The following is a 60,948-nucleotide window of genomic DNA, read 5'->3' on the forward strand; positions in this document are numbered from 1 at the left end:
AATCATTTAGCTGCCCAAAATAATGCATTTACAAACAGGTTAATTGACGACAGTCAAAGGCATTTATTACACTTAAAACTTGGCAAATAGTCTGTCAGTTAATAAAAAAAAGGATATTAGATATATAATTATTTTGTAAACTCCGTCAGATCTGAAAAAAAAAAAAAAAAGATGACGTTCCCGTGGTGAGCAGGAATCGAACCCCGCACCGCCGATTTAGAGAGCGCAAACGCTACCAATGTATTACACGGGCTAACAAACTTAACAATATAGATTTAATAATGCCACGGAGACTAGCATAACAGACAAACACGGCGAGAACACACTTAACCCTCAACGAAGTAGTAATTTGCTATGCATCATACAGGTTCGCTCTTATTATTTTTAAAAGGTTTCGCTTGCTACCTTCAAAAGTTCATGCACGATTTCATATGCAGAGGGCTTTGCTCGTTTGGCCCGTGTTTTGGAAGCTGTTATAAGAAAATGCGAAATTCGAAAATGAAGAAAAAAACTCAAACATAGTTTTAAATGATGGACAACAAGTCGAGATATTCCTTTATTTTTAGCGATTTAGCCACCGAAGTTGGCTCGTTGGCTCGGTAAGTTGCACCGGATATTGAGTATCGTATCGGCTGGGCGTATCGGTGAGCTAAAAAGTCTTTCAGAGTAGGACGTACTTCAATGTACAAATCGAAAGCAACTTTAACTTTAAGAGACGTGTCATAAAATTGGCAAGGTCACCGTATGATATCGTGCAAAGTTGCTAGCAAGATCTTAACACGTTCCTTTGTTTCTACCGAGCGAAGCAAGACAATGGCTGCGAAGTAAATAAGGGAAATAACTAACACGCAGCTAGCGTGTTAAAAGCTGGTAGTTCTTTTGTTTTAGCCTGCAGCGTGCCGTGTGCGCGCGTTCACCTTATTCCCTGAAATCCCTTGGAGGGTCACGTATGATAAATTGAAGCATGCCATGTTTCTTTCAATGAAAATCTAATCTAACAAACGAAAACTTATCAGCTTTAAAAACACGGATTTTTTATCAAGCGATGGATGGCGAAAACTGAGATTCCTGAATCAGGTGATCGCACCAACTTTACGATCTTAAGCTAAAACATTTAGTAATCGTTCTCGCTGGTTGGTAAAATTGCCAATAACTAGACTCTGAATCTAGCTTTATTCTTGACGTGGCCGAAAATCTAATTTAATTTAACTAATTTACTCTTCTTTACGTTACCGAACTTTCAAGAATAGTCCTTATTACAACTGAGACAGTTGATATGTACACCCAATGTCAAACTAAATAGCTGAGCGTATGACACAATGAACTTGCATTGTGTTGTACTGTATTTTTCGTGTTGCTTTCATTTTAACCTGAGTAAGCTGACCTACATTTGAGAGAATTGTGAAATATTTAAGACGAGTGAAGGCAAGTCAAATTTAGTTTCCCTTGGTTTGTTAGAAGTTCAGTTGCCGCAGATTTATACTATCCGGAAATTATTGACGGACTTCTGCGCTCCTGTGGCCAATTGAGTATTTTAGCTTCCCCCAGATGATTATTCGGTCAATCACAATTGTTGCCAAAGCAAAGTGAAACATTACACCATAAACCATGAAGCAATGGTAACAATTGCATTGGGTGAATATCGACTGCGAACGGCCATCTCCAATATTTAGGAAAGTGAGCATTATCAGCATAGTGAGCAAAGTACCAACCGACATCAATGACAAACATCCCTGGGATAACTTATTCGATTTTTTCTCTTGCTATTGTACCTTGAATATACCGCGAAGGTCATCGCTTTTAACAGGTGAAGGCCAAATTAACTTACGGGAATCTACCTCCAGTTTTACTTAACACGTTTCCTTTGCAAGTGTTTTCCGCTTTAGCTTCAGCATGTAGGTATTGAACCCAAGCGATGTGTTCAGGATACGACTGTTGGACCTTAGCGGGTTTTCTTTGAATCTGAAAAAATATCTTAATACGCTGTTTGAAGCATAACCACGATAAACTATAATATATGAAGTGTGCTATTCGAAAAGAAATTATTTCGTTTTCGCTTGATCTAATCGTAAACCGAATGGGGCGCGCGACAATTTGAAATGGACGATGTTTGTTTGAGTGAATTAATCGCACATCAAATCTAACCGCACAAATAAAACTTCTGAACGATCTCAATCCGAAGGGGTTGGTCTTCAAAGCCGTGTGGGGATTTTTCGATATTCGCATTGGTTACTTTGCAGTTCGACCGCCAGTAGCCTACAGAGGCGTCCTGCAGAGTCTCGGAAGACTCAGAAAAAACACTTTACGGGTAGCTTTGAAACAGTTACCAGTGACAGGCCTTTAGTCCTGCTAAACGGTAATTTTGATTTCAACTCTTTTCATTTTTAACTGAAAGCGGCTTAGGCACGCCGCTGCAAAACTTAATAGTTGCTGATCGAGTGCGAGGAGCGAAGATTGCCCAAACCACGAGCCTGTATCCGTTTCGGTGAGATTCTTACGCCTTTCTGCGTCGAATATCTTTAGATCTTGTGTTGACAGCCAGACTTCTTGTTTAGTTTCACCTATGAACTCTTCTCCTTTTTATGTTTCTCTATTCAAATTCTAGTTTTAAACGCAGATAGCAAAGATCTTCACTTGCAGCCGAAATAAGGAGACGTTAAGACGATTGGAATTTATGGATCAGGATGTTTTGCCGCAAAAGGAAACCCATCGGTAGTCATAAATATTGACATGTTATAAATGGCTATTCACACTTTGCCGGGTAAAGAATTCTCTTCCAAAATACGTTTTTGTAAATAACTCGTGCGCGTTTTAATATTTTACCAAAAGTTTTCTTGGAAATTATAGTTAAAATGATAATGTTTAGTCCGACATGGAAAAAAAATTTTAAAAAAACTGGCCCTCGAAAGTCTACCGTATCCTTCAGTGCTATGATCGATCCGCCCCATGTGTGCAAACTTGACTTTTTCTCGCGCATGAATAACAATAGTTTATATTTACATAATCAATAATATTGTTTATGTTATTGAGTGATACAGAATTTTTGCTTGGTGCAACTAGAGAAAATGTTAAATGGGACGAATAAACGAGAATGGTCTAAGAATAGGAAAAGATTCAGAAGGTCGCACGAATACTGGCAATTTTTTTTTCAGGTTTTGGGTTAATTTAGGCTGGTATATTGAACTGAGAGTTTACCTATGTGTAATGCATTAATCATATGGATAACAATCGATCTTTATATCGCTACTTTGGCTTTTATCGTCCGCTGTGGTCACCGGCGAAAGCAAAATCTGATGAGAGAAAGCCTCTCCGATAAACTTAAGTGTTTGTATTCTTTCTTTAATCAAAGGGATTGTAAAAATGACTATCTTCATAGTATCCCTTTATTTAACAAGCCTTATCACTATTTCAAATATTCTTTTTCTCTTTTTCACTTACTTCACCATCTATAGAGAGACACGTCGGCACCAACAAAGGATGAAAACTCAACAACTTCCCCAAGATGTAGCAGAAAGGTTTGTCAAAGAGAACAAGGCGCTTAAGACAACTGTGTTTATAGTTGGTGCTGCTATTGTTTGCCTTCTGCCAATTTGTTTTTGTTTTATCGTAACAGTTACAGGCGTCTATGGGATTTGCCCCATCAAAGTACGATGGATATTAACATGTACCTTGTTAAACTCGCTTGTTAATCCTCTAATTTACTGCTGGAGACAAAAAGAAATGAGAAAAGTCATTTTTGGACTAAGAAACCAGATCGTGAATGTAGATATCCAGTAAAGGATGGGAATGTAAAGAAAGGATTACAACTTCATAACTACGCGTGTAAAAATTTTTCTTACGTCTTTTCCAGCAACTCCATAATAATAAATGCCAATTAAGCTTTTGATCACGATAGATGATTGTCAGCCGCATGGAAAATTAAAACGTTATTTGAAATAATTATTTTTGATGCTATATTTGTTTGTCAAATTAAAGGAAACGCTTTCTTTCTGTTCAATGTTTCTAAATATTAACTAGGGGTTATTTTCTAACTTTTTTGTTTGTGTTTCGCTAAAGGTAAGCGTAAGCCTAGTATTGAAAAATAAACCTTGGGTCTCACATTTTTCCAGTGGTTGTTTTAGAAAAACTTCACTTTAGCGTTTGTGTGTTTCCACTTACCTTTTTCGTGCACATGAATTACGGTAATTCTTAATTCATGAGGTTATTGATTTTGTTGGAAATAAATTTTGTTGGACTTGAGAAAGCTAAAATATGGAGAAAAACTCAAAAGAGTCGTTTGAAGGAATATCACCTTTTCACCGCACTCAAATTACTATAAATCGTTATATCGCCATGATTAATGAGAAAATAGATAAAATAAGTGATTTTAGTCTAATTGATGTATAGTTCCGTTAACTTAGCATGAGTTAACGAGTTATTGTTAATTTGCGAGCTTCAATGAAAGTACTCTCAAACAAAAATTGTCCTCATCATATAGTAAAACAAACACCAAATTTCCACCATGAAAAATGAAGATACCCCTTAACTAGATATTCCAAAGTGTTATCAATCGTAAAAAAATTCCAACAAACTTCTTAAAACGGGAAAACAAAGTTTTCTTAATGTAAATTTTGCTTGCATCACAAGCATCAATTTTCAAAAAATAACAATGCATTGATTTTCTGTGCTTTCGCTTTCAACAAAACACTGAAACTGAGACCGATATCAAATTAATTGATATTTCTAATGGTAGTCCTAAAACGAACCGAAAACGGTGAGCTTTAAACTCACAGTGATTTATCTATAGATGGTAATAGAAAATTTGCGATGCACATATTTGTCTGTAAACCCTAGGACTATTGTTAATAATATCAAAAAAAAATTGATATGAAATAATATGTAATCATTAACTGAGTGGGAGGGCTGGACGGGATAATATTTGGCTCGAGGTTATGACCTGCGGACCGAGCGCAGCGAGATCCTTGCTTCGTGACTGACAGCCAAGTACTTTCCCATCCGGCCTGACGAAACTCAGTTAATAAGAATTTTGTCAAATGACCACCCCCAAGACAGGAAGAAATAGACGGGCGCATGCACGACAACCAATGAAAAGATTCAACAGTAAAAACGTTTCCTTGGTTTTTTTGAGTCCGGACAAGAAACTCACAATTCAGCGAAAAAACGCGAATTTTTTACTCTTTTAGTTTTTCTTTAAGTTTATGAAACAAAGCCGTATGAGTGCAGGGCTGAACGGCTTTCATGTCCGGCCCTAAACACGTCAGTTTTCACATTGCCTTTCCATGGAATTGCACACCGGAGCCGTAAGGATCATATGTCATGTTGCTTCCAATGCAAATCTAATATATGCTGTACCACTCACTTGCTCGTTAAATCAAAAATCATGTGCAATATGGTTTTCGTAGATAATCACTGATTGGCAAAGCCTACATTTGCGGTATTGTTTCAACGCATTGTTGTTAGTGGGGTGGCCTTCCCATAAGGGGCGGTTTCTTGAGGTCTCTTCGCCTTATAACTGATCTAAATCCATTGAACATAATTCTTTAAAAAGGCAAATAAAAATGATGATAATGATGTTGACTGTTTTCAACACAGTGAATGCAACTTTATGTTTGAATCGCATGAAAGGAAATGTTTAGTTGCTGTTAATTTTTTTCAAGACAATAACTACCTCCTTTTGTCTTCTCAAAGTTATTTCTTGTTGTTTAATTTTTTCCTGAAGCTTTGAGGCCAAGTAATGCGAATAAATGTCTAGGAATTGCATCTTTTCTTTAGCTCGAAAGTCAAGAAGCACAAATAATGCCATACAATGTTTGAGCCTATTGGACAGCTACTACAGCATTAGCTTGGAACCTTTCTAATCGAAAGGCAGTATATAATATTATTATTATTATTATTATTATTATTATTATAGTAAATATATGAATATGAAAGCGAGCTTGTTAGCTCAGTTGGCAGAGCGCTGCACTGGCATCACAGAGGTCATGGGTTCAAATCCAGTTCAGGCCTGATTTTTTTCCAGACACCTAAATTTTCACTACTGCTCAAGTAGTGTTCTTACTACGAAGATCGCTTTCATGATCGTTTCTTAATGCGCAGTTCGTATGAATGATTTTCATATATTTACAGTCATTTATTCATCGTTTCAGAGGTTTATTTGAAACCAGCATAATGACCAGCTCCCAGTTGGCCTATTAGCTCAGTTGTAGAGCGCTGTATCGGTATCATTGAAGTCATTGCGTACAGGCCTGAGTTTATTTCAGGCCCTATTTTCATTGCTGTTCAAGTAATGTACTTACTGCCAAGATCACCTTCATATTAATTTCATAACCCGCAGTTCATATGTATGATTTTCAAATATTAAATCGCATGAAAGAAAGCAACGAAAACGATACATGAATACGACAAGGCCCGTTATCTAACGTATATCGGAAAGCTGAGTAAATTTTCATCATTCTAAAAATCCAAACAATGAAAGATAAGACTTAACTACTAACGTTGCTCTCTTCATGAGGCTAAAAGTTACAATTTTTGAGTATTGAATAGTAAATGTAATCACTGCGCACGGGTCTCTTGAAAGTAACCAGCATCAGATGAACACATGACGCCAATACCATCAGTGCCGTAAGATACGGGAAATGGAAATTTTCAACTTTTTCACTGTTACTGAGACCGAATAGTGGGGAAATCCTCCACAGAATCGAAGATGGCTGGCCAAAGAGACCAGTTAATGTGTCAGACACCGTTAGACAGAACAGTGAGATGTTGCTGTTGGATTTGGAGTCGTGATCTTGTTTTCAAAGCTATATCACCAGTACTTTAAGGAGAACTATTAAGGGACAAGTGGTGGTGTTGATGACGATGGTCATAAAATAACTGACCACCAATAGGACATCTGCTGTGCCACCTTCTTCACTGGTTAAATTTGTAGCCTTTGAAAAACTATCGAGGGAAAAATTTGCCATGTATCATTGGAAACTTAATGCAACTAAACAACCGTTTCTACCAGACGTTTACCATTACATAATACGGAGAAAGTCAGGTTTAATTTTTCATCTCCTGGGAATGACTACAGAGTCCACATATGCACGACAACAATACACTACAAAACTGAATCGGAAACGCTTAAGTTCGCCTAATCAGATAAATTTCTGTCAGTCTCTGCCTATAAATAAATCTTAATCCAAAAGTGACTGAAACCCATTTTTAATCCCATCTTACTTATACTGTGAAATTAATTTTTAAAAGTCCAGAATCGTTTCAGCCCAAGAGAGTCCATTCAATTGAAGTTGTGGCAACAACAAGTAATGTCTTGATTGCCTTTTCACATAACATGCTTTAACTTCAGGAAATTATTTCGCTTTCCATGGCTAGATAAATGTTTCGTGCACGTTTAACTCATTAGTTTTCGTCCGTCAAATAAAATTTTGTATTAAAAAGAGAAAATATCAACTCATGATCCTTTGACATCTATTGTGCTTTGGCGCCATGGGCTCAAAGAAAGTATTTGCATTACTTCTTTTTCATGGTCCGTTAAATCATTCGAAAGTTTGAATTTTACTTCTACAGCACAACGCCTCGCAATTTGACTCATTACACTAAGCCAGGATGCAGGAATTAGAAAGTAAACTGATTAGAATACATGTTGAGCGCAACCGCTCAGAAAATTATGAAAATTATGAAAGTTTTTACTTTTAGGAATAAGGTTGAATTAAATGAATAGCAATAAGATTAAGCAAAAGGATTTCTTCAATACCGTTTTAAAACGAGGAAATAACTTTTACATGCCGCATGGATTTATTGAGTTTGCAAGTGATGTGAGCCAATCACTCGTGTAATTTCATAGGTTCACGATGCATTTTGCGGCAGCTGGAAGCACGGGTTTTTTACAGAAACACCAGAAAAATTTTGATGGGTAAAAAGTCTCGAACGTACGGAACAATTCGATATGTTTTGTGCAAACCACACTTTTACTGAACATCGACTTAAAACGTTCCTTAGGTCGTTGCTTTCACGGTCCTAATTTTCATGCTTACGTAACGGGCCACGTGCACGCTTTTAGCTCTATCTTTTTCCCCTTCGATGATCCGTTTTAATTTCTCCAATTTACAGGCGATAATTTGTACACCAAATTTATGTAATAAAAAAATATAGGTCACCGTGCTCGTTCAAGAGCTGAAGACCATCGTACCTCTTCACCCGGTCCATTGATTGAAAAACAATAATGTTCGCGCGCTTACTCGCCTGATTACTTTTTAGTTTTTATTTCCAGTCCATGATGTGCAGTGAAATATTAAAGAATCACCTTCAAAGTTATTTCCTCGTTTTCGGTCCTCGCGGGAAGCTAGACTGTTTATTGCAATTACTACCCATTATCTTCAACCTGTTTCCTTACAGCGAAGCATCACTCTATCAAAGGAAAAGAGAAATGTAAAATAGATTTCAGAGGTATGTTTCCCATAGGTAACCGATTTAATTTCCATACTTAAGATTAAGGCATTCTCTTTCCTGGATAATACGATGTGTTATCAATTAATCGCAAACCATAACTAAAGAAACTCTTACAGCCTTCGTAAACGGGTGAAACAACATTTTCTTCATGCGTATTTCGTTTGCATCATTTGCCTCATTAGCAATCGTTCAAAAACTATTCATAATTTTCTGAGCGGCTGCGCTAAACATGTGTTTATTTTTTTTTTACCTTATTGCTCTCCTATCTTTGTTTCATTGATTTGAATTACGGAATACTGCGAGGAAAAGTGGGAGGTTTACGCCCAAGGCAAATTGTAAAACCACGGCACGGAAGATCATGGGACCGGTGTCAAATCATTTGATATTTTTAAAGAATCTTTCTTGAGGAACGGTGAGCTTTAAACTCAAATTGATTTACATATCAATGGCCATGAAAAAGCCGCGAAATTGATGTCAAACTAAAGAATTGGTATATGTTTTTCTTTCAATGCAAATCTAATCTAACGAACGAAGACTAATCAGTTCATGAAACACGAACCACTTATCAATCGATCGATAGCGAAAAATAATCCTCAGAAATTAAGTGATTTTTTTTTTCTTCACGTACTTGTCATCACGTTCGGTCGAGCTCTCAAGCGCTGAAACTATTTTTGGCAATACGTGGAAAATCTAATTAAAAAATGACATCAATCACTTTAGGAATAGGGTTTATTAATGGCAGAGCTACAGGAAAATCCTTTTGATTAGGCGGCGTTTAGCGATTCTGATTCAGCTTTTTCCTATATTGTTGCTGGACACATGTCGAATGAAAAGTTATTCCCAGGAGATGCTTAAACCATTCTCTATTAAAGGCGTAAGATTTTCTCTGTCTTTACCTGCCTCCGATTTCATGTCAGAGACAGAACGCCTGCCTAAAAAAGTTGTTCTGAGACACATACTTGTCTCGCATATAGCCTCCAAATCGACATGGTAGACGTTTCCTTGACTAGTTTTACAAACTTTACAAACAAAACTAGCAGAGAAGACGACACAGCAGATGTACCTCCAGTGGCTGGTGCCATAATCATAATCATCATTAACACTATCACTTGTCCCTGCACAGTTCTGCTTAACGTACTTGTGATAAAGGCTGTGAAAACGACGCCTCGACTCCGTACCAACAGCAACATCTTGCTGGCCTGTTTAGCGGTAACTGATGCCTTAACTGGTATCCTTGGCCAGCCATTCTTTGTCCTTTGGAAGATATTCCTATTATTCGGTCTCAGTAACAGTAAAACGTTTGAAAACTGCTACTATGGAACTGTAATCATGTTGCTTATAGCTTCATACCTTCATCTGATGTTGGTTACTTTTGAGAGACTCGTAGCCATTAGATTTACGATGCAATACCCAAACATTATAACTGAGAATAACATGAAGATAGCTGTGTTAGTAGTTTGGATCATTTCTTCTATTTGGGGGATTTTTGAGGCGATGGAATTGGATCTAGCGCTACGTTTTATGTCTGGCTCTGTTACTTCTTCATGTATTATTTTCCTTTGTGTCGCTTATTTCATCATGTATCGTGAAACACGTCGTCACCAAGAGAAGATAAAAACTCAACAACTGCCCCAGGAAGAAGTGGAAAAATTCACCAAAGAAAACAAAGCGCTTAAGACAACTTTATATGTAATTTGTGCTGTTCTTTTTTGCCTCCTTCCACTTTGTTTCTGTCTTATAGTTACAGCTACAGGCCTTTATGCGTCTTGCCCCATCGATCTGTCATTGATGCAAACTTTTACCATGTTTAACTCGCTTGTTAATCCACTGATTTACTGCTGGAGACAAAAAGAAATGAGAAATGTCATTTTTGGAATACGAACCCAGGTCGCGCATATAAACAACCAGTGAAGGAAGGCAATTTAGAAGAGAGTGTCAAAACCTTTAATACTACACATCTAAACTTTGCCAACGATTCATTTGATGTTCGTGTGGTATTAAACTATACTCCATGCTAAAGCCAGACACCTCGGTATAACCTCGGTAGTGGTTATCAAATAAGCTAAAGATCAACTAACTATTTTGCAACAATACATTGCTATTTTTAAGAGGCCTTGTACAGAAACCCTCTACTATAGCGTGCATGTGTTTCCACTTATCCTTTTCTTGTGCATGAATTAAAGTCATGATTCTTATTAATTGTGGGTAAAATCAATGCGTTTGTTAATTTTTATTTGAAAATAATGAAAGGTAACAGGTAAAATAAGGTAAAGAAAACCCAAAAGAGTTGTGCGAAGGTAAATCGCCTTTTTTACCGCATTAAAGTGCTCGTGACACGATATATTTTTTGCGTAAACATTTAGCTTATAATTCCAAACCAATTCCGATGGAAGAAAAATTTCCAAAAACTTAAAAAAATCGGTATTTTCAGGTCCTAAAATGCTCTTATTTTGTCTTAAAAGAGTCCCGTGGACTGGTAACGAATTAGCGGGTGATGTTACGCAACAGGATATCAGTCAGCTCAGGAAAGGGCGCGAACTTTGATACAAATGATGTATTTCTGTTATTAAAATATATAAGAAAAGTACAAATGTAGTCATGTGGAAAAACAAGGAATGTGATTACGTCTCAAGCGCGTGAAATAAACAACAGTAAGGAACTCACCATTCTTCGCTTGCGAAATGTCAACCAAAAGGAATACTGAACAATCGTGTTCGGTGTGAGAACAGGCCCCTTTGATCAGCATTATTTTTAGCTGAATTCATTGGTTATCTTCCCCTGATTTGAATGGTGGTATATGTTCGTAACAGCCCTCTTGGAAGCCGGTACGCAGCATAAGGCCGACGACATTGAAGAGTAAAATCTTCTCGATGTTGACGATCGAAACGCATCCATTTTGGCCATACAGCTACATCCTTTGGAAAGGAGTATATAGAAATCCCCGGTATACCGGTATACGTGTAGTATCTTTGAAGCTGACATCATTTGGCGCCCCGGACATGCAATACGATCGTTCTTTCTTCTAGATTTCTTCTTTCTACACCGTAGTTGCCGACATGTGACTCGATCGTTTTGGCCGCGCGTTTAATGGGGGCGCTTTTTGACCGCCAAATCGTACTTTCAATGCACCAAAAAAATGGTCAAGGAGAACTCGCTAGGTCGGTTATTACTAATCCAAAATACAGCTATCATCTAGAAATGACAAAATTTCGTGCCATAGGCACTTTAAATTTACTGTGAATCGTGCGGAAATGAATGATTCTACTGTTATTGCGGATGTAAAACTCATCAAAACTAGGGCGAATAACCAATTTTATTGTAAATGATGTCAGCTTTAGTAAAAGAACTGACAGACCGTTATTTTTCTCGGTTTATCTTACGATCTTAAGCTAAAACATTGGGTAATCGTTCTCGCTTTTTAGTAAAATTGCTGACAACCAGATTCTGAGTGTATTTTTATTGTTGACGTTGCCGAAATTTAATTTTATTGATTTTGCATTTCTTTACCGAACTTTCAAGAACTGTCCATAACACCGCTGAGACCTCTGATATGTAAACCGACTGTCACACCGACGCAATAAACTTGCATTATGCTGTATTGGATTTTTCATGTTGCTTGTTATTTGATCTAAGTAAGCTGACCTACGTTTAAGAGTATTTTGAAACATTACCTACGAGTGAAGGCAAGTCAAATGTCACGTAGTTTCTCTTGGTTTGTTAGAAGTCCAGTAACCGCAGATTAATGCTGTCCAGAAATTATTGACGGACTTCTGCGCTTTCGTAGCCAAGCGAGTGTTCTAGTTTCCCCTGGATGATCATTCGGTTAATCACTTTACAATCGTTGCCTCAGCAAAGTGGAATATTACTCTCTTAACCATGAAGCTATGGTAACAATTGGATGGAGTGAATATGGAGATGGTTGACATCGACTGCGAACGGTCATCTTCAATATTTAGACAGATAAGATTAGCATAGTGAGCTAAGTACCAACCGACATCAATGAAAAACATCTCAGGGATAACTTATTCAATTTTTGCTCTTGCTATTGTACATTACATATACCGCGAAGGTCGTCGGTTTTAACAGACGATGGCCAAATTAACTAACGTTCCTCCTTTACTAAACACATGTTTCCTTTGCAAGTGTTTTCCGCTTTAGTTTCAGCAAGTAAGTATTGAACCTAAATCAAGTGCTTAGCTCATTTTAAAATTGCATTCAGAGAAGCATCAAGTGATCATTTTTTTTTTAATGACCTTATCCTTTTAAGCTCCTTGTCTCGCTTTTCTTTGTTAACGGTTATTTTGATTTTGTTTGTTAAAAAATTGAAATACACTTCAGTTCAATACACCTAGTTCAACATTTTTTTACTGGGATACCTGTGGTAGCCCAGTCATAAAATGCCTTTGTTTTTTTGTCTTTTTTTTTTTTTTTTTTTTCCTCCGCCACAAAATGGAAAAATTGCGCAATAGTACCCAGTGGTCATTGGGCCCTCAACACCATGACAACTAACTGTGATCCAATGAGGGTGAAGGTGTTCACATGCTGATCACGTCTTATCTTGATGATGATTGACGTTGTCATGCACGGACAGGTCCGGGTCACATGACGAGCACGAGATTTTTGCTTAGAAAACTCTTTTGTCGGTCGTTTTATATTTCAACGTGTTTGGATTATGATCACCTAAAGCATTATAGCGCAAACGCACGAAATACTTACGGACGCATACACAAGTCGTATTGTTCGCGGCCAATCCACGCTAAAAGATGTTATTGAGCGGTAATTTTGGACCGGATTGAGTCGCGAACTGTGTATCCGTTGTAGTTTCTGGTGATTTCTGCCGTTTTAAGCTTGCTTTACCATCACTGTTATTCACATCATCTACTTTTATTACATTGGTAAAATCTGTACAGACATCGCACCAACCAACTCGCGCGCAAAGTAAGAAGACTATGTTGAAGGCTTGAAATTATATTACCATCGATTTTCATCAAGAAATGGGCCAGGAATTTTCCACAATAGTGCAAATAATCGTGAAGGCTGATCGAGGAAAAGCGATTGCGTGACGCTCGGTAAGCTGTAAGATGACATGTTATTATATACCAGACGTAAAAACTCTTCAGATTCTCAGTCTGCATTTTGTACCCACTCTGCAGTCTATATTTTGTATCCGGCCTGCAGTCTGCTGTCTACATTTTGTACTAACAGGTATCCGTGGCACAAATACAGTTTATTTTTGGTTACATTTATTCGCACAACACACATAATCTACCACAAAATACCTGTGTGTGAGGTAATTCGACATTTTCATTCTTTCCCGCGTTAATAATCTTTCCTTTTGTAAAAATGTAGACCACTTACAATGTTTCAAGTAATCCACTCACCCTAGAAAAAATAACTTTTACATGCATAGCATGCCTATGTTTTGAGACAGGTATATGCCCTTGGCCAGACTTGAGCTCACTATTTCAGTATACTAGTCCGACACGCGTAGTATCACTACACTTGATTCCACGGATCCAGTACCATCCAGGTATCCCAGTTACCCTGCTCACAGGGTCTAGTCTTTTCATATCTTAACAGCATGCCTCCTACAACGTTATAAGGTGCTACGCAACGGTCCCTACATTTCATCAGTTGCCTGCAGCCTCAATTTTGGAATTTCTTTTCTTTGTGATGATGTTATTGTTGTTGTTTTTTTCCTATAGGAGTCTTTTTTTTTCAAGGTCCCTCATTCAAGAATATTTCACCACAATTTATGTAAGATAATAACGCATGTTATATAATAAATCTACCATTATGATAGCTGATATACTGTCTGTCGGTCAGAAATGTTACAAGCTGTCCAATAGGCTCTAATTGCAGAACATTCAAAAAGAAAATCTTCCCTAACATTGCATGGCATTATATGTGCTCCCTGACCTTAGCCTTTGGGAAACGATGCAATTCCTATATACTTGTTAGCATTACTTGGCCTCAAAGATTCAGGAAAAATTCAACAACAAAAAATAACTTTGAGAAGAAAACGCGTAGTTATTATCTAGAAGAAATAAACAAGAATTAGGCGTTTCCTTTAAAGCAATACGAACATAATCGTTGAATTGTGAGTTTCTTGTTCTGACTCGAAAAAACAAAGGAAATGTTTTTACTGTAGAATCTTTTTAGTGATTGTCCTGCGTGCGCCCGTTTTTTTCTTTCTATTTAGCTTGACACAAAATTTTCGAGGTGGTCATTTGGTAAAACTCTTATCACCTGAGTTTGGTCGGGTCGGATGAGAAAATAGCTCTCGGTAACGAAGCAAGGATCATAAGGATCACTCTGCTCTCGCTCCGCCTCTTTCTATTTAGCTTGACACAAAATTTTCGAGGTGGTCATTTGGTAAAATTCTTATCACCTGAGTTGGTCGGGTCGGATGGAAAAATGGCTCTTGGTAACTAAGCAAGGATCTCTCTGCTCTCGCTTCGCGGGACATAACCTCGACCCAAATATTTTCCCGTCCAGCCATCCCACTCAGTCAATAAATACATAATATTTCACATCTGTTTTTGTTTGACACCTGAGGCTTAAAGACATGAGGGGACGCAAGCGGCCTCAACTGTAAGTACTTTTTAGAAATGTTAGGATATTATCCTAGCATTCCTAACATTCCGAGCTGCGCGAGAGTGTCAAAATCCGTGCGTATGTCACAGAAATGTCACTAGACCTAAACTACGCCAGATGAGGGCGAATAAATATGAGAAGATAAATGAATTAATGCCTGATATCAAAATGTCATCAGTTAATGCTTTTGTTTCACACGTAATCAATAGTACCTTTATTCCTCGGCCGGTTCCTTTGCGTTACATTGTAGATTATAAAAAGAAAAAAATCCACACGATTTATTTGTTGGAGTTTTGTTTTACGATTGATAGCACTTTGGAATATCTTGATGAGAGGTGGCTTCATTTGTCAATGAAAACAGGAACTGTCTGAGAGTACTTTCAATGAAGCTCACAAAATTTATTATAAAATGGTTAACTCACGCTAAGTTAACGGAATTATACATCAATTAGACTAAAATCACTTATTTTACCTATTTTAGTGAGTCTTCTCATCTATTCATGGTGAATTCACGGTCGATACCAATTCTACCCTGACTGCGGTGAAAAGAAGGTGATATTCCCTCAAACAACTCTTTAGGATTTTTGCCATATTTTAGCGTTTTCAGGTCCAACCACATTTATTTTGAATTATATAATTGAGAATTACTATAATTAATGCACAAGAAAAAGGCAATTGGAATCATTTATCGTGATCAAAAACATAATAGATAGGAAAACTATGACTAAGGAGTCTTGTTTATCCAGTGTATGGAAAAGACGTTAGGAAAATTTTACATGTATAGTTATCAAGTTGTTACCCTTTCTTTTACATTGCCCTCCTTCACTGGATATTTACAGACACGATCCGGGTTCTTAGTCCAAAAATGACCTTTCTCATTTCTTTTTGTCTCCAGCAGTAAATCAGTGGATTAACAAGCGAGTTTAACATGAGACATGTCAACCTCCATCGTCCGTTGATTGGGCAAATCTCATAGAAGCCTGTAGTTTTTACGATAAAACAGAAACAAATTGGCAGAAGGCAAACAGTAGCAGCACCAACTATAAACACAGTTGTCTTAAGCGCCTTGTTCTCTTTGACAAACCTTTTTACTTCATCTTGGGGAAGCTGCTGAGTTTTTATCATTTTTTGGTGCCGACGTGTCTCTCGGTAGATGGTGAAGTAAGTGAAAGCAAGAAAAAGAATGTTTGAAGTAGTGATAAGGCCTGTTAAATAACGGGATACTATGTAGACAGTCATTCTTAAAATACCATTGATGAAAACAAAGATCCAAACTGATAGCACTGCTATCTTCATGCTATTGTAAGTAACAATTTTTGAGTATCGCATCGTAAATTTGATAGCCATGAGTCTCTCGAATGTAACCAACATCACATGAAAGAATGAAGCTGTTAGCATTACAGTAATAAATGTGGAACAGAAATGTTCAACTGTTGCATTAATACTGAGATCGAATAATAGTATTATTATCCACAGGATAATCAAAGGCTGACAAAGGAGACCAGTTAATGCGTCAGTTACTGCTAAACAGGCCAGCAAGATGTTGCTGTTAGTAAGGAGTCGAGGCGTTGTTTTCACAGCCTTTATCACAAGTACGTTGAGAATGACTGTGCAGGGAAAAGTGATGGTGTTGATGATGATTATGATGATAGAACCAGCGACCAATAGGACATCTGCTTCTCTACCGGTGATGTTCGAGGCGTTCATGAATTTAGCCAAGGAGAAATTTGTCATGTCGAAATGGGAGCTCAGTCCAAATGAACAAGGTCTTCAGGAAGAACTGTTTCTTCTAGATGTTTAACCGCGAAATCGGAGGAAGATAAATACAGGGGGCAATGTGACCCTTTATTTAGCTAGTGATTTATAAGCATCTCATGGGAATGACTTCCCAGTCCACATCTGCATAACAATAAAACAGAACAAAGCGGAAAATGAAACACTGAACATGAATACAAGCACTCAAGTTGATCGGAGAGGCTTTATCACTTGACCCAAAGCTTTCGCCAGTGACCGCAACGGACGATAAAGGCCAAAGTAGCGACAAAAAGATCCATTGTTATCCATGTTATTTATGCATCACACATAAGTAAACCCTCAGCTCACTATACCAACCAAATAAGCCCCAAAAATTCGAAGGTAATTGCCAGTATTCGTGCGACCCTCTTAATCTTTTCATATTCTCTCTCGTTTATTCGTCCCATTTAACATTCTCTTTAGTGGCACCAAGCGAAATTGATGTAATTCTCAATAACAGAAGCAGCATTATTGATTATGTAAACAAAATCTATTTTAATTCATGCGCGAGAAAAAGTCAAGTGTGCACACATGGGACGGATCAATCATAGCACTGAAAGATACGGTAGACCTTCGAGGATCAGTTTTTTATTATTATTTTTAAGTGCCACTCTCGCTAAGAGCGGTCCTCTCGACTTTCCATCGGAAAAAAGTTTTCTCTCATTTTTTGCCCATGAAAAGGGTCTAGGACACATGTTTCAAAAATAGTTTAGTTGTTCTCCAATTCTCTTTTTTTGCGTCGCCACAAACCAAAAATGATTTTTGGCCAGACCACCTCCGTGAACAGCGATCGAAAGTGTCAATTTCAAAGATTTTGTCCAGCGCGCAGCGACTGCAACAATGTAGCTCACGGAATTCTATCTTGCTACAAGTTACAAGGTGTATTCAGTTAGTTCACAGACAAAATATGGAAACTTGAGCTGAAATATTTTTCATACCAGCGTGATCAGAGGAGACTCTTCTCTTCGACCTTAATTTGCATATCAAAAATTCACTACTTTGTACGAAAGAATCCTCAAAATGCAGGCGTTAATCGGGCCGAAAAAGCATATCAGTGGATAGTTTATACACAATTGAGGTCACTGATTGCCTCAAACCCACGGGTATATCTCTAGCTTCCATCCACCAACTTCTTAAAAACAACGCAAATCCATGTGTTTGCTCAATTGCGCTGGTGTCAAAGATCATTTGCATGATTCTTGGAATTGACCAAGATCTCCTTTTGACAGTTCAAACTTCGTTCGTTTATCTTCTACGTTGACTAACTGACTAACTGACTAACTTGTAGCAAGATAGAATTCCGTGAGCTACATTGTTGCAGTCGCTGCGCGCTGGACAAAATCTTTGAAATTGACACTTTCGATCGCTGTTCTCAGAGGTGGTCTGGCCAAAAATCATTTTTGGCTTGTGGCGAAGCAAAAAAAGAGAATTGGAGAACAACTAAACTACTTTTGAAACATGTATCCTGAACACTTTTCATGGGCAAAAAATAAAAGAAAACTTTTTTCCGATGGGAAGTCGAGAGGACCGCTCTTTTCGGGAGCGGCACTTAAATGTCAAACTAAAAATTATTATTTTAACTAGAGTTTTCAAGAAAACTTTTGGTAAATTATTAAAATGCGCCCGAGTTATTTACTAAAACATGTTTTCGAACTGAATTCTTTTGCTCGCTAATTATGGATGATAGCCAACAAAGATGACTACCGATGGTTTTTCTTTTTCTTTTTTTTGCGGCAAAACATCTTGATCTATGAACTAATCGCCCCAACATCTCCTGATTTCGGTTGCACATAAAGATCTTTGCTATCTACCTGCGTTTAAAAATAGACTGTGAACGGAAAAAAAATAAAAAGGAGAAGAGTTCGAATTCATTGCTGAAAGTAAAAAAGAAGCCTGCATGTCCACACAAAGAAAGAAAGAAATTCAAAGCACAAAGGCGTAAGAATCTCACCGAAACGGATAAAGGCTCGTGGTTTAGACAATCTTCGCTGCTCGCACTCCGTCAGTAACCACAAGGTTTGCCGCGGCTTGCCTAAGGCGCTTTCATTTGAAAATAAAAATAGTTGAAATCAAAATTATCGTTCAGCAAAATTGAAATAAAGGTCTGTCACGGGAAACTATTTCATAGCCACTCGCATAGTGTTTTCGCTCCGAGTCACCTGAGACTCTACAGGGCGCCTATGTGTTTCTACTAGCGGTCGGCATTTCGAATTTATTAGAGTGTAATCATAACTTGACAAGTTGTCATCCAATAGCGTGAATTATTGGGAAAATTTTAAAAGCAAAAAAGAAAACCTACTTCGTTTTTACGCGAATGAGCCCTCTTTGAACGAATTAATGAGGTACGTAAACTCAACGGATTGCCTTGAAATTCGGTTACGCAAAAAATGTACCATGTTAAACTCACTTGTTAATTTACTGATATCCTTGTATTTTTGACAATTAGGGAAATGTGAAACGTCTACTTAATGACATGACAAAATTAAATCGTTCATTTGGCGACAAAAAGTTTCCATATTATGCTGGATGCATGTGCTAATGTTTGTGATTCTAAGAATAAGCGCAAAGTTGCAATAAATTCTACAATCTACGTAAAATAATTTAGGGACAGAGGAATTCGCATCACCGAAGAACAAACAGACTTAAGAAATTTTTCCTATCCATGCACGCCTTTACGACAGAAGGGAAAATGTCAAGGAAAAGGAGCTTACGGACGGTTTTACGGACCGATTTTATGTATGATATTAGGCTTCAGTAAAAGCACCGACAGACGGTCATTGTTGTTGGGTTTATCGTACGATCCTAAACTAAAACATGTAGTAATCGATCTCGTTAGTTGGTAAAATTGCCGACAACTAGACTCTGAATCTAGCTTTATTGTTGACGTAGCCGAAAATCTTATTTAATTTCATTAAAACTTCTCTACTGAACTTTCAAGAACTGTCCTTAATACAACTGAGACCGTTGATGTGTACACCGAATAGCTAAGCGTATGACGCAACGAACTTGCAGTGTGTCATGCTGTATTGTTCATGTTGTTGTCATTTAATATGAGTAAGCTTACTCCAATTGAGAGAATTATGAAACATTTAAGACGAGTGAAGGCATGTCAAATGCAGTTTCCCTTGGTTTGCTAGAAGTCCAGTTGCCGCAAATTTTGTTGTCCGGAAATTATTGACGGACTTCTGCGCTTCCGTCGCCAATCGAGTTTTCTAGTTTCCCCTAGATGATGTGAATATAGATAACGGCGTGATATGTGACTGACATAGTCTATAGACTGTGCGATTTTACGCCGCGATCTGCGTCGGAATAATAATCATAATAAATTAGTCTATAATAGAATCGCATAGCTAGAGGTAAACTCGCGGTCTGATTGGCTATCGAAGAGAGGGTATTTAGCGTGGAATTGCACTTGTGCATGAAGGGATATTGTAGACGTGGGTCGCGAGCAAAAATTGTTACTATCTGAGGTGCCGCAGATCACTGAAGTCCGGAAAGTAATGACGAAATTCTATAGGCTGTCGTGGTTACTCTGATACTTTTAACCTCAGTTGATCAGGCATGAAATGCGCTCCAGGTCAGTAGAAACTATTATCGTTATGATAACTGACATTCAATCAGTTGATCAGAAACGCTACGAGCTAATAAAGAGCTGCTTAAATAGCTGTAATTGTAGAACATTAAAAAGAATATCTTCCATAATATTGCATAGCATTGGTTGTGCAACTTGCCTGTTGTATTTGGGACATAACGCAAATCCTATATACTCATTAGTATTCCCTTGTGTTTAAGGAGACAATTAACAAAAAAACCTTTTCGTGGGAAAACGCGTAGTTCTTTTCTTAAACCATTTAACGAGAACTAAAGAAAAAAAGAACGAACAAAAAGTTGTATTCACTGTTTATTATAACTTTAGAAAACAGGGACAATTGAAAGTAACTTTGTAATTTGCAGGCGGTTAACGAATCACCTCCCGAAAACATAATTACCAAAAAAAAAAAAACCAGTAACTCAGGAATTTTGTTTATCCAGTGGCTGGAAAAGACGTCAGCAAATTTTAGATATGTGGTACCTAAGGTTTTAACACTTTCTACCAAATTCCCTTCCTTCACTGGTTGTGTATATGCACTACCGCGGGTCTTATTCCAAAAATGACCTGTCTCATCTCTTTTTGTCTCCAGCAGTAAATCTGTGGATTAACAAACGAGTTTAACATGGCACATGTTTGCATCAATGACAGATCGATGGGGCAACTTTCAGAAAGACCTGTAGCTATAACAATAAGACAGAAACAAAGTGGAAGAAGACAAACAAAAACAGCACCAACTACATATAAAGTTGTCTTAAGCGCTTTGTTTTCTTTGGTAAATCTTTCCACTTCTTCCTGGGGCATTTGCTGAGTTTTAATTTTCTCTTGGTGACGTCGTGTTTCACGATACATGATGAAATAAGCGACAGAAAGGAAAATAATACATGAAGCAGTAAGAACACCAGACAGAGAAAGTACTACTAGATCCCATTCTATCACATCAAAAACTCCAAAAATAAAGGAAATGATCCAAGCTACTAACACTGCTCTCTTCATGCTATTATCAGTTATAATGTTTGAGTATTGCATTGTAAATTTGATAGCTATGAGTCTCTCGAAAGTAACGAACATCAGATGAAAGAATGAAGCTGTAAGTGTTGTAATCACAATTGTGTAATTGCAGTTTTCAACTATTTTACTGTTACTGATACCAACTAATAGGAAAATCTTCCACAGGACAAACAATGGCTGGCCAAGGAGACCAGTTAAGGCGTCGGTCACCGCTAAACAGGCCAGCAAGATGTTGCTGTTGGTACGGAGTCGAGGCGTCGTTTTCACAGCCTTTATCACAAGTGCGTTGAGCACAACTGTGCAGGGAAAAGTGATGGTGTTGATGATGATTATGATTATGGCACCAGCCACCGGAGGTACATCTGCTGTGTCGCCTTGTCCGCTAGTTTTGTTTGTAAAATTTGTAAAACTGGGCAAGGAAACGTCTACCATGTCGATCTGGAAGCTAAATGCAAGATAAGTATACGTCTCGGAACAACTTGTTCAACCAGTCGTTCTCTCTCTGGCATGAAATCGGAGGAAGGTAAAGGGGCAGGAAATCTTATGGTTTTAATAGAGAGTGGTTTAAGCATCTCCTGGGAATAACTTCTCAGTCGACATGTGTCCTGCAACAATACAGGAAAAAGCTAAATCAGAATCGCTAAACGCCGCCTAATCAAAAGGATTTTCCTCAAGATCTGCCCATGAATAAATCTTATTCCAAAAATGATTGAGATCATTTTTAATTAGATTTTTCAGGTATTGCCAAACGTGTGCTTTTAAATCTAAAATCGTTTCAGCCCTTGAGAGCTCGATTGACCACGACGACTAGAAAGTGTTCGATCGTCTCTTCACTTAGAAGTATGTTTTCACTTAATTTCTGAGGATTGTTTTACGCTATCCATCGATCGATAGGTGTTTCGTGTTTCATAAGTTGATTAGTTTTCATTTGTTCGATTAGATTTGCATTGGAAAAAAAGCATATACAAATTCTTTAGTTTGAAATCTATCTTGCGGCTTTTTCATTTCCAATCATATGTAAATCACTGTAAGTTTAAAGCTCACCGTTTTAGGTGCGTCAAGAAAGATTCATTTGAAATATCTAATAATTTGACACTGGTCTCATCTTCCGTGTCGTGGTTTTATAATTTGCCTTTTGCTTAAACCGCCCATTTTTTCTCGCAATATTCCGCAATTGGGATCAATGAAACCAAGATAGGAAAGCAAGAGGGTAAAAAACACATGTTTGGCGCAGCCGCTTAGAAAATTAGGAATACTTTTTGAATAATTGCTAATGAGGCAAGTGATGCAAACGAAATAAGCATGAAGAAAATGTTGTTTCACCCGTTTACGTAGGCTGTAAGGGTTTCTTTAATTTTGGTTTGCGATTAATTGATAAGACATCGTAATATCCATGAAAGAAAATGCCCCAATCTTAATTATGAAAATTCAGTCGGTTACCAATGGGAAATATACTCTATACTAATTTATTTTTTAATTTCTCTTATCCTTTTGATAGTGCGATACTTTGCTGTAAGGAAACAGGTTGAATTTTATGGATTGTAGTTGCAATAAACAGTTTCGCTTCCCGAGAGGGCCCATCAAACAAAACGCTTTCTTTATTACGACCCGAAAGTGAGGAAATTGCTTTTAAAGTGATTCCTCAGTATTGCACTGCACATCATGTACTGGAAATAAAAATTTATGTAATCAGGCGGATAAGCGCGCGCGCTTTCCAAGAACATGGTATTTTTTTTTCAATCAATGGACCAGGTAAAGAAGCATGATGATCTTCAGCTCTTGAATTAGCACGGTGACCAATATTTTTATTGCATAAATTTGGTGTACAAATTGTCCCCTGTAAAAAGGAAAAATCAAAACGATTATCTTAGGATAAAACAGATATAGCTAAAAGCGTGCACTTGCTTCCAGCTACCGCAAAATGTACCTTGAACGGATGAAATTACGCGCGTGATTGGCTCACATCACTAAAAAACGTAATCAATCCATGCGGCATCTTACAGTTATTTCTTCGGTTTAAAACGAAATTAAAGAAATCCTTTTGCTTAATCTGATAGGCATGTTCGATTGGTTTCGTCGTTTATTGCAATTGCTATCTATTTAATTCAACCTGATTCCTAAAAGTAAAGCCATACACTATGATAAGGAATAAACCAACCAGAACGGCAGTCAGAGAGACTTTGACAATCACTAGAGGGCCTGCTTTCAGATATAGTGACAAAAGAAATTCGATTTCAAGAGTATATTCCCCATCGGGTGGACTTAATTTCCATGTTCAGGATTGAGGCCATCTCTTATGTAAATTATACAACGTGATATTGGCGTGAAAAAAAAAAAAACAAAAAAAAACCAAAAAAAAAACCAAGTTTTCTCAATGCAAATTTCTTTTGGATCGTTAACAACTTTCGTAATTTTCATAATTTTCTGAGCGGTTGCGCTCAACATTTACTCAAATCAGTTTACTTTCTAATTCCTTCATCCTGGCTTACTTCAGTGAGTCGAATTGCGAGACCTTGTGCTGTAGAAGTAAAATTGAAACTTGCGAACGATGTAACTGGCCATTAAAAAAGCCGTAATGTAAATACTATTCTTTAAGCCCATGGTGCCAGGGCACAATAGATGCCAAAGGATCAAAAGTTTTCGTCCGTCAAATAAGATTTGACGGACGAAAATTGATGAGCCAAACGTGCACGAAACATTTATGTAGCCATGGAAAGCGAAATAATCTCCTGAAGTTAGAACAATATGTTATGTGAGAGGGCAGTCAAGATGTTTTTCTTTATCGCCACAACTTCAATTTGGCTCTCATGCGCTGAAACCATTCTGGACTTTTAAAAACTAATTTTATAGTATTGGGAAGATGGGATTAAAATTGGGCCTCAATCACTTTCGGATTGAAATTTATTCATGGGCAAAGTACTAAGAGAAATTTATTTGACCGGGCGGAGTTTAGCGTTTCCAATTCAGCTTTGTGCTGCATTGATGTCATGCATATGTGGATTCAGTAGTCATTCCCAGGAGATGAAAAATGAAACCTGACTTTCTTCGTATTATGTAATGGTAAACGTCTTGTAGAAACGGTTGTTCAGATACATACTTTAGTTGCATTAAATTTCCAATTAGATATGGCAAACTTTTCCACGGATAGTTTTACAAACGCTACAAACTTAACCATTGGAGAAGGTGACACAGCAGATGTCCTATTGGTGCTCAGTTACATTATAACCATCGTCATCAACACCATCATTTGTCCCTTCATAGTTCTCCTCAACGTACTGGTGATAATGACTATGAAAACAAGATCACCACTCTAAACTAACAGCAACATCTCACTGTCCTGTTTAGAGGTGACTGAGAAGAAGAAGTGGAAAGATTAAAAAAAAAAAAGGACAAGGCGCTGAAGATTTATTATGTTCAGAGTTGGTTCTGTTATTGTCTGCCTTCTTCCACTTTGCTTCCGTCTCGTAGTTAAAGCTACAGGCCTTTCTGAGAGTTACCCTATCAACGAACCATTTACGCAAAAAATGTACCATGTTAAACTCACTTGTTAATTTACTGATATCCTTGTTTTTTTGACAATTAGGGAAATGTGAAACGTCTACTTAATGACATGACAAAATTAAATCGTTCATTTGGCGACAAAAAGTTTCCATATTGTGCTGGATGCATGTGCTAATGTTTGTGATTCTAAGAATAAGCGCAAAGTTGCAATAAATTCTACAATCTACGTAAAATAATTTAGGGACAGAGGAATTCGCATCACCGGAGAACAAACAGACTTAAAAAATTTTTCCTATCCATGCACGCCTTTACGACAGAAGGGAAAATGTCAAGGAAAAGTAGCTTACGGACGGTTTTGAAAACATGCCCATAGTATCAGAATTTGTCAAAATGCTCCTAAATCAAATGAACACCAAAACCATGTTTACAGCCGCAGTGATTTGGAAATCATGAAGACTAAAATAATTAGAAAATATGTGGCAATAAAAGCCTAGCGTAGTGTTGCACTCATCTTACTCTATTAAGATCCAACACAAGAGCTTTCCTTCTTACAAGATTTAATAACAAGAGTTTCATGAAACCTAATCGTATAATCAAAAGATTAAAGGATAAAGGTATAACCAGTTGCAAAAGTAGTTGAGACATTTGAGAACAGAAAAGTGTTCACCATGTGATCCAACATATTGTATCCCCTTACCCCTCTTTTGCAATGTTGCTATAGGCAGTATCATGTACATGGGAGTACCTTTTGATTTTTTTTGGTTTTTTTCTCTAACATTCTTATTAACCTTCAGATGAAATCGCTAACCGCACTTTTTCTTCAAAGTGTCTCAACATTTTTTGCAATTTGGTGGTAGCTTTTGACTTTGGTATATTATGAATTGATCTACCTCACTAAGTAGAGTAATACGACATATTCGTAAGCATACAGTTCCAAATAAAACAAACAACAGAAAAAAAACAAAAACAAAAATAACGACGACAACAACAACTAAAAAAAACAGTTGTCCATCAATAAGCACCCTTGAAGTCAGTTGTGTGTTTCTTGGGGATGCATTGCGGTCCTACAGGAGTGCCATATCGCTCCACCTTCTGCGCTGAGAAGTTATAGGGCTCAATCGGTGTAATTAAGATGGCATTGGTAGATCCGATAGAAGGATCCTCGTCAAAGTAGTTGAAAGGCCTTATGAAGAAGCGAGCGGAGTTGGCAGCCGTGGCGGTGTTGGGCAGGTCTTCTGCATGAGGCACATGCATCGCGCCAATTGTAACCCAGGCAACCAAATCCTCGTTCACAATGGGGTCATCATCCGCGAGGTAATTACGGAAATCAACCTGTGAAATGGTAAAGAAAGATTAAATATATTCGTAACGTTTGAAGCACTCATAACGGCGTTCATTGCCTTGCCTGACAACATACAACCAATGACAACAAGCATGATACCATAAAAACTATCGTTGTCTCCAAAATACATTCATCAAGAGAGCATTATTTCAATTCAACGTGGTCAGATTGGATGCGTTTTCCATTTATTACCAAACGTTTGAAAGAGTGTTTTCCACGCAGCTCTTAACCCTCTTATACTGTATCCTCCAGAACAGACATTATTTCTTCGCTACATGTATTCATATATATTTAGTTCACGTTAAACAGAAGAAAATAAGCTTTAGAAAAAGAGAGCCTAACCTGTGGATCTGTTGGCGAGTTTTGATTATAAATAGAGCTACTCTGTGTCTCATTCTCTTTGTACTTGGTGATAGCCATTTGATAGAGGGACCAGCTCAACATTGGTGTGATCATCCAATCTTCTGGGTACAACTGCTTCAACATGTTGTCCAGCTGGATGCGGTATCCTTTTTTCACACCCATTCGGTTTTTCTTCTTTTCATTGAAAAAGTTTAGGTACATTGGATGGTCGAAGTCAAACTTGTAAGATGCATCCATCTCTGTTTTCTTCACATCGCGTTTCAGAACTTTCTGGACACGTCGTCTGTTAGGAAACCATCGCTCAGTGATGTTTTCGATCCCAATTTCGATAGTCTCGTACGAATTTCCCCTGCCACCAACGTCCAGATCCACTTTATAGTTGATAAGGTGATCGTGTGTACCACTTGTGAAATCCTCATGAAGCGGGTATGCGTATGGGTCCATGTTAGAGTTATAGAATGCTCCAAAAATATACCCAGAAGCTGACATCTTGACTTCAATGACTCCGCTCTGGTAGAATATGAAGTCAAAAACATAATCATAATTGTAAACTGTTGCCACTGTACGCAGAACTAATACTTGGTTGGCCATCCCTCCATAAAACTTGTAACCATTATAAAAGTTGTTATCATAATGCCGACGAAGTGGTGTTCCAGTATTTAGTTCAAATACGCACACTGCGTTGCGAAAGGTCTGCGGATTTCCAACTCCAATCATGTGCACTAAGTCGAAGAAAGTAGCAGTATTAGGGCAATCAACGCCTCGAACCATTTCGTAACTACTCATTCCCATTCGCCATGAGCCGTCAAGAAAGTTATTCCAAGAGGGGCTTGGATAAAAACCTGCGTAAGTAGCCGCTGCTTCTTGAAGACTGAGCTCGTAAACAATTCTCTCTCCGTTAAATTTAATATCGTAGATTTGCATACCACTGTTGGAATCCATTCTGAAATCAAACGACCACGACATGTAGGTAATTTGACGTCCATTTACAGAGTAACGCTTTCCATCGGGCTCATACTGCACTGGTTCTCTCATTGGCTTAAATGGCTGAGGAACTTCTCGACGTTCGTAACTGGAAAATAGCGCGTCTGTGCCTTTTGGAGCTGGCACAGAAATCTTGTTAATGGTATTATTTTCGAATTTTCCCGCTAACTCGTCTATAGTGTCAAAAGTCTGATTGTTGTAAAGAACCTTGAGGATTTTCCATTTAGAAACGTCCGCTCCTCCATGATCTACCAGGAACATCAAGTCTAGAGTATGAAGATAATGGCCTGCAACATCCCCGCGAACAAAGTAGATCCAGGTATAGCGGTCCTCCCCTGTAAAACCCATAGGGGCTGTGTAAAGGAACTGTAGGCACTTTATACCAGAGACACAGGGGAAGATGTAGATGTAGCCGTCATAACTTTCAGACATTAACTTGGCGAGTTTACTGGCAGCTTCCTTGACAATCTCTCTTTCTAGTGCGTTATATTCTACAACGCCATCAAAAGGGCGAGCATTAAATGGAACAGTTTTTTTCTGTCCACCTGGAATCTCTCTAACCTTGTAATCAGTTGGCGTCGAGACCGGATGGATGATGTATTCTTTTACCACAGGTGGATCGGTGGCACCATGGAAAACCACAGCAACAGCTTTTCGTTCGGGCTTGGCACCATTATTGTCTAGATGCTCCAGAACTTCCTCTTTCGACGGCGGAAGCAACTGTATCAAGTAAATATAATTGCTGTCGACTGTAGCCTTGGAATATTCCGTGAGGTTTAGTGAGGCCTGCTTCAGTAAATAATCCCTAACGGCGGTGATCTCGCTGACTGTCAGGTCGTTAAAAGGACTCGAAGACTTTGGTGGTTCTTTGGAACTCGTCATTCCATCAGCACAAGGTTCCACACTCATCGTGGTCTTAGAGGTTGGTTTTGGCTTTGTGTCTTGGTTCTCGGCCCCTTTCTGTTGCTTTGTTGCAACAACTATCAGAGCAATTAAAAGTGCTACACTTATCACGATGAAGATGATGGCCAGGACCTTCCACAGCATAGGGGCTGAGCTGGGCGCTGGGCTGGCTTTCTTCTTAAGCATAGGATCGCTCGATTCCATTGTCAACAACGATCTACGCAAGGTAGAAATGAAATCAATTTGAGATTATCACTTTTGCTGACTAATAGCGTGCAATTAGCAGATATTGTTTTGTGCCTCCGGGTGGCATTCTTTGGACTTAATTAATTCTGGTCCTCTTGACCTTGGAAACGCTGTGGTAATTTTATACATGCTTTAACAAATAGAGAAGCCTTGACCGTGCTCTGTTCTGTTGTAATGCACGCAGGAGGCGACTAGAGCATGAAAGAAGTGTAGGGAGAAACACAAGGCGTAGCTTTGCTTCGTTGGACATAGTACAATTTAGCAGATGGCGTGACAGCTTAAGCCCTGCTTTATGCTTTGTACTCTGATACCAATCAATCAATTGCTGGTTTTCAGTGTCACGCCATTCAAAATAGATCAAAATAAAAAATAAAAACCGTTCAATCGATTTAGTCTAGAATCTGGAAATAGAAAGAACTTAGATATGTAAAGACTCTCGCCAAGATTCAGGTCACAGCAATTTTTCTTACGGAAGATATGAGGAGAAACGTTTTTCCCAAATTTATAGAGATTTGTATGGAGCCGCCATGCTGGTGCCCACCTAGATTGGCACCAACATGGCGGCCGGAAACCAGCAGAAACATCTGTCACTGAGTTTTGCTACAAAAGCGTGAATTTATCTCTCTAAGAACTCATAAACGTAACAATAATACTTTATTCTAATACAAGAACTGTTCAGATAGCTGAATTTCCCTAAATAAGTCACCTTTTAAACCAACATAACAGCTCTCTCGCTCGTCATGTAAAGGCCACGTCACGCAAAAGCTTAGAAATTCAAGAGTAGTCTATCACTAAACCAAGAACCCATTTGGAGTGAAAATTTGTCTGAATATTAGTTTTTAGCTGCTCTAATACATCATGAAAGTAAAATCTCAGGAGGATCAATAGTTCTGAAGTCTGAAATTTAGTGACGTCACGTGAAAACCAGCAATACCGATCAAGCAAAACTTAAAAGTAAAACCTTCTTTTATGGCTCACGTTATAGGAAATAAAAGACAGAACCAAATTTGATACTGGATTAAGACCAGAAAAAATGAACTTCTTTGGAACTAACGGGGTTTAGGCCCTTAGCGCACGCGAGGATAATATGTTTCGACCGAAAAGAAAGCGCCATAGACTTGGGGACAAATAATTCAAGGGTCGAAATTCCTTCACTTTAATATAACTTGCAAAACGTGGGCTTGCTTCTCTAATGATCTCAAAATCTTCAAATGCTTCCATGCGGCTTCCCGATAAAACCAACAAGCATACTCAGAGTCTCAGCCCTGTTTTTCATTTCATGCGGTGACAACACAAAAAACGTGACTCTTACGATCCCCTTAACAATAACAATAATGACGTAAAGCAGACAGTGTGTGAGAGAGATTATTTGCATATAATAATTGAGGCAGAGGACATTTTTGAAAATGTAACCTTGAAAACAGCTAGGTATCAATATCAGTAGATAAATGACAGCAATTTCATGCTTCTTCTCGCAGTTCTGTTGGCAATAACTTCGCATTTTAGTAAAACTGTTGGGAAATTGTCACACAAAACCGTCGTCAGACATTTACTAATTTGCTCGTTCCAATAAATGTTTTTGCTTTTCATCCGTTTTCTTTTAAATAGCCACCTCTAAAAGCATGACTGTTTTTTTCCGAAGCAAATCAGCCAATTGATGAAACGAGTAGAATAACAATTGGTTGTGATTTTCTTCAGGATCAAGAGATTTAGTTTGTACGCTTTCAGTATACCATTTCGGTTTTGATTTATATACTGACGGTGTACAGCGGAAATAATATTGAAGTACCGAAAAAAAAAAAAAAGGCTGGATATGAAACCTTGTTCCTCATGATAATTACAAAGGTTAACAGTGATCTTCGGTTGAGCCCTTACTTCCTTATTCAGTTGTAATTATTCAATTTGATTGCTGTACTTGGTAAACCTAAACGTCCTGAACGGCTCAGGGATGGCCTTTTGGTAATAGTTTGTAATAAAGATCCGTTTTAGAATAGTGTTGACGTTTCCTACAGGATGAGCTAATCCACAAATGTGTTTCAAGCTTTTCAATACAGTATTAAAAAAAAAAAAAAGATCATACCTGAATCAAATGGAACCGTTAATCCGTCGCGTCAGTGTAAGACTGATACATACAGTGGCAGATCTGCAGAGGTTACTAAGTTATAAATAGACTAGCGTGACAATATGACAGATACTTTTTAGCGGAGCTAGTGTAGAGAGCAAGAGAATAGTCGTGTATTACGAACTTTCGCTGTATCAAACTCCTCGCAAATACATCCAGCAAATGCGTTTGTATTTAAGAAAAAAAAAAGCCTTCAAGAAACGATACTCTTTAGCGACAATTTTTCCCTCAGCAGTTACGTGACAGCAACGGAATATCTTAGAGACAGATTATGTAAAACATCGAGCGACTTTGTGTCAATCATTATGTCATTGTTATTCACTTTTCATTGCACTACTCTCGAAGCTCCATTGTCTTCATACCTTGACATTTTGAAGTAACACCGAAATATTCAAATACGAAGTAAGTCATTATTCCGATTTTAAAAGAAATGTGCAAACGTGGTCGACGTATCTCTTCGGTTTAAATGATTTTAGCACAACTTGAGAAAGGCACTTGATGCGAATGCTTTAGTGAGATTACAAAAACAAACCTTATCGTATGTGGGGCTATTGCATTGTACCACAAAGTGATTGCTTATCGTTACTCTCGATGAACATAACAAACTGGACAACATTTAAATTTTACACAACAAACACGACTGAAGCGAAGGGTTAAGATGTTTAGACTGACTCAATTTCTTAACCGTGATCAATGACTTGATAGCTTCATGCGTCATAAGTTGGTCGCGTGGTCTGAAATTGGATTAGTCTTTTCATAAATACCCTAAGTATCATAAGCTTTAGAAGTTCAGTATCCATGCTACGTTGCTTCAACTACTTCTTGCACGGAATCTGCTAAGTAAACGACCAGAAAAATAATTGCGTCTAGTGATGTGATGGTTGATTTTCAGTTTCTTTAAAAACAGATGCGGACTTCTAGAATAAACAAAAATAGAAATAAATACCGAACAGTAACATCTGGTGTCAAAGTGTGCTCTGAACATTTCGAAGGCGAGGATTTTTCATGGTCAACATGGGAAAAAGGGAAAATGAATTACCTTAAGGCGTGGGAAAAGTCAGGGAATTTCACTTTCAGTGTCAGGGAAATTTACATCTTGAAAAGAAGTCTAGTAAAATTTTAATTTAATTTAAATATGTAGTTGTTCATCTTCTCTTGACCTCTTCGTGATGAATGATAATGACACTTTTTTTTTCATGTACATTGTTTTGAACACTTGACAGATTACTGACCGGCATATTCTTTCCCTATGTAATGCAAGTTGAAGCTGGATTGTTAATGAAATCATATACATTTTTCCCCCCCTGTATTCATAATTTTTTTTTTTTACTTTTTAAAATCCTCGTTGCATTTCACGGACATGAATGATTTTGAATTGGTGAAATAAGCTGATGTCGGGTTTCCAAGAAAATCAATTATTTTTCCATGTTACCGTGAGATATTACCAATTCATGTACACTGTATGGGACTTGCTGAAAGCTTAAATTTTAATTTATTTCCGGCGGTCGAAAGTTTAACAAATCGAGGGCACCTAAACAAGCGATCACGCACAGAATTGTATTTTAGTGGGGCTGGGAGAGGTATCTAAGCTTGAAAAGCATGCTGGGCCGTTGGTTCAGTCACAGTCACTACTCATTGACGAGCTTCACGAACGCTTAGTGTATATTGGGTATTTCATCGTCTTGCAGGTGAGGTTCTTTCAGATGCACTGATTTTCAAGGTCCAGCTTTCACTAGAAGCGATATTTAACGGTATTTAAACATGTAAAGACATTCTAGATTGAAGGAATTGAATTTCATTAGAAGTGGTTTTGACCTTTTGCTCTGAAGGCCTGCAGTTCACTTTGCTTAAGTCAATGTAGACCTGTACTATTTGAATGTGTAATTATGGTCACATCCAATGCCATGATCTCTTGTTCTGGCTAGTCCAAACGCTTCTCTATCGATAAACGGATGCTTTCGTGGCGTAATCCAGAATCAAAATTCTTTTGTGGAGAGTCAGCATAAATTAAACAAACATACTGGGTAATTGGAGTGATAATCGGCAGTAAATATATTTCATTGTGAGGCGAGTTGCCTAAGGAAGCTTGTAATACTCTCCTTTCATGTTCACCGCGGGAGCTTTTTGCTTAAACTCAAAATGAAATCTTAAATTGGAAAAATCATCCAAATATTTAAAGACAGTTTCACTTGGTTGCATTTTGTCGTTACATGCGACCATTTCTTTATCATATGTAAAATCACACCTCAATCTATGATACATCATTCCAATGCAAGTGCAAAGAATTCAAAACGATAAGGAAATGAATATGTAGTTTCTTGCACCTTCTCTTAGCTTTAGATGGTTGATTAACGTAGGTGCATTTTGAAACCCCTCGGTAAGCTGCCACTCCTGAAATATCGATACCTAGCCAGGATCATTGTGTTACTGCGCTATGTACTCTGCTGTTTTCTTTTTACTCCAAGGTATCATGACACTCAAACGTTGTGTGTTGAATGTACCTTACATATTCAACGGGACATTGCAAATTTCTTCAATTCGTGACATTGCAAATGTTTTTGAGCTGTTTAGTTATGCATGGACTGAAAACTGCCTCATCCAAACGGATCAGGAGACAGACAATATTAATTAGTCTTTCAAATAATACCGGGTTTTCCTTCAAAATGGCGTACCATGATTACTAGTTTCTCTATCTCACTGAAAATGCTTTCTTGGTGGCTTTCAGCTGAAGTTGAACGAAAAGGCAACGAAACTCCAAGGTCGTTCCAAAAGTGATCTTCAATTAAACATACAACCTCCTGCTATTTTTAGCCTTTGGTGTATTCAATACTTGAGTCGCTTGAAATTACGCTAGGGACAGTTGATTAACGTAGTTGTAAAAACACCTAAAATATTAGACGCAATGTACACATGATAGGATCCTTTCAAATTCATTTGAATCAAAATATCACGATGATACTAAAAACGTTGTGTGTTTTCAACAAATTTAACTCTAAAACATTCCCCCGAAAGTATTCTGCAGATTCAACGTGACATTTCAAATGTTTTTAGGCTGTTTAGTTATGCATGGACATAAAGCGAGTAACAATTGCTTAGTGTACTCGTGGATTAAGAGACAGACAACAATAGTCTTTCAAGCAATACCAGCCCTGCAGGAGTTTTGCAAAATGACGAACTACGATTACTTGTATCAATGCCTCATTGAAAATAGGATATTGACGGCTTTCTGTTGAGGTTCAACAAATAGGCATAAAAACTCTTAGGTCGTTCTAACAGTGATCTTCAATTGAACATACAACTCCCTGCTATTTTTAGCCCTTGGTGTATTGACGTATTGTAGTATCGCTTGAAGTCACGCCATAACACGAGTCAGTTGACCATTTTTTTCATTTTATAGGTCAGTTTTTATTGTCATGGAGACAAGTGATCCCATGGTCAAGAAGAAATCCGATCGCGCACCTACCAATGCACCCGTGGTGTGGAAAGTTCTGGCCATCGTCTTCATTCTGATAAGTGTAGCGTTAATGATTGCGTTGATTGTTGTAGCAACGAAGAAATCAAAAAGCGATCGTGAGCCAGCTGAAAATTCCAAAGGAGATCATGTTATTCAAGTGGAAAACTGTGAAAATGGAATGGATGGCCTTGCTGACCCACCTAAGTCTTCGGGTCTTTTCGACGATCTAACAATCGAAGAAATCACCGCTGTTAGAGCGTATCTAATGGAGCAAGCTTCACTTAACCTAACGGAACCTGCCGAAGCATCGGTCGACAGTAATTACATCTACATGATACAGTTTCTTCCACCGTCCAAGAATGAAGCTTTAGAATATTTGGACAACAATGGCACCAAGCCTGAACGGAAAGCTGTGGCGGTGGTATTTCATGGCGCTGCCAATCCCCCGCTTGTTAGAGAATATATAGTCAGCCCTGTTTCCAAACCTACTGGGCACGTCGCAAGAAAGATTCCTGGTGGGGAGAAAGACTTTGTAACATTCAATGCTCGGCCTTTTGATACTCGCATGAGAATGATAATGACCTATGTTGTACATTATGCCTCTGCAAAACTCGATAAGCTGATGAAAGAGAGTTACGATGGCTTCTCGTTCACCGGATGCAAGTCACCTAAGTGTCTTGGAATTGGTTTTACTTCTCCTATGGGATTTACTGCCGAAGATCGCATAAGTTGGATCAATTTCAAACGTGACATGACAGGACATCTTGACTTGTCGATGTTAGTAGATTTTGGAGGAGCGGACACGAAAAAATGGAAAATACTCAAGGTTCTCTACAATAATCAGACATTTGACTCTGTTGATGAGTTAGCGGCCAAATACGAGAACAACGCCATCAACAAGATTTTTGTTCCTGCACCAAAGGGGAAGGACGCGTTGTTTTCAAGCTATCAACGTCGGAGAGATCCACAGCCACCCACACCAATGAGAGGACCAGAACAATACGAGCCCGATGGAAAACGCTATACCGTTAACGGACGTCATGTCAGCTACATGTCTTGGTCCTTCGATTTCAGAATGGATTCCAACAGTGGCATGCAGATCTACGATATAAAATTCAACGGAGAGAGAATTGTTTACGAGCTCAGTCTTCAAGAAGCAGCTGCAACATATACAGGTTATTACCCAGCCGCTTCGTGGAATAACTTCCTCGATGGAGGCTGGGGAATGGGAGCATACAGCATGGAGCTGGTTCGTGGTGTGGATTGTCCCTACTCCGCAACATTCTTTGACCTAGTGCACATGTTTGAAAAACCAACGACTGTGCGAAACGCCGTCTGTGTATTTGAACTAAACACTGGAATGCCACTTCGCCGACATTATGATAACAACTTTTACAATGGTTATAAATTCTACGGAGGAATGACCAACCAAGTTTTAGTTCTGCGTTCTGTGGCGACGCTGTATAACTATGACTACGTGTTTGACTTCTTATTTTACCAAAATGGTGTCATTGAAGTTAAAATGTCAGCCTCTGGGTACGTCTATGGAGCATTCTATGACTCCAACATGGACCCTTACGCATACCCCCTCCACAAGGATTTCACAAGTGGTACACACGATCACCTTATCAATTATAAAGTAGACTTGGACGTTGGTGGGCGTAAGAACTCTTTCGAGACCATTGAAATTGGAATCGAAAACATCACTGAGCGATGGTTTCCCGATAGACGACGTGTTCAGAAAGTTCTGAAACGCCATGTGAAGAAAACAGAGATGGATGCCGCTTACAAGTTTGACTTCGACCATCCAATGTACCTAAACTTCTTCAATGAAAAGAAGAAAAACCGAATGGGTGTGAAAAAAGGATACCGCATCCAACTGGACAACATGTTGAAGCAGTTGTACCCAGAAGACTGGATGATCACACCGATGTTGAGCTGGTCCCTCTACCAAATGGCTGTCACCAAATACAAAGAGAATGAGACACAGAGCAGCTCTATATATAACCAACAGTCACCGACAAATTCCCAGGTTTGTAATTAATTTGTTTAAGGAAATGATTAATCTGGAGCATTCCATGTGGAGTGGTGGTAAATCGATAGCATCTTACAATTACACAAGACGTAGCCTTCATATATGTGTGTACTTGTTTCTTCTTCTCCCATCTGGGCTTGTACCTCTCTCCTTGAGCCTGACTCCGGATTTCTAACACAAACCTTCCACGCACGAAAAAGGAAATCAGTGAGATAAAATTGCTTGGTTCGTTTCTCAGCCCTTCAGCAAAGAGTCAGGAATATTTTCAAAATACTCCGTCAGCTCTCAGAAATGATTTTTGGGTTGGTTGCATCCTTTACTCGTCGTCAAATTATCATACCGGTTGTAAATAATTAGGACTCTGTAATTATTTTTATCTAAATCATTTGATTTTGAGTGGCAACTACACTTTTTATAAGCCCATTTTGGTATGTTTTAGGGTAGGTCGTGAAACAGATAAACCACTTGCTTTATCTCGACTAAGAGTGCTGTTTGACTAAGCGTTGCAAACCCAAAACCAAATGTATCACAATAGCCAATTAGAAGAAAGGGAAATCCTGTTAAAGCTAATAAAAGTTAAAAATATTTGTCTCATATTTTACCCAGGTTGATTTCCGTAATTACCTCGTGGATGACGATCCCATTGTCAATGAGGACCTGGTTTCCTGGGTAACAATAGGGGCGATGCACGTGCCTCATTCAGAAGACTTGCCTAACACCGCTACGGCTGCCAACTCCGCCAGCTTCTTCATAAGACCTTTCAACTACTTTGACGAGGATCCTTCCATCGGATCTACCAACGCCATTTTGATCAAACCCATAGAGCCGTATAATTTCACTGGGCAGATAGTGGAGCGATATGGCACTCCTTTGGGACCACAATGCATCCCCAAGGACTATAAAATTGACTTTAATGGAACTTACCTTTATGGATAGATGGGTTATTTTGAGTTATTTCGAACACTTCCGTTCCGTTCGATCTCGGACGCTATCGTCTTCTTTCGGACGCCAAAGACCATTTTTGTACCCTATTACCTGAATGGTAACTGTTCGTTTCGCCTTCAAGTCGTTTCGCTAAAGACCATGCCAATTCGCTAACGTCTCATGTCGTTTCGCTAACATCTCAGGTCGTGTCGCTAACGTATTACGAAACGATAAGTGATTCTATCGGCAGAACTTGATCGATTTCTAATCGGCCAAAAAGTCGGAGGGAGCTAGTTCGTTTCCATGCAAACTGAAAGTCGATTTGATACAAGCAAGAGATTATGTCTTGATACAAGTCGGTTCAAGACAAAATGAAGTCGAAGAAAATGCATGTACATGTAGTGATCATTGCGACTTCGACCAATCAATACGGTCTATCATCGGCCGATCTTACGCGGTATTGCTGTACAGCATTTCATTTGTCGCTACTTCAAAGAAAACAAAACTGAATACAGACGGAAGTGAAATAACCTCAAACGTTAGTGAAACGACCTTTGAGACGTTAGCGAAACGACTTAAGAGGGTAGGGAATTGGTCATAAGCGAAACAACCCGTAGGCGAGACGACTGCAAACCATCTGGACTGCAAACGATTCCGTCCGATTTCGAACGATTGCATTTGATTTCGGATAGTTCTGCTCTAACTTGATTTTTTTTTTATTATTGTAGTTGACACTTAGAGAGATATGTAGAGCTGGTTTTTTGTCAGATAACGTAAATTCATAAAATTTCTCATTGATAACACATGCATGTTTGTTTGGCCTGCCGCTGAACTGTTTTTCCTCTCCTCTGCGACCTGTTTGTTCTGTATTGCTGACCTGTTTACACGGTAAATCAATCTGACTAGATATTGTCAGAGAATTCAGTGTGTAGCGCTGAAATGTAGGTTTTATACAATGTGAGTTTAGCTCTCAGTTCCTATATATGTAGCGACCGTCTGTCCAGTTTCTCAATGGAATTATGTATTGCTTCCTTTAGATCGTACAGTCTTGCTTGGAATCAATTATACGATTGGCATTGCCCAGTGGGATTGTCTGCTTGTTTTCAAAGAAGCACTGATTACGGACGTTTTCCGCTTAAATGTAGAAAGGGCAGCCCTATCGATTAAATGAACTCCACCCACTAGAATATATCAAAGTCCCCGATACTCTCAGGAGCTTGTTGTCATCCGACTTTGGAGGAAGTTTGGCTCAGTAAGGGCGATGGCCCCGTAATCTGGTAGTCTCGGGTTCAAAATCTTCAACTTGCTACTAACTGAAGTTGTTCTTGGTTGTCCCGAGTGCAATTCCTCGGCTGCCCTCTCTACATGACCGACTCGTCAGCCTCCTGCCAGTTGGGGTTTTTAGAAACTATATATATTTATGTTTTTTACAATGTTTACCAGATCATTACTGTTAATTGCTAACCTCGTTATTATTATTATCATCTTTATTATTATTATTATTATTATTATTATTAATTGAAGATCTCCATTGTGGAGCAGGTCATGTGAGAAGAAAAATGAGACTGCTCCACAAAAAGTAAAAACTATTCTGAGAGAAGTATGACTGGTATAAAGGGCCGAAAATATATATTTGGAAAAAAACTTCACTAAGACATACAAAATTAAATTGAGCGTTTTTCAAACGAACGGATGCAAGCATGAACTCATCGCAAATAGAGCTTTGTAAGTACCTCCTCGCGCGCGACCCCCTCCTTCCTAAAGATCTCCTCACGCTCGTCTCGTACTTGTAACGTACTCCGAGGGTGATGTCTTTGAAAATGACCCCTGACCTGCGGGCTTTTGGGCATTTTAAGTTTTTTCGTTTTGTTTTGTTTTGTTTTTTACTTTTTAAAAGCATATGAAAAAAACCTACTGCCAGTGGAACTATATCCCAATTCTTCGCAGCCGTTTTTTTTAATGTCACGCAACACTAGACATTCTATGGCACCCTGGAAGGATCCCTGATAAAAGAGATCACACGGCATTTGGCTTCTCTTCGAATAGGATTTAAATTGCAGCTCCCTCATTTGTTTTCAATCTACATCTTTAGTCTCTAGCCTTAATAAGAGGGCTAATTAATAATAGGGCTTTGGATCGTAGCTCAATAAGAGAAGGAGCTACACGCGCGTACTCACGCGGGACAAAGTGTGATCGCGATGTTACGTGCTGGGTACTACTCCCCATTCCTCCCCGTCTGGGGGGCCAAGTTCATTCAGTTCAGTTCTTTATTTGGCGGTCTTTGTGCGTTCAAAGGCAAAAGGGGAATCTCTCTTCACTCTTCACATATCTGTCCAGGAATTGCTTGTTGCACAAATGTCTAACTCGGAAACGCAGCCGAAAAAAAGGAAAGAGCTTGAGGACTGCGACGAAGAAAATCCAAAGAAATCAAAGACTGAATCTGTTGACACCTTGATCGATTCGTCAGGTCATGAAACAAATGACACGAAGGAAAACCACTTAGGAGACGAAACCTTACCCGGGGCCGGATCAGAGGAGGCCACAGAACTCGATAAAGCCCAGGTAGAGTGGATTTAGAGCAAATGTTTCTCAGGGATTGCGCCCCTCAGCTGGTTTCGATCGCTTAGGTCAAATTTCTCTTTGAGGTGCATTTTGCCGGTCAGTAACTTCCAATTTTTTTTTGTAAGATTTAATTATTGTTTACGATTTCTAGACCACATCTCAAAATCTTAGTTATCGATAGTGAGCTCAAAGTTTTGAAAAGGTCCGCCATGTGCTAAATCACTCATGAGGTGCAGAATTTTTTCAGGAACGTAATCGCTCAAGCGAAAAAACTTCGGTCTTGAGATGCAAATGTTAGATTGATCGACAATGGATAGAAATTTTCTGTGGACGCATGCTAATCTCTTTGTTCGACAGTTTCCGGTTCACTAAAGGAAAATGATTTATATTCGGCCAAAAGATCAATGAAATCATCGTGAAGGAAATATTTGCTGGCATGACAGCGGAGCACATGACGAAATTTCAAGAATTGTGTTATGTGACATTCGAAACGAATCAATAACAACAGAAATCCTTTCGCGGGAAATTAACATGCGCCGCAGATATGAACAAGCTGTCGCAAATTATATTTTTGGTTTCTGCGATGTTATTAAAATCACTGAAATGACACACAAAGATTTGCTTCTTGTAACGCGCTTTTGTGCGATGTTTTGAGTTATTCGTCAGACGAAGTTATGTCCTCATTCATTTAAATAACATAATTGCAATTGCAGCAGAAACTAATGATTTTAGCGTTGGAGAAATTTGCTCGTTTGCGCTTCAAAATCCTTACCGCTTTAATTAAGACACAAATCTGCATTTCCCCTAAGGTCCTCTTAGATTCAATAATATAATTTTATCTTATTTTCCAAAAAATCATAACTTGCAGTTTACTTTAGTCTTATCACAATCTGCAAAATTTTAATGATTCGGTTTCCAAACTGTTTTTACGAAATTATTCGTGGATCGATTTAGACCTATTTTAACCGGATCATTGGACGTACAAAGTGAGGAGTACAGATTGAAAAACCATGGCGTTATTCAAGTAAAAATGCTCGGTACAAAGGCCGGGTTTTGTTCAAAATTTCTTAAATGCAGTAATTTGCATATTTATAATACCAAACATCTGTCTTGTTAATATTGTATTTCTTGCCATTCTAAGTAAAAAAGTTAACCTTATTGTATAGCTTCCTGGTTGTTTTTCAATTTATATGGATATTGTACTTGTGCTAAATGGAGACCACAATGGTAGCTGGGTGAATACAAGATATTAATGTGAATTGATGTGATGAGTTTAACCGACATGCCTTGTCACATTTCAAATGACTTTCTTGATTAATGGTTCCTGGGTTTTCAGAAGTTCTTTATGTTACTTTCAAGATTTTCATTTTAGTGATTAGAACAGAAGATCAAAAGATAACTGTGATGAGTGTAATCTTTGTACTCATGCCTGTTACATTTGAAATAACTTTCTTGATTAATGGTGTGGTGCTTGGGTTTTAGGAAGTTCTTTTTTATCTTTCAAGATTTCCATTCTGGTGATTAGAACTTAGGATAAAAAAAAAATAATTACTAAATCTATGTATGTACTCATACCTTGTCAGAGTTAAATTTTTTTCTTTGTTTAAATTAATGCATGGTGCTTGAGTTTTCAGAAGTTCCTTATGCCTTTTAGATTTTCATCCCAGTGAATCTACCTGAAAATATGTTCCCTTTGTTAAAAGATGTTTGAGGAAGGTGTCATAGCTTCTTATTTGGTACTCTGGCATTTTTGGTTAAAAAAAATGTCATTAAAACCAGTGTTGAACCAAAGTACCCCTGTAGTAGTCTAATTGTCCAAAAATACTGTCCAGAAATGTTTCCAGTAACAAAAGTGATAAAAATTCATCAAAATCATCAAATCCAACTGGCTGATTTCACTTTAGTGAATTTGACTAAACTTTGTCAAAATTGTCAATTCCATCTAGCCAATTTAGCTTTGACAAATTTGCCTAAATTATGGGCAGAATTTTCAAATCCATTAACATTCAATCGGTTTCATGAAATTTCATCAAATCCTGCATGCATTTCTGGACATAAATGGATAACCCAGTAGGCCTTTTTCCCTTTTTTTTTTTTAAAATGTAACACAACAAAAGCCTTATAATGCCTATAAGTTAGACCTTTGACCCCTAAGATTGACCAGCATCTAATTTCTCTTAACAATATCAGCCCTGAGTCAAACATTGAGGTCATAGGAATAGAGGAAAAGATCACCAACAGAAGAGGCTTTTGATTGTTAAACAAATTCTCATTGTTAGTACCTTGGTGAATGTATAGAGAACAGAAGAGAGAATATACATACTGATGTTAGGCTGTAAAGAGTTACATGTAAGCATATAACATGACTTTTAGTTGCACTTTCATGAGGAAGTTGGGTTGAGCTGCAAGTTCTTGTCACAAAACATTCAGTCATTAGAGAAAACTAGCAAAAAAATTTGAACTTTTTTTTATTGATTTTTTTTTTTGACATGACCTTTGACATGAATTCCATAATGAAATCCCTTGAAAGGACTTTCATCCAAGAATTTGAAGATAGAACTAGATATTAATTTTAAATAATGAAAAAGAAGAACAAAAAAATAATTTTAACTGTATTGTCCTAAACTTAATATGGAAAATTGAGAATTTTGCTTCTGTTTTTTTTTTTAAGTCTCCAGCACCACCTAACACATGTGGTAAGCTTCTTATAAGTGGAGCAACAAACTGGGACTTAGTTGGAAGGAAGGAGACACCAAAATCTGCTGGTAAGTTTGTGTTTCATGAAACTCTTATTTTGGTCAACAGGCTGCCTAGAGGTTTGAGACAATGTTTGAATCATGAGTGCTACACAAAGTGTTCTGAGTAAACCAAAACCCAGGGAATTAATAACTGTATGCTTTAAAATGACCTAAAATTTGTCATGTTTATTATTTCCCATCACCATCATTGTAAAATGTGCCTTTCATGCATGTTGACCCCTTAGCTAACTCAAGATTAACCCAATTTGCTTGCCATTGACTCTTGTTGTTTACTAAATTCAGCTGTATTGAGTTCTTAAATGGCTCAGAGGTAAGCATGCTTGACTCTGAATGGTAAGGTTAGGGTTTGAGCTCTTGGCGGGGGGAGGGGGGAGGGGGGTTGTTCATTGTGCTGTGTTCTTGGACAAGATACTTTTCTCTTACTTGACTTCTCTCTGCCCAGGATGATAAAATAGGTACTGGAAATTACTTTAAGGAAACTTGATAGGTTGCTGGATATTCACTAGTGATGCGGATGGTACAGAAACTGTAATAAGTAAGGAGTTATGGGGGGGTGATATGTGGAGCTGAATTATAGGACAGATACATAAATGAAGTGACCCTTAACAAAATTTTGCTATTTTGTCATTATAAAAAAATGTATTAAATTCCATTCAGTCATGTTACTGTTCAGTAATAGATCACAGAAAGTGTCAAAATATGGTAAGAGCATCATTGACAATTCAGCCGCACCTTGTGTGTCACTCTTTTTTTTTTTTTTTTTTTTTTTTTTCCCACATTTTGATGTCATCTGTGATCTATTACTGAACAGATGAAAAGCAACATTGTATTTTTTAAGTATACTCTTTTAAACTTTTATCCCTCTGTTTGGTCAAAAGAAAAAAATACGAAGCTAAAAAGAAAAAAAATGATAAGCAGGCCATTTCTACCATATGAAAAATAAGGCAATTAATGTAATAGAGGGGGTAAGTTTTTAACCCTTTAACTCCCATGATTGACCAAGACAGAATTTCTCCTTACAGTATAAATACAATGTCAAGCACACAAGTGACAAGAATTAAGACAAATATCAATTAGGGGATTATAAGTTGATCCAATCCCAAATTCTCTAAACTTACATCACAAGAACTGTATGGCAGACAGTAAGGAGAATTACTGATGAGATCTTGGGAGTTAAATGGTTAAAGAAACCTTTATATAACAAGGTTATTAGCCCTTTGTTGTTTGCTCAAAATGTCAGCTTACAAACTTCTTAATATGGTAACCAATTTACATTATCGACTCAGTTGACAAAACCAAATAATCCAATTAATGTAATGTCCTCAGGTAATGCAGGAGGTCCAAACTTATGGGAACCGCACAGCATCTCATCACTCAACCACATCAGAGTGCAGCTGGTGGCTTCAGGTCCAAGTGCATGTCATAGCATCATCATCTGTGAAGATGGAACTGCTATGAGTTTTGGTAAGCATGCAATTTGATGTTGTTATTTGGCCAGTAAAATGTAAGTGTGAAAGTTTGGACTCTAAATTCTCCATTTTTGTGAAAATTGACCCAAGCAAATTTCCTTAGCATTTGATGTCTCTCAGGAAAACTTTAACGCCCAAGATCTGATTGATTATTCTCCCCTTTAGCTGTCACACATTTTCCTTGAAAACTAGTAAGGAGAATTTGGTGTTACATGTATATCAGGACAACATTGTAGTATTTTTGATAAGGTTGATAACGTATGGTTATTTTTGGGAGGAGTTATATGGTAATATATTTGGGGGGGTTAAGAGTAAACCTTTGGAGACTGGTGACTTTGAAATGTGATCCAAGTTTTCAATAATTTTAAGAATTAGGTTTAAGGATTAAGTTTCAAGGCCCTATTTAGTCTTGAGGCCTTTACTTCCAAGATCTCCTTATTGTCTGCCATACAATTCTTGAGATGGTAGTTCAGAGAATTTTGTTTTGGATCAACCAACAATGCTCTAATTCCTATTAATTTTTTATTCCCATCACTTGTCTACTTGATATTGTGTTGATATTGTAATGAGAAATTGTTAATTGGTCAGTCATGGGAGGTGAAGTACATAAATAAATTACACCTTGATCAGTGCTTCACATGTGCATTTATATTCAGTCTCTCTCAAATGTTTGCTACATCTTACATAAGTGACTTTATCAGGGTTTAACATTTAAGTTTTTATTTCGTATAATTTACATACATCTAGACATTGCATATTTTTCAACAATAAGTGACTAGTTTAATTTTCCAAGGTCGCAATGACAATGGTCAGCTGGGACATGGAGATGTGGTACGCTGTGACAAGCCCAAAGTAATTGAGAGTTTAAAGCACTACACTATTGTGCAAGCAAGTTGTGGAAAGGCACACACCCTGGTTCTCACAGGTTTGCAGCAGTAATATTTAAAATTTTTCTTTTAGCTTTGGTGCAAGATGCAAGTTTTGGCAATTTCCCCCCCCCCCTCCCCACTCTGCAAGGGTCATTTGGGGCTGAGAAGAAGAGGGACCTTGGGAACAAGTTTTCACAGTTTTTTTTTTTTTTTTTTTTTTTTTGAGGGTGGGGAGAAGGGGGTGGAAAACCAGGCTGCATGGCTTAGAGCATTTAAGCAAATCAAGAGCTGTGGGAAATTTATAGAATAAATGCATACCCACAGGGAGCTGAAACTTACACATTCTCATTGCAAGCTTCTTTGATTGGTACAAGAAACCTAAAAATATGGTAGCTGTGATTATTTAATGATGGTCACATCACTCATTACTAGTAATAACTGTTGTTTTCAGCTGAGGGTATCCTGTTTGGTTTTGGTGGAAACAAGATGGCACAGCTGGGACAAGGACATCAAAAACCAGTTGTAGCCAAACCTGTTCAGGTACCATTTTGATCACTTTTTTGGAGGATTATGCCAACTGTTCCTTTACCAGATTTACCAGATGTTCCTCAATGTATAGCCTAGTGTACAATAAAATGGAGAAGGAACTTGGGGAGGGGGGGGTTGGGGGTATTGTTCATGTAAATACTTGGATGATAGCCCGCTCCACCTCCTTCCTGCTCCACTAAACATAAACTGTAATATTGTCATACCTCTGGGCTACATGTATGTAGCACTCAGTGGGAAGTATACCTATGTTTGAAAGAATATTATAGTTTTATTTTGACTTGCAACTTATTCTTCATCAAAGTGTACTGAGTAAGCATTACTATCTAGTAAGTCCCCCTCTCAAATAGGCCCTCATCTGTAATAAGCCTCCATATCCAAAAATATGAAGCTTCTCTAGATGGCTCTCGTAAGCTCGTCTGTAAGAAGCCACCGTTCTGATAAGCCCTTTCCTCTAAATGTGCCCTTCCCTAATAACTGCTTCCTTCCTGTTAATAGGCCCCCCCTCTAACATACCTCTCTCAAAAAACCCATTCTTTCTTATAATGCCCTTTTCTAATAAACACCATATCTGATAAGCCCCGTCCTCAATTAGGCTCCCCTCTCTATAGTGAGCCCCCTTGCTAATAGGCCTCCCCTATCGGAAAGCCCCCTCTATAATAAACCCCACTATCTAATATGCTCTCTTATAACCCTCTCCTCTCTCTAAAAGATCTCCTACTCTAATAGGCACTTATCTCTGCGAAGGGGGGCCCTCCCCATTTCTAATGGACCCCTCCCAGTGATCCACCCAGCTGCGCCACGTGTACCACATTTTGACGTTATCTGTAATGTATCGCTGATCAGACACACGGGAACATGGATTCTATTGTCAGGGTGATAACGGTAATGATAATGATGATGAAGATGGTAATAATGATATCAATCGTAATTACTCTCTCTCTCTTTCTCTGGTTCCCTTCCATACAAAGATTGTTCACCCGAACAACAAGAAGATAATCAAGACCGCATGCGGGGCAGAGTTCAGCATGTTTATTGATGACACCAACTTGCTGTATTCGTTCGGTCGCCCGGAGCATGGTCAGCTGGGACATAACACAGACGGGCAGTACTTTGTCACATCTAATAAGCTGGCATTTTATTGCGAGGTGCTACCTAGACACGTTGCAGTTTTTGTCGAAAAAACGAAAGATGGATTCACCCATATCATGGACGATGTGAAAATTGTCGATGTTTCATGCGGAAATAACCACACGGTAAGGAAATAGAATATTACCCAATTACTGTTCGCTTTGGTTATTTTCTTTGCAGGAAGTTTCAATCCGGGAAGCTAGGAGTTGGTCGTCGGTAGTCGGCCTCGTTCCTTGCTCCAATGCTTTTTAACATGTACATACTGATGGTGACCAGCTTCTATTTAAAAATTATTCCACGACCGCGTGTTCGATATGAAGTGGTAGCGCCTCAATGGCTACAACCAATCTCGAATCCAAAAAGCGAGATTGGAATGGTTGTGTTATTAAATTTCATCAAATCGTAAACGTTAAGATAATTGGAGCTCTCTAAGGCAAATATTTTTTTCGCTCTGCATTATTTCCATATACATAAGGTGACTCGGAATATGAGTTGATCACCAGAGTTGAGTGAACCAATCAGAACACTAGAAATACAATATTTGGAGTTGAAAATTTAGCAGTACAAGATGGATACATCTAAAGCCTGTATGCAGTTGTTAGAACCAAATTTCTGATTGAAAAGGAGCCAGTGTATTTTGATATCTTTCAGATTGTACGAGATTCTAAGGACCGAGTTTTTACTTGGGGATTTGGTGGTTACGGCCGGCTCGGCCATCAACAACCCAAAGATGAACATGTGCCAAGACTGGTTTCTTTCTTCAAAGGAAAAAGTGAGAGCAAACGTGTTGTATTTTTGTACTGTCTTTTATTATTGTTGTTGTCAATTTTTTTTTTCACGACGGGTATTATAGTTTTTGTTCTAAACACTTTATCAGAAATCAGAGATCTATCACAGCTTTCCAGAATCATTGCCAATCGTTCTGACGAAGGGCTAATGCTCGAAACGTCAGCCTTTAAACTCTTTACGGTGGCCAATTTACATTTTAAACTCAGTTGATAATACTAAATTACCCTGTTATACTCTCCCACCGACGCAGCGCCACAGTTTCTTTAGAAACTTACCCCTTTATTCCAGAATTATTGTTGTGTACCTTTCCTGTGATCACGAAACTTTTCTAAAGCGTTTGTGAAACAAATTCTGTACCTTCCTCTTATTCTCTTGGTAAGGAAAGTGTGTTCTGAAAGTACCTCAAATTTCCACACGATACTGTAGTATTTATTTTTATTACTAATGAGTTATATACAGCACTGTCCATGTCTTCATCATCGTTATCTTCTTTGACGGTGGAGTTAATGCTTTTAGCAGGTTATCTTTTATGTTTATCATCACCTTAAACAGCAAGGCGAATAAACTAGAAGAAAATCTATTCTCTCCGAGAATTTCCCTGAGTGTGACCGAGATCTCGTTTAGATGTGTTGAAGCGTTCTCTTCCAGAGTGATAAATAAAGTTTTCCTTCTTTCTCTCTCTCTGTCTTTAGGTGTCTCGTCCGTCCATGCCGGTGCAAGCTATAGCATGGCGGTCAGTGCTGGTCAGCTGTACTTCTGGGGACAGACCAAGAGCACGGGGGATGCCACTATGTACCCGAAACCGGTCCGGGACATGTCAGGATGGGATGTCCGCAGTGTAGGATGCTCGTAAGTTGTAAAAGCTAAGCAAAGATATGGCTGAGATATAGAGGGGGGTGTTGGGGTTAATTTGGTCCCCTTGGGGTCCAGAATAAGAGCGCGGGAAATGCCACCATGTACCCGAAACCGGTCCGGGACATGTCAGGATGGGATGTCCGGAGTGTGGGATGCTCGTAAGTTGTAAAAGCTAAGCAAAAATGTGGCTGAGATATAGAGGGGGTGTTGGAGTGCATTTCATCCCCTCGGGGTCCAGACCGAAGAGCGTGGGGATACCACTATGTACCCGAAACCGGTCAGGGACATGTCAGGATGGGATGTTTGGAATGAAGGATACTCGTAAATGGAAAAGGCTAAGGAATGATGTGGCTGAGATAAAGAGGGGGTGTTGGGGTTCATTCGATACCCTTAAGGCACCGAACTGAGAACACCGGGGATGCCACTATGCATCTGAAACTGAGCCGTGACAGTCCAAAGTCTAAGATACTCTTTAGTTGTGCAGCCCAAACAAGGGCGCAGCCTAGATCAGGAATGGGATGATAAGGCTGCATTTAAGCCCAATTTATAATGAAAAGTGAGATTTTTGAGTAATTATCCTAATATCAAAGGGTACGCTGGAAAGGAACCACTGCTTTTGTTTGTTTATTTGTTTGTTTTTTTTTTCTCGAAGCGTCGATTATCATGGCGATTAAGGTCAGGGAACGGGCAGGGAGAAAAGATAAAAGTCAAGTCCATCACTCATCCATTTCTTCTATTCTGTAAACATAACGTAATTTGATGAAAATATACAAATACATGGCGAGGACGGCTCTAGTGGAAGCCGAAGGCTGCTTCTTCAAGATACATTTTTCTTTTCGTTGGTCAGGAAATTGCAGTCTTGTTAGGAAAGTGCGGAGAAAGTCGGGGAATTTAGGAAATAGGTTCGTCGCAACAATAACCACAGAAACAATAATTTCGTTGCCTACTTGAAGGAATTTTTTTTTGATTTTCACCTTTTTTTGGTCAAGATAATGCAGATACTTAATGAGAGTAAATGCTTCATTTTCTTAACAGCAAAACAAGCATTGTTCTGGCAGCAGACGACAGTGTGGTCAGCTGGGGACCGAGTCCGACGTACGGGGAACTGGTGCGTAGTCCACTCGTTGTTTTTAGTTATTCCAATGTTTAGGTCCATACTGCCGTTTTGTTTTTGTTTATTTATTCGTGTCGGTCTAAAAAAACGGTGTATGGTTCGTCATTCACAGCTAAGGCGACAACTTGAATAGACTAGTGTTGTGGTAGCACAATTAGCGCAGAGCACCAACTTGTTATTGGGCAGTCATTACCTGCGAGTGCATCTGTTCTAACTATTTCATATTCATGCAAGAGAAATAGTTTCATTAACACTGACAAAAGGAATGTCAAGTATTAGCCAGAATTTAGTGAATACCTATCATCAACCACGCTCGAGGTCTTTGCTAAACGTTACGGGGAATGAACGAGCATGAAAAGGGAGGAGAAATAACGGGGAACTTCGACTTTCTTTTGAGGCCGAGAAGACGACGTTTGACATATCATTATATGTTTACCGTCTATACAGCGAGTACAGGAAACGATTTAAAGACACGCGGAACGGCTTCAACCTACTCGTGATTATCTCCCTATTGAAGTTAAGGATATTATAGAGATGAACAGAAAAAAATTTGGGCAACATAAGAGCTCTAAATTCCGTAGGCAATACGGTAGAGAAGGGCCCGCTGAATTGACTGATTACATCGCGCGTTGTTGCTGATATATATTATGAAAACAGTTTCTCTGTGAGTTTCAGTTACTGTCCTTATTAAAACTTGCGTGTTTAAATATTATGAAACTACGTTTATTTTTCAGGGATATGGATTAAAGAAAGGAGGACAAAAATCGTCATCAAATCCGAAGATAGTCGAACCTCTGGAGGGGATTTACATCCAACAGGTCAGCTGCGGTTTGGGGCACACCTTGTACATTGCACGTGACGAGGAAAACGATCGAGCACTACTTGACAAATTACCCGTTTACGACCCCGACAAGGTAAGATATTTTGATAAGCCTGGTAAGCATATGATCTGGCAACTGCAAGGATTTTATGTAAAAAGCGTTGAGTGATTGGTGATTGATGCAAGGATGTGGCAAAAGCGAGAGGGTGTACACGATCCCCTAAAACTAAGAAAATTTGATGATTTTAAAACAACCTGGCAGGGCACCATGTAAATAATCTACTGTATGAGATTTAACCGAGACGGGAGATGAATAACAACTCCAGGGGGTGGCATTTTGCCTTCACTGAGTAAGAATCTCAGTTTAGAGAAAGCTATTGTCCTGTTAGCTTTGACTTCATGTTCCTTTGACCTCATATCATCTTTAATTTTTTTTCTGCAGATGTGATTCTGACCAATGTTACCTCTTACAAATGTTACTCGTGTCACGGCTTCTGCTTACGTCAGTGTTACGTCACAAGTCACGTGATTCAATGCGTGCGTAGTCTTCTTGATTCGGAATTACCAGCTGTTTCCAAATTATTTATATTTGTACGTTTTGTGATATTAGATAGTTTAGATGAGCTTCTTACTGTAAAGGGCAATGAGAAAGTGACATTGTTTGCGTTCCCAGGGTATCTCTGGTGGGCGAGAAATAGTGAGACTCTGAGAACGAGAATATTTCTAACAGGGCAGTAAGACTGAGAAATGTTTGGGTCTCGTTGTCGAATATTTTCAAATCAAATGCCAAAGCACAATTCCCAGCCCTGCTTAGGTTTATTTTTCTTACAAAGCTGACTGAAAAAGTTCTAGTTGAGAAATATATTAAACATACCAAGTTTCTCTGCGATGGTTTGATTTTTATGTAGAAAAACAATTTTTGATTAAGCTCTTTCCTAAAGAATGTTATTTCTATCATTTCCTCAGGTTTTCTTTCGCACGACATGTTATCTATTTATAGCTGTTATTTCTCCAATTTCTTCTCCAGAGAGAGAAAGAGACAAAACGTCTGAAATCTGAAGCAAATTGTTTAAATAATCTAATTATTTAGTGACGACGTGTGACATTAGATTAAATATCAAGTACCTATAGTAGTGTCAAATCAAGAAAAACGTTATATAGATAGAGAAATTCAGTATTTAGAAACATGGAAGCTTGATATTAATTGTACATCTAAAAAAAAAGACATTTAAAAAGTATGAGTAGTCAAGCAAACATAGTGAAATTATATTTATTTTGCAGAGCTCTAAGAAAAAAGTATTGATTGAAGTGAGGATGGATCTTTTCTTCTAGATTTCGTAGCTGGCTGTTCTGTGTCAAGTGTGATCGAAGAAGTCGTGAAGCAAACGGCGCATGTCTATAACGTTGACTGGCGCCTTCGTTTTCAACGAACAATCACACAACCGCCAAATACGCAAGCTAAGAAACTTTTTCGCTGTTATTGTTATGGTGCATTGTGCAATAAAGCCTTTTTTTAAAACTATTCATTATTCTTTTCTATTTCTTTGATATTAAACTGATAATATGTCCGCCAAAAAGAGGATTTCCAAGATGGTTGATAGCTTTCTAAGAAAAGCGCCATCGACTGCTTTTTATTTGCAAAGTCACAGCCTTTGCGCGGGCCGAAAAATCCGAAAATTAGCTGTACATTGTGTGAAAGTTTCAAGTTCCAGCTCTTTTGAAGAGAGGGGGAATTCCCTTTGAATATCAAAACAGAGTGTTGTTAATGACCAAAATGGACCATTTGATTCAGAACAATGACGAGGGGTTAACGCTCGAAACATCAGCTTTTAAACTCTCAACGCTGGTCAATTTAGTATTATCAACTCAGTTGATGATGCTTAATCACCCTGTTATACCCTCTCACCGACGCAGCACCACGGTTTCTTTAGAAACTTACCGCCTTTATTCACTTGAATAAGGGTTTGTTCAATACCTCCAAAAACTCAATGACAAAATTGTTTTGCTTCAATATTTATGGGTGTATATCTCTGAAATTGGAGGCTACAGAAGGTTTTAATCATATTTCCTTGGGCTTTAGGAAAAATTAACTCCTAACTCTAATCAATCACAAAATAGCTTTCGATTTTGAATGTTTTATTGTTGTAATCCAATGCAACGATTTCGTGTTGACAGGTAACAACTCTCGTGCATGACTGGTTAGCTACTCTCTCAATAGTTGGTCCACCTCATTCACTTTGAATTCTAAAAATCAGGAAAAACAGAGCGTTATCACTAATTATCACTAATAAACTTGGTCGAAGATTGTAATGTTATTAAGAGAAGCTACCACCCTTAATTACCTGCCCCCGGCAGAACACTTTTCTCGTTTCTCCGGGACTTGCAGCACGCAATGCTGATGTCGTCTGCCATGAGGCCAAAATCCTGACCAAAAACATCGATGAAGGCTTTTACCAAGTTTTGTTTGGCTAGTTTCTGGACTTTGGGATCCAAACATTCTCCTGAAAAGCTTTGCCAACTCATTCCTTTTCGAAATAACACTGGTCCATCAACATCTGAAAGGGCGGAAGAGAAAGAACAAAAGGAACTGAGATAAGGGATAAGAAAGCAACAGGAGGACTATGGATGAACAAATGAATGAGCAAACGAATAAATGAAGGGAACGTAGGGAAAAAGAAGCGAAAGTTGACAAATGAGAAGATCAGTTATTAGTAATGGTGGATAAATATATATATATATATATATATATGAATGTGGGGGGGGGGGAGTGTACCTTGGCAGAAAGTGCTCAATGCTGTGGTAGCAGAGCTAAGTATACACAAGTTAAAGAATCAAAGAGGAAGGTTAAAGTTCTGTCTGACGAACGCTTAGGCGCGAAATTCAGAGTCACAGAATCGATGCGTCCGTCTTTAACTTATGAGTATATATATATATATATATATAGTTAGATATAGCTCTTTGGCATACAAAGCTTTGCTTTTATGTCCAAATTGAGCACTCTACTAGGATGAGTCATTGCTGCTAGCATTATGCATGCTCACTAGTTTTTCTAGTTTGAGCACTCTGGCACGGCTAAGATGATCCCACATATGTGAGATCACTTGGGGTGGCTATATGGTCTTACCTCCATCCTAGCATCAGCACTACACTGATGAGGCCCAGAAGGCCGAAACAGTACTGTCTGCAGTTAGTTATATATATATATATATATATATATATATATATATATATATATATCTAAATGTATGAAGAGATAATTTTAAAACAATTGGCGGTAATGTCGCTATCTGATTGGCCAATTTTCCATGTCGATAAAAGAACAGACAACGCTGTCGCGTCAACATGTCACGCACTGCCTTTATCAGCTCTCAAACATTGATGACTTGAAAATTTTGACCTTGATACTGTGGTAAAAAACAAATCGACAGTGGTTTAGCGAGGTTTGCATTCTTATCGTGAGTCCATAACATTTTGACCACTGTTATGACGAATACCGTTTTCGATAAGAGTGCAGACCACGCTAAACCACTGTCGATGTGATAAATTCATTGATTTTCAGACGGTGTATAATCAACTCGCCCACAATACGAAAATATGAAGAACTACCAACCAGTACAATCTGGCCAAGGTAACTCTTGTGACACCACAGGGCGTGAATCCCATGCAAACCATGTTCCTGTCGATTGGCAGATGTACATATGGGCAGGAACTCTGGTGAAATCCCTGGGGAGATTACACTGAGGTGTGCACACTGTCCCGCCTAACAGATGCGAATGCGCGCAAGCCATGAGACCATTCAGTGGAGGAGCATAAGCCGGGCACTTGGGATCTAAAATGTGAGAGAAGAAGTTGCTAGACTGCTAATATATCAATAAAATTAGGGCTATGAAGTTATAGTCTTATCAAATAGCGATTGCGAATTTTGATCGAAGGCCTCTTTCCACGGCCTCGGATAACTAATCGCGAAAGGTATGAGCGTATTTGCTATCGTTTACGTGAGAAAAGTAGCTGAGCCGGGCCAGTCCTAGTACTTGCTGGGTTACCCCTTGTCGAGACTAGCTCGGCTTGAGAAATCAGGAAAAGATGGGATTAGTTCTGGCCATCCATTCATGTAAACACCGACCCAATTTGTAACGCGGTTTCACTAAGTAACACGTTTGCTTGGATTTCTTGTTTTATGTTATGGCCTACTACCAATCCATCATTCCAAACTTTGATATCTTTATAATCCCTTTTTTTGGTCGATTGAAAAACAGACCCACAATCAGTGATAAAATTGTTGACAGATTGACCTTTTCAAACCCTTATAACTTAAATTTTAAGTTAATCTATTCGCCCCCTTCCCCCCCAGAACATTGTTGCATCGTGATCCCATGACCTTCAGCTATATACAGGCAAAATTGAATGGGGAAGGGGGGGGGGGTTTACCAATGATTTAGAGTGTGGTAGAGACAGGACTAGGTTATTCTACACTTAAATAAGACTCTTCAAATATGATGTGTTAACTAGTTTTGACGCTAATTGCACGCTGTCCTTGAAGTTATCCACTAGAAGTAAAGACTTAATTGTATATTTTCGTTACCCTTAGCAGTGATTCGAACTTGGGTACAAATCAGTCGAGGCACGTTTAAAGAGGCCTTGAATTTCGTCGAGCCAAATTCGATGAAAGTGATTCCGGAGTTTCAACAATACAATGAGGAAAATTTTCCCATGATGTCACCAGCAGAGTCGCCAATGAGAATTCGAGGAAAATACATGCTAACTACCCCAAGCGAGGGACAACGCAAGCGATCAACTTTCGATTAGTTCTAGATGCATCTGATTGGCTGAAAGGGTGGCGCCAGTTTTCTAAACCAATCACATCACGTACAAAGTATACCAATGAAACTAATGCAATTTCAGATCACCAAATATTTTTCTTAGCTGAGATATTTACGCGGACGGAACTTATTCACTGACACCCAGACATATCCAATGAAAAGACTGTCCGTAGATGATAGAGCACTATCCAATAAAAAACAAACAAACAAACAAACAGGTAATTTAGTGTTAACAACTGGGTTGAAAACGTAAATTAGCCACCGTAAAGGGTAAAAAAGCTGACGTTTCGAGCGTTAGCCCTTCGTCTATCGCTCTGACGAAGGGCTAACGCTCGAAACGTCAGCTTTTTTACCCTTTACGGTGGCTAATTTACGTTTTCAACCCAGTTGTTAACACTAAATTACCTGCTATACTCTCCCTCCGACGCAGCACCACAGTTTCTTTAGAAACCTACCCCTTTAAACAAACAAACAGACTGGCGTACAAAAAATGTAAGGTGCTAAAGTCAACGCTGAGCATCCCAGTACAAATTTTTTTTTCCCAAACGCCCCTCTTTTGGAAACCAAAATTGATAGCACTGGCCCTACTCACTAGAAACAGTTATAGTGAATGTACATGACGCCTTATTGCCCGATGGGTCCGTGGCCTTGTAAGTAATTTGATGTCGCCCCACTGTAAAACCTGAACTAGCGACCGACTCAGTAAACAAAACGACGTGTCCTCCAGAGTTATCATTAGTAGTCGGCGGGTGCCAGTGGACAACAGTTGTGTGACCTGGCCCCGTCTTGATGACTTCCATATCTTTGGGACAAGTTATCTTTGGAGGTTCCTTATCTAAGAAGGAAACGAGAAAAATATTAGTTTTTATTTTAAAATAAATTCATCTCATTTAAGTGTGGAAGTTTTTTTCGTAATTGACTCAAGACTTCAGGGCTTTTCACGATTTACAGAACAGCAAGTGACAATGAAAATTATTATTTTTTCATTACTTTTAAAAACTTATAACTAAGAGTTCCATATGAAAACTGATCCTAACTAAAGAAACATTAACTGGCGTAGCTAGCTGCATAAAATCATTTATTCCCTGTAGAAATAAATTTTCTTTTTATCAGAGTTCTCTCCGTTAGTATAACTTGTCAAAATAATTTCGTAGAGAGCGAGAAAAAACAAGTGACACTTACGAAATAACATGATCAACAGTTTAAAGATAAGATAATCGTTTCACAAAGTAATATTTGACAACATTTGCAGATAGTGGCATAACAAAAAAGAAAATATAAAACTTTTTTTTCAAAAAAACTCACCTACAATGGTAACCGTAAACACACATGAATGTGAATTTCCACTGTGGTCCGTAGCCGTGTAGATTATGCGTGTTTTTCCAATCGGAAAGTCGTGAGGTGACACAATACCCTTTGGGAAGCTGGTAATTGTGGGCATGTGACCCGAGGTGTCCGTGGCAAATGGTCTTCTCCACTTCACCCTCCTGGTGGGCTTTTTTGGTTCCGTGTTGCTGAATACGTTATCCGGGCATTCTATATTTGGCGGTTTTATGTCTTCACAAGAACAATAATTAGTGTTTTATAACCGCTAAGTTTAAAATTGGCTTTAGTATTAGTTTAGTCGTTTACATAATGGGTGGGGTGACCCGCCTAGGCTGGTTGCCCGCTCTGCTGGGTAGGGTTACTCTGTTACCTGGGGTGACAGTTTGCCATGTAAATGTCTCAAGGTGGGTTAAACCCGCTCAGCCGGGGTAGCGTTCATGTCACAAAAACTAAGACGGCGGGTTTCCTCACCTATCTAGGGTCCCATACATCCATGTAAACAAGCCCCTTAAAAGTCGTCTTACTTTATTGCCAGGTCTTCTTAATTATTCTAAGCAGCATATGGCAGTCTGCAGTCTTTCCCTACATTTCCACAGTTCAATAACCCGCCAACCTCTATAGAAAAAAAATTATCTCTCCCATCGGCATTCTTTATTCCCACGGCATCACTGAGCGCATTTCACCACTAATTTTTACCTCGTGTTTCTCACTGCACCTAGTTCCCACCAATAGCGTAGTTCCATGTTTCTGTACGGAAACCACACACAACCCATAGTTTCTCTATTTGTTCTGACGGAGGCTTACATTTACTAGCTTACGTTTCGGGAACTGTCCACGGTGGCCCACAGACGTAGCACCACCGTTTCTTTAAAGATGTATCCCCTCCCCTCGCACCTACATTTTATTTTTCTCCTGTTTTTGTAAACAACTTGCCGTAACTGGTAATTTCAGCTCTCTTTCGGTTTGTTAGAAAGGTTTTTTTTTTCTAAATGATGGAGCTTAGTAAAGACGCAACAATCGATTTAAGTAAATAAACGAAAAGGAAAGAAAATAATCCCTTACCCTTGCCCTCTTGGAGATATTTTGTCCGCCCTTGATCAGTGGCCAAAACTGAAATAAGGAAAGTTAAAGAATATTTAATGCAAGCATAAAAAAAATTGTTAGGTTTTAAAAATTGGTCTGCCTATATTAACATGAGCCATGATCTGCGGGCCTGAGTAGCTGTAACATATACTTTAAGAATCAAAAAATAAAGAGAGAAGATTGTGTCAAACGTATTGTCATAGGTGAGGGGAGTAAACATCTTGCAATGTATAGATCGGAGTGAAATCTGATTTTACCTTTCTCCATCATACAGATTATTGTTAAGACCATTGTTAGCTTTGACCCCGCAAGCATCATAGATGTGTCTTTGATATAACAGAGCTGGCCTGAACAAGCAATATTAAAAAAACTTAGATCAATTTCCTATAAAGAGAACGGCTGTTGAGCATGAATTGCCAATGAAATGCAGCTGGTGTACTGTTGAACACTGGATTTCGTACCATGGTTATGCCTGTACTAAAAGTTGCATAAAAAAACTAGCGATTTTGGTTCCACAAAATTAATATGCAGTGTTGAAAGTCAAATTCCTGCATTATGAAAGCTCGTAAAGCAGATAAAATAGACGCACTCAATCCAAATTTTGCTTCAAATGGTTGCTTTGATTGTGGATCGCCAATATTTATTTATTTTGTCATCACTAGGCTTCTTTTTCTAAAATAAACTCCGGAAATCATGAAACTGTTTATTGCATTTCTATTGTTTTCAGAGTAAGTTGTTAACAAGGAAATTTGTTGAAGTCTTTCAATTGCAGTGATCGGTTGTACGTAAATATTTCTAATTAAAACTCCAAAAGAATATACAGGAGTCACGCCAAATTTTTTGACCAATTGTTTTTCCTCTCTCGGATACGCTCATCTCAGTAAGCAAAATTAGGCAATAAGAAATTTTGGGCGAAATCCCTTAAAAAACGCCCTGTTTTCATTTCTGTGTATCTGGGGGGTTTTCTTGATATGACAAGAAGCTGCTGGGTTTGTATCAACTTTAAGATTTGTATCAGCTTATATAGCAGGGGTTTTCCATAAATCTGGAGACTCTAGGTAAGATGCGTCGCGAAAAAGAGGGCGAGAATACATTGCGAAAGTTTGGAGAGAAAATTCGTCGACCTTCAACCCTTTGCTCTGCATCGCAAAAAATGAGGAAATATTATACCGGGACGGAAATGTCCTCGTCCGGGAAGCATAAGTAAACATTGCCGTGGAGAGAACATTTTTGATGTATAAAAAATCCTCTTTTAAAACTTGCTATAATGAATCGAGTGCAAACAGTGTTGTTCTCTTCAAAGCGGACTCAAGGTGAAGATATTTTCTTTGCTTTTTGACTTAGAAAAAGGAAAGAAACCTTTAAAAAATTGTTTGTATGGATAAAAAACACTGAGAAGCTGACGATGTTTGGAGACGGAGAAGATTAACTTGGATTTCAAATGACCATCTTGGAAACATTTAGGTCAAATTATGGGAGATACCCAAACGCCGATCTACAATAGCTCTTTCTCTCTCTCTCTCTCTGTCTGTCTCTCTCTCTCTTACAAATAAAATAATAAAAAAGGCAAGCGTGTTTTAAGGCATAACAAGCTAAGGCAGAAATGTATGTAATTTATACTTACTGTGACAAAAATGCCGCTTCAAGAGGGTAGTATGCTTGGCGTGGAAGGAGGCGAATGACGTTTGACCGTGGTGAGACGGATGTTATGCACTTCCCTTTCTTTGTAATGCAAACACCTTAAAAGGGCCACGGCTGAAAATATTAATGGTGTGATTTTACCGAAATTTCGTTTACTAGCTATTGTTAATTGAAGTGACAGCCAATCGTTTGAGATAATTTTCTGTCAAAACGCTTAATAGGATTTTCAACTATAAGCACGGATGTTCCATGAGCCACGTTAAAAAAAAGAAAAAAAAAGTTTTTAATATCTCCTTTGGATGCTTATCTATATTATTCATCCTCGGCACCGAGGATCAAAATTTAATATGAGGCAGTGGCATCTAAGTTCTATATCATTGAACAAATAACCTTAGTTAAAACTGGATTTAGAAGCAGTTTTCTCAATTCTCTATTATAAGTTTGGTTAAAACTAGCATTTCCTCAACACTACCTTGTCTTTTCTCTAAAAGACCCAACTAGATGAATTTCACATGGGTGACTGGCTCAAGCGTTCCAGAAATGGCTGCACCAGCCTTGATCAAGATGGCAATAGCCGGGCTGTCAATCAAGCACCTTTCGATTCACGCCAATTGAAAACCTAATTAGCAAACTCAGGAGCTTACTTCCGATCTCGTTCTTGGAATAATTACTTTCGAGCTGTTTACTCCTTCCAAATTGACTTTCCCCTTATCATCTCAAGATCTAATATTTTAAGATGAGATCTGGGTCAGCTGAAATAAGACTTGCTACATAAAAATTACAACGAATACGCCGGCAGAATTAAGGTTAAACTAAATAAGGAAGAGATTGTTGAACCAGTCAATAAGGAAAAAAAATTGAACACACCGCGTTTTCATAAATTAAAGATAATTGTTTATCACAGATTCAGTGCAGTGGATGAAATTATAAAATATTTACGGTTAACACCACCTCAAGTGAGAGTAATGATTCTATATAAAATCTTAAAATTAATGTAGAAACTCGTCTCTGATGGCGAATTCGGCAGACGATAAACTTGGAATTATGAATTAGAAATGATAATATTAGAGAGAAATTTCTAGAAGTCTCTGAAAGAAATTAACTTAACAAAAAGTATTACAAATAATCATCGTGTCAACATTAAAATGACATCAATATGACAGCAAACAAAACATTATTTTCTGAGAACTCGCTAAAAAAGCCAATTATCAAGAGAACAGAAAATCTGCACAACAATAAAATTCACGATAAGAGAATATATCAATTGATCAAAACTATCAACAGCTAACAGCAAGTATGGGTCGTAGTGGATAGCGTGTATTTGCCAGTTTTCGCAGTTCACACAATCCTCATTAGGACCTTAAGCAGTCAGGGCTGTAACGCTAAGGACGACTGCGATTAAAAAATGAATTTCTGCCTATAATTAGAATTTCAAAAATGGCTCCATTTGTTTACCATCCCATACGGCGCCACACCTCAACTTCAGCATAACGTATTAAAGAAGCGTTGAGTTCCAAATGGAAATTAAAATAATTGGCCGTCGCGGTTTCGGTTCGCAGACGACGCAAATTGTGGTGATTTCACGTTATCGTTTTGCACAGGACGGCTTAGAAATGTGCAAAGTTTTAAAACGCACTTGCTGAGCTATTGTTCTGCCCATTAGATCTTTTGTTTTTCCATGTCCTCGTTGCCGTCGCCGTCGTGGTTTGCTTAAGGTCCTTAATATCATGTGAACTGCGCGTAAGCTAAGCACTTAACACTTGATATTGTCTTCGTTGTTTCCGTTTTAAGGTGAAGTGGGGTTCGTTTACCTTTGTTTGTGAAAAACAAAGCTTGTTCTTAAAATAAAAA

The 60,948-nt window shown here is 38.4% G+C and overlaps 8 protein-coding genes across 9 annotated transcripts in view; 4 read left to right on the top strand and 4 right to left on the bottom strand.

The window, feature by feature from the left end:
• Positions 1 to 3,777, top strand: part of LOC113679130 (adenosine receptor A2a-like) — a 7,012-nt gene extending 3,235 nt beyond the window's left edge. Inside the window, exon 2 of the mRNA XM_089214008.1 lies at positions 3,516 to 3,777. Within this exon, the coding sequence (XP_089070134.1) occupies positions 3,516 to 3,777 (262 nt within the window). The remainder of the gene's footprint in view (positions 1 to 3,515) is intronic.
• A 2,290-nt stretch (positions 3,778 to 6,067) lies between these two features.
• Positions 6,068 to 10,477, top strand: LOC149040980 (adenosine receptor A2a-like). Its single transcript, XM_089214007.1, has one exon. The coding sequence runs from the start codon at positions 9,436 to 9,438 to the stop codon at positions 10,357 to 10,359; it is 924 nt and encodes a 307-aa protein (XP_089070133.1). The 5' UTR covers positions 6,068 to 9,435; the 3' UTR covers positions 10,360 to 10,477.
• Positions 10,478 to 15,415: 4,938 nt separating this feature from the next.
• LOC149040981 (adenosine receptor A2a-like) lies at positions 15,416 to 16,842 on the bottom strand. Its single transcript, XM_089214709.1, has one exon. The coding sequence runs from the start codon at positions 16,777 to 16,779 to the stop codon at positions 15,868 to 15,870; it is 912 nt and encodes a 303-aa protein (XP_089070835.1). The 5' UTR covers positions 16,780 to 16,842; the 3' UTR covers positions 15,416 to 15,867.
• Positions 16,843 to 20,725: 3,883 nt separating this feature from the next.
• On the bottom strand, positions 20,726 to 24,836 carry LOC113679150 (adenosine receptor A2a). The gene has a single exon (XM_027196101.2). It carries the CDS (start codon positions 21,869 to 21,871, stop codon positions 20,948 to 20,950), a length of 924 nt encoding a protein of 307 aa, XP_027051902.2. The 5' UTR covers positions 21,872 to 24,836; the 3' UTR covers positions 20,726 to 20,947.
• Positions 24,837 to 24,978: 142 nt separating this feature from the next.
• LOC113679149 (diamine oxidase [copper-containing]) lies at positions 24,979 to 30,950 on the bottom strand. The gene is made up of 3 exons (XM_089214195.1): positions 30,859 to 30,950; positions 26,625 to 28,749; positions 24,979 to 26,272 (listed from the first exon to the last, which is right to left on the bottom strand). The coding sequence occupies exons 2-3, from the start codon at positions 28,734 to 28,736 to the stop codon at positions 25,952 to 25,954; spliced, it is 2,433 nt and encodes an 810-aa protein (XP_089070321.1). The 5' UTR covers positions 28,737 to 28,749; positions 30,859 to 30,950; the 3' UTR covers positions 24,979 to 25,951.
• Positions 30,951 to 32,500: 1,550 nt separating this feature from the next.
• LOC113679167 (diamine oxidase [copper-containing]) lies at positions 32,501 to 38,397 on the top strand. The gene is made up of 3 exons (XM_027196117.2): positions 32,501 to 32,588; positions 34,298 to 36,386; positions 36,996 to 38,397. The coding sequence occupies exons 2-3, from the start codon at positions 34,314 to 34,316 to the stop codon at positions 37,323 to 37,325; spliced, it is 2,403 nt and encodes an 800-aa protein (XP_027051918.2). The 5' UTR covers positions 32,501 to 32,588; positions 34,298 to 34,313; the 3' UTR covers positions 37,326 to 38,397.
• A 1,156-nt stretch (positions 38,398 to 39,553) lies between these two features.
• Positions 39,554 to 51,749, top strand: LOC113679163 (protein RCC2 homolog). Its single transcript, XM_027196114.2, has 11 exons — positions 39,554 to 39,875; positions 42,547 to 42,640; positions 43,961 to 44,098; positions 44,897 to 45,028; positions 45,424 to 45,512; positions 46,490 to 46,774; positions 47,301 to 47,421; positions 48,131 to 48,287; positions 49,329 to 49,401; positions 50,142 to 50,321; positions 50,670 to 51,749. The coding sequence occupies exons 1-11, from the start codon at positions 39,669 to 39,671 to the stop codon at positions 50,673 to 50,675; spliced, it is 1,482 nt and encodes a 493-aa protein (XP_027051915.2). The 5' UTR covers positions 39,554 to 39,668; the 3' UTR covers positions 50,676 to 51,749.
• A 597-nt stretch (positions 51,750 to 52,346) lies between these two features.
• LOC149040982 (sushi, von Willebrand factor type A, EGF and pentraxin domain-containing protein 1-like) lies at positions 52,347 to 59,196 on the bottom strand. 2 transcript variants are annotated; one of them, XM_089181267.1, is made up of 8 exons: positions 59,081 to 59,196; positions 57,714 to 57,803; positions 57,436 to 57,483; positions 56,353 to 56,604; positions 55,640 to 55,882; positions 53,838 to 54,056; positions 52,570 to 52,782; positions 52,347 to 52,471 (listed from the first exon to the last, which is right to left on the bottom strand). In XM_089181267.1, the coding sequence occupies exons 2-8, from the start codon at positions 57,772 to 57,774 to the stop codon at positions 52,431 to 52,433; spliced, it is 1,077 nt and encodes a 358-aa protein (XP_089037393.1). In that variant the 5' UTR covers positions 57,775 to 57,803; positions 59,081 to 59,196; the 3' UTR covers positions 52,347 to 52,430. The 2 variants fall into 2 exon arrangements, with proteins under 2 accessions (XP_089037393.1, XP_089037394.1); XM_089181268.1 differs by lacking the exon at positions 59,081 to 59,196 and adding an exon at positions 57,918 to 58,072.
• Positions 59,197 to 60,948: the final 1,752 nt, after the last annotated feature.

This window comes from Pocillopora damicornis, chromosome 8, assembly GCF_964200805.1.
Source record: "Pocillopora damicornis chromosome 8, jaPocDami1.2, whole genome shotgun sequence".
NCBI classification, from domain to species: Eukaryota; Metazoa; Cnidaria; class Anthozoa; order Scleractinia; family Pocilloporidae; genus Pocillopora; species Pocillopora damicornis.

Coding starts and splice junctions, on each gene's coding strand:
- LOC149040980 (XM_089214007.1), top strand. CDS start 9,436: ATGGTAGACGTTTCCTTGACTAGTTTTACAAACTTTACAAACAAAACT.
- LOC149040981 (XM_089214709.1), bottom strand. CDS start 16,779: ATGACAAATTTCTCCTTGGCTAAATTCATGAACGCCTCGAACATCACC.
- LOC113679150 (XM_027196101.2), bottom strand. CDS start 21,871: ATGGTAGACGTTTCCTTGCCCAGTTTTACAAATTTTACAAACAAAACT.
- LOC113679149 (XM_089214195.1), bottom strand. CDS start 28,736: ATGGAATCGAGCGATCCTATGCTTAAGAAGAAAGCCAGCCCAGCGCCC. Junction 26,273..26,624: donor ACTCGCCAACAGATCCACAG/GTTAGGCTCTCT, acceptor ACCATTTCACAG/GTTGATTTCCGTAATTACCT.
- LOC113679167 (XM_027196117.2), top strand. CDS start 34,314: ATGGAGACAAGTGATCCCATGGTCAAGAAGAAATCCGATCGCGCACCT. Junction 36,387..36,995: donor AGTCACCGACAAATTCCCAG/GTTTGTAATTAA, acceptor TATTTTACCCAG/GTTGATTTCCGTAATTACCT.
- LOC113679163 (XM_027196114.2), top strand. CDS start 39,669: ATGTCTAACTCGGAAACGCAGCCGAAAAAAAGGAAAGAGCTTGAGGAC. Junction 45,029..45,423: donor ACACACCCTGGTTCTCACAG/GTTTGCAGCAGT, acceptor TGTTGTTTTCAG/CTGAGGGTATCCTGTTTGGT. Junction 48,288..49,328: donor GTCCGCAGTGTAGGATGCTC/GTAAGTTGTAAA, acceptor TTTTCTTAACAG/CAAAACAAGCATTGTTCTGG.
- LOC149040982 (XM_089181267.1), bottom strand. CDS start 57,774: ATGATGCTTGCGGGGTCAAAGCTAACAATGGTCTTAACAATAATCTGT. Junction 57,484..57,713: donor AATCTGTATGATGGAGAAAG/GTAAAATCAGAT, acceptor TCCTTATTTCAG/TTTTGGCCACTGATCAAGGG. Junction 55,883..56,352: donor GTTTACGGTTACCATTGTAG/GTGAGTTTTTTT, acceptor TTTCCTTCTTAG/ATAAGGAACCTCCAAAGATA.